This window comes from Temnothorax nylanderi, unplaced genomic scaffold (genome assembly GCF_030848795.1).
Source record: "Temnothorax nylanderi isolate EJ_2023f unplaced genomic scaffold, tnyl_v1.0 TNYL_tig0395_pilon, whole genome shotgun sequence".
Classification (NCBI taxonomy): domain Eukaryota; kingdom Metazoa; phylum Arthropoda; class Insecta; order Hymenoptera; family Formicidae; genus Temnothorax; species Temnothorax nylanderi.
The window spans coordinates 39477-111393 of NW_027249457.1; the positions used below are offsets into that span (position 1 = coordinate 39477).

The 71917-nt window shown below is 40.6% G+C and overlaps 6 protein-coding genes and 3 long non-coding RNA genes across 16 annotated transcripts; 3 read left to right on the forward strand and 6 right to left on the reverse strand.

Moving 5' to 3' along the window:
- Nucleotides 1-9281: 9281 nt before the first annotated feature.
- On the reverse strand, nucleotides 9282-9893 carry LOC139782211 (uncharacterized). Its single transcript, XM_071721182.1, has 2 exons — nucleotides 9507-9893; nucleotides 9282-9401 (listed from the first exon to the last, which is right to left on the reverse strand). Exons 1-2 carry the CDS (start codon nucleotides 9891-9893, stop codon nucleotides 9282-9284), a joined length of 507 nt encoding a protein of 168 aa, XP_071577283.1.
- Nucleotides 9894-22607: 12714 nt separating this feature from the next.
- LOC139782212 (uncharacterized) lies at nucleotides 22608-23408 on the reverse strand. Its single transcript, XM_071721183.1, has one exon. It carries the CDS (start codon nucleotides 23406-23408, stop codon nucleotides 22608-22610), a length of 801 nt encoding a protein of 266 aa, XP_071577284.1.
- A 5804-nt stretch (nucleotides 23409-29212) lies between these two features.
- On the reverse strand, nucleotides 29213-30303 carry LOC139782213 (52 kDa repressor of the inhibitor of the protein kinase-like). Its single transcript, XM_071721184.1, has one exon. The coding sequence runs from the start codon at nucleotides 30301-30303 to the stop codon at nucleotides 29521-29523; it is 783 nt and encodes a 260-aa protein (XP_071577285.1). The 3' UTR covers nucleotides 29213-29520.
- A 2513-nt stretch (nucleotides 30304-32816) lies between these two features.
- LOC139782214 (uncharacterized) lies at nucleotides 32817-36642 on the forward strand. The gene is made up of 4 exons (XM_071721185.1): nucleotides 32817-34857; nucleotides 34957-35043; nucleotides 36238-36441; nucleotides 36599-36642. The coding sequence occupies exons 1-4, from the start codon at nucleotides 32817-32819 to the stop codon at nucleotides 36640-36642; spliced, it is 2376 nt and encodes a 791-aa protein (XP_071577286.1).
- Nucleotides 36643-39544: 2902 nt separating this feature from the next.
- Nucleotides 39545-42379, reverse strand: LOC139782215 (uncharacterized). Its single transcript, XM_071721186.1, has one exon. The coding sequence runs from the start codon at nucleotides 42377-42379 to the stop codon at nucleotides 39545-39547; it is 2835 nt and encodes a 944-aa protein (XP_071577287.1).
- Nucleotides 42380-53427: 11048 nt separating this feature from the next.
- Nucleotides 53428-53725, reverse strand: LOC139782209 (uncharacterized). Its single transcript, XR_011720817.1, has 2 exons — nucleotides 53644-53725; nucleotides 53428-53574 (listed from the first exon to the last, which is right to left on the reverse strand). It is a non-coding gene; the product is annotated as an uncharacterized lncRNA (long non-coding RNA).
- Nucleotides 53726-54676: 951 nt separating this feature from the next.
- Nucleotides 54677-57685, forward strand: LOC139782208 (uncharacterized). Its single transcript, XR_011720816.1, has 2 exons — nucleotides 54677-55841; nucleotides 56476-57685. It is a non-coding gene; the product is annotated as an uncharacterized lncRNA (long non-coding RNA).
- Nucleotides 57686-60339: 2654 nt separating this feature from the next.
- On the reverse strand, nucleotides 60340-60804 carry LOC139782210 (uncharacterized). Its single transcript, XR_011720818.1, has 2 exons — nucleotides 60732-60804; nucleotides 60340-60447 (listed from the first exon to the last, which is right to left on the reverse strand). It is a non-coding gene; the product is annotated as an uncharacterized lncRNA (long non-coding RNA).
- On the forward strand, nucleotides 60621-69613 carry LOC139782206 (uncharacterized). Of its 8 annotated transcripts, none has more exons than XM_071721175.1 (8): nucleotides 60621-60952; nucleotides 61033-62901; nucleotides 65333-65552; nucleotides 67038-67671; nucleotides 67748-67937; nucleotides 68588-68793; nucleotides 68877-69036; nucleotides 69130-69613. In XM_071721175.1, the coding sequence occupies exons 1-2, from the start codon at nucleotides 60699-60701 to the stop codon at nucleotides 62666-62668; spliced, it is 1890 nt and encodes a 629-aa protein (XP_071577276.1). In that variant the 5' UTR covers nucleotides 60621-60698; the 3' UTR covers nucleotides 62669-62901; nucleotides 65333-65552; nucleotides 67038-67671; nucleotides 67748-67937; nucleotides 68588-68793; nucleotides 68877-69036; nucleotides 69130-69613. The 8 variants fall into 8 exon arrangements, with proteins under 8 accessions (XP_071577276.1, XP_071577278.1, XP_071577279.1 ...); XM_071721177.1 differs by having other exon boundaries at nucleotides 61033-61414; nucleotides 61505-62901; nucleotides 67038-67937; XM_071721178.1 differs by having other exon boundaries at nucleotides 61033-61414; nucleotides 61511-62901; nucleotides 67038-67937.
- The last annotated feature ends 2304 nt before the right edge of the window (nucleotides 69614-71917 follow it).

A 71917-nucleotide genomic window follows, 5' to 3' on the forward strand; every position in this document is an offset into this window, starting at 1 on the left:
TTTTTCTCCGCGCCGTTGAGCGTTCGGCTTGCATACGCTACTACTCGCTTTCCATCTTCCTGGTGTTGGGTTAGCACGGCCCCCAATCCGTAGGAGCTTGCGTCCGTCTGGAGTATAAACCGGCGATCGAAGTCCGGGCAGGCCAGTACGGGGGCGGAGGTCAATGCCTCCTTCAGGCGCTCGAAGGCGCTTTCCTCATCCGGTCCCCAAGTCCACTTCACCCCCTTCTTGGTCAGGCGGGTAAGCGGGGCGGCCACCGTCGAGAAATTTGCCACGAATCGCCGATACCAGGAGGCCATGCCCAGGAATTGTCGTACCTTGCGTACGGTTGTCGGCGCTGGCCATCGTGCCACTGCGCTCACCTTGTCCGGGTCGGTCCGGAGGCCGTAACGGTCCACAACGTGGCCGGAGTTGGTATCGGCAGAAGTGACACTTTTCCGGGTTCAGGCGGAGCCTCGCTTCTCGGAGGCGGCGGAACACTTCCCCCAGTAACCGGAGGTGCTCCTCAAAGGTGCGGCTGACCACGATGATGTCGTCCAGGTATACGAGGACGTGCGGTGCTAGGTCCGGCCCCAGTATCTCGTCGAGTAGCCTCTGGAAGGTAGCCGGTGCGGAGTGAAGGCCAAACGGCATTACCCGAAATTGCATGAGGCCTTTTCCTGGTACAGTAAAGGCGGTGACTAGCCGGCTATCGGGCGCTAGTAGTATCTGCCAGTACCCATTCTTCAGGTCTAACGTTGACAGATACCGGGCTCCCCGTAGTTTGTCCAAGGTGGCCGTGACTTGCGGCAGGGGGTATGCGTCTTTCTCTGTGACTTCGTTCACTTGCCGGAAGTCGATACAGAACCGGTACGATCCGTCCTTCTTCCGGACCAACACGATGGGCGAGCTCCATGCTCCGTGGGACGGCTCGATCACGCCTTCTCGCTCCATCTTTTCTACTTCCTGGTCGATAATGGCCTGCATGGCGGGGTTTCTCGGTCGGTACCGCTGTTTAATGGGCCGGTCGGTCTTGACCCGGATGCGGTGGGATATACGGTCGGTCGGACCGTGGACGTCTGCGAACAGGGCGAGCTCCTTGGCTAGGAACTCCTGGGGCCGACGTTCCTCGTCGGCGGTCCGGGAGGCCAACCCTTGGGCCACGGCTCCTGGAGGCCTGCGCGTCCTTGCGCGGTGCGGTTGCCCGTAGCACGATTCCGGTCCGGGCCCACAAGTCGACGCCGATTAATACGGCGCTTTGTAGTGATGGCATAATCAGGAAGTCGTGCTTGAACACTTTCCTGCCAATCTTCACCGGGAGCGTCATGGTCCCGGGTATCGTGGTTGAACCTCCGTCCGCCAGATGGACAGAGCTTGTCCCCTGTCGGATCGTGAACCCGAGGTCCTCCGCGTAACGGGCGGTGTCCGTATTAATAAAGGACACCTCGGAGCCGGTGTCGATTAACGCCCGCATAGCGCGGTGTCGTATGCGGACGGAGATGTGCGGCCGCGGTTGGTAGGTTACTCGGACGGCGGCGGGGTCCGAGTGGCGGCGGCTTCGCCCCCGGCCCGTGCGGCGTTTCCCGGTGTCGGGTGACAATCGCGGGTGAGAACGCCGTCCTTGCCGCATCGAGAGCAGAACTTCTTGGCCGGGCGCTTGCACTCTAACCGAGTGTGCCCGTGCTATTTACATACGCCAGCAGCACTCCTCCCGGTTGTAAGTTGTACTGGCAACGGACGGATTAGCGGCCGGAGCCTTTTGCTCTGCCTTCCGCTCGCGGTTTTGCTTTTCAATAGCTTCATATTCCGCGGCGCGTGCGTGCAGATCTCCCAGACTGGTAACGTCATCCAGGCGGATGTAATATTTATACTCGGGGCTCATGTTATCGTAGAGTCGTTCGAGTTGGTCGTCCGCCGAGAATCCTTCGGCTCGTCGCATGCTCGTAAGGAGAGCCGTCGCGTACTTGTGAAAGGTCTCGTCAGGTTTTTGAAACCGTCCCTGGATCTCTCGCGACAGCTGCGCGCGGTATCGCCGGGGTAAGAATTGGTTGTGGAAGTCTCTTTGAAAATCCTCCCAGGAATTCCATAACGCCTGACTATTCCGGTACCAGAGCAGAGTATCTCCTCGTAGCAGCTCCGGCAGTCCCACTAGGAGCTGGTCTCCGGAGTATCCGTATCCCTGGCGTAATTCCTCCACTCGTTCTAGGAACGCGAGTGGGTCCTTTCCGTCGAAGTGGCATCCCCACTTCCGGATCTGATTCATGACCCTGGCCGGGTCGTGCGCAACGGGTCCGGCGTCCTGGCGGTCCTCGTCCATCGAATTTTGCTCTTCTTTCTCTGCGGAGTATTTGTACTCCGGGTTAGCGTCCACAAACTCCCGGAGTCTGTATCGGAGAGTGTCGATCGCGCCGCTATGGTCGATTCCTAGCTTCCCTAATTCGGCCGTCAACTCGGCCTTCGATAGCCGATAAATCCAGCTCTTCATGGGCTAGGCGGGGAACGAACCAGTGTCTCACGGATCAGGTCCCTGTTCGGGCGTCATGTAACAGTCGCGTTTTCCTGCACGGAATTAGCTCGCCGGGCCAGGATGAGAAAACGTGGAGACACTGATTGGTTTCACACAAAAGCTTTTTATTCTTTTCCTTATAGTACACGTAGATGGAGGGGTGTGTGCGTGCGTGCGTGCGTGCGTGCGTGCGTGTGTGCGTGCGTGTGTGTGTGTGTGTTGCTCTGCTGAGCCGCCGTGTAGGTGTGTGGGGGTGTCGCGCGTGGCTGGATGAGTTCGCGATTTAGCACAGTCGGATTTGCAGGCGAGAGCGGAGGCGCGGTTGTCTTATGCTGACGAATTCGCGGACAAGTACTTATTGCTAGGCGGACAGGTTCACGACTTATAACTACGCGGACGGATTCGCGGAGGCGCGGTTGCCTTATACGGACGGACAAGTGTCGAGGGCGGTCAGGAGCTCAATCGGGGGCACCCGACTGAGCGGCCCGTGCACCGGGGGCATCCGGCTTGAAGACGGGGGCGCCCGACCCAGAGGCAGGAGAGGGCAGGTAAAACCGACCGGGGACACCCAGCTGAGGAGGCCCGTACCCTGGGGGCACCCAGGTGAGAACGGGGGCGCCCGTTCTCTGTACGGAGGAAGAGGTTGGGGGCACCCAACCTAGTAAAACGGTCTCGGAGAGTGGTCGTGTCGGGATCAGGATCAGGACAGGACTGGTGACTCGAGCCAGCTCGAGTCCCCTATTTATACTCCGAGTGAGACCGGTGGGGGCTGCCCCACCGCTCGGGCACCGGAACACGTGCGCCGTGACGCTGAGCACGTGTTAGGTGGCCGTCAGGGCCGTACCGGTAGTGACAAACCCGCGTATCGTCACAATGATAAGATAGCTTTTTATATGAGCATATAACACACAAATAAGAGATATTTTTTATATGTCCTTATATAATTTTATATAATCATATATGACCATATAAGTTCTTATCAGGCCAAATTTCATATATGAGCATATAAGATCGCTTCTTATATGATCATATAAGACATTATAAGAGATTTTTTTCCCGGGTTGTATAACTAGTAAATAATTCTTCCCGGGAAAAAAAACCTCTTATTTGTTTATATTAGTTCGTATTAGTTTATATTAGTAGATATATGATCATATAAGAAATAGAAAATATAATCTTAAACAGTATTATATGGCTATATATGAGAGTATATAATTATATATGGCCATATATATGCATATATGATTATATACCCGGCAAAAAATACCTCTTATTTGTTCATATAAGTAGATATATAATTATATATGGTTATATAAGAAATGGAAATATAATCTTGAACAATATTATATGGCTATATATGAAAATATATGATCATATATTCCATAAAACCTCCTTAAGTATAACCTTATAGAGTCATATATGGTCTTATATGCTTATATGCTTATTATCATGTTTGATCATGTAAAAGTATATTTATAAGGTTAAAGATAATCATATATGAACATATATTTGGATCTATCCATAAGTTTGCATAATTGTTATAAATATTCTTCTAGTATATTATTTTATTTGACAATCAAATTAATATGATATATTATTTCTAGTTTCAATTTACACAATTATTGCGTTTTAAGTCCGACAAAGTCCACATTGGCACGCAGTTTAAAAAACTGAAAAATGTATTTAATAATAATTAATATTGTGAAATATTATTAAGCACCAAGATCCGCTTCGACCAAAAACGGCACTTCTCATTGCTTATGTTATTTTAAATTTTCCTTTTTTTCTAATTTTGCATAAGACACTTAATTTTTTTTAATTGACATTAATTTTTATTAAATATTTTTGTAAGCAGTGAAATTTTACCTGTAATAATTCGTGAATAAAACTGTTATATAATATATATTATAGTTTATATATATATATAAACTATAATATATATTATAGTTTATATATATATATATATATACGTTTATTGACTCCCCTCAGGGTTGCAAGGCGTTTTGAAGGGACGTTCCCAACCCTTTACAAAAAACTTACACAAAAACTCTTACTCTACCTTATCACTAGTCCTTACAAACTAATTACCCTACCTATCTGTACACACACCCAGATAGCACAAGGACGTCCATTGTATGTTCAGTGGACATCCGCTTTTGGACATTCGGACGTCCATACAAAGTCCAAATAAGGTCCGTCGGACGTTCTATGTACGTCCCATGGACGTCCATTTGTCACAACTTTGTACGTCCGCAGAATGTCCAAAACGTGCCCAATTTTGGACCTATAATGGATTGCTTTTGGACATCTTTTTTAATTGTAAATTTTAATTAAAAGTTAGCAAAGATATTATGATCGACCAAACTGGCAAATTTTATTAATCAAATAACGCTACGTTTCGACCGCAGATTTCGGTCCTTTTCAAGCGTATAGAAACCACTCACAAATATTAATTAATATCAATCAAAGAAAAATGGAGCGTTGAGCCGTAACAAAGTGTTGGTGTTCGTATATTCTATACTTAAGTAAAGAAGTAACGAATTATAATGTACATACTGTACATATACATATATTCCAACTTAATAGACTGCGCGCCGCAAATTTGTCGGACTTGAAACACAGCTATCTTGGAACATTAATACCCTTCCCTCCCCGAAATTAAATCGACACAATTTAATTATTTAAAAAACTGTAAAGAATTTATTGCGAAAAATATTACCTCAGCCAGGATTCGAACCTGGAACCTCCCTCATTCCGTGAAAGGCGTCGTACCAATTCGACTACCGAGGCATGTGGTAATATTTTAATTTCGGGGAGGGAAGGGTATTAATGTTCCAAGATAGCTGTGTTTCAAGTCCGACAAATTTGCGGCGCGTAGTCTATTAAGGAATGGAGTGGAGGGACACAACTTTCTTCTCTTTTATCACTATCATTATCTTCTATCAATCTATCTTATCATTATAGACGACCATTGCATATCATCAGAATAGACAGAGAAAGGAGCGTAAGCGCAATAACCTGCTCTCGTTTATTAATTGATAATAGTCTTCGATCCGTAACGATGTCCTGGCGACTATCTTTCATAACCACTTGGAGTGACGTCCACTGGAGCCCGTGAGAACGAGACAGCTGAAAGAACGACGAATGAAAACTTTTCCGTCAATTCTGGAACGATGAATCCGTTTTCACTAACCGCACATATAAAGCATCCATCATCTTGGTTTATGACGATCCCTGAGTAGCGTTGTGACCGGACGTCACTTTATGGGCACGCGGACCAAGCGATAAATCAACTTTTCAGCCAGATTTGTCCTTCAAACGGTCGCCACTCGGTTTGACCTCATTCTACCGAGAAGGTAATTATCGGAATCACGGTACGACGTTGTAACAAAACTTCAATTCTCTCTTATTTTCAGGTTCTCAACGCTGGATGGATCACCGCCCCGCTGCTGCCGCTGCCACTGGACCTCGCTGGACAACGATGGACACCCCTGTCGTCGGAACGGGTAAGTAGAAAATGAGTGTGCTCAACTAATCGACCGCCTTCCCTTTCAGCTTCTCGCCCCGGATGGATTTCAACTGCCGCTGACTGTCCCAGATCCTCGCATTATCGCATACTGGAACGCCGCTGGACTACACTGAATCGATGCCGTGGGACAAGGTATGTAGCAGGTAAGTAATTCAAATTAACTTGACACTGCGTATATTAACAAACGATTGATTTATTTCAGATCGTCGTGGTTGATTACAAAATCTCCGCACTGTATGCGCTTCACGCTGACACATTCGTCGAACGTCGTTACAATTGGTAATTAATTACCGCTCGCTATTGTAAAACGAGTTATGTTTAACGCGATGGTACGCGGGAGTGCTCGGTTGTAATATACCGCTGCGCTAAACTACGCGCCGAGTTCTTATACGAGAGAATCTTAGTACGTGTTACCGCGACCACGATATCCGAGCGACTGCCTCGAGTCCCCGGGCTCTCGCGGCGTCCCCACTTCGGGACCGTCGATCCCACTCTCGGTATTTCTACGCCGCAGTACTTTTCCGCGCCAGATGTTCCGAACTTTCTCTTTTCTTGTGCTGTTTTCGCATTCCCTGTCGCCCGTGGTTCTCACCCCTGGGCTCCCGCACGTCCGCACGCATCTGTCTGGGGAGTCTCGTGCCCCGGGCCCCCGGTTCCCGTGGTTCGCGACCACTCCGCCGAGTGGTTTTGTCGACCTCGGGGATCTCTTCCGGCGCCTCCCCCGATACCTCTCCGTCCCCTCTTTCGCTCCGGAGACTCTCGGTTTCCGAGTTCCGGGTGCCATTGTTTGTCCCCGGTATCTCGGCCCCCGAACGTCAGAACGTGCTTCCGCCGATGTCGCGGTGCCCCTGAGGGGTCCCTGGGTGCGTTCCGCCGATCGGTTCCTCGACTCGACTATCGTGCCCCGATTCGCGGGGGACGCGGTGTGTCCCCGCTATCTCCGCCCCCGGTGACCTCAGCGCGTCGCGGATCGGGTGGTTCGCTTCCGGGTCGCCCCTTTGGCCGGTTCCGATAGCCGCCCCTCGTCTCGTCACCTCGCGCCTCCGTTCGCGGGGTACCTCGCGTGACCCCGCTACCTCCGCGCTCGGGATTCGGATCTCGCTGTGGATCGCGTCAACGGTCTCGGTCGGCGTGCCCCGATTCGCTCCGCGTGTGTTTTTGCCCGCGCTGGCCCCCTTGGCTCGCTCTCGGGGGTCATCCTGGCGCGGTACCGCTATATCGCGGGCCCCTTGTCGGATTCGCGCTACGACCGGTGGCATCTCCCCTTTTCGTGCCTCCCGATATGTCCCCATCGCCGTTTTGCTCGTTCCGCCTTCCGCGGCTCGTCCGTGTGGGTCATTTTGACCCCGGTCCCCTCCGCTGGTTCTACGGCTGTCTTCTCAAGAAAACGCTAGCCATATGGGCTCTTCGGACTCGCGTATCCGGCGCTCTTAATCTGTATGCTCTAGCCTGCTACTTATTGTGTGTTCCGGAGCCGCTGTTACCTCCGGCGTGTTCCCGGCGCCTCGGCTAAGCGAACGGTTGCAGCGTCAGACCACCTTAATTCCTTAATAGACTAAGTTGAAATATATGTATATGTACACTATGTACATTATAATTCGTTACTTCTTTACTTAAGTATAGAATATACGAACACCAACACCTTGTTACGGCTCAACGCTCCATTTTTCTTCGATTGATTTGTAATCTTGTGAGCCTTACTATTATATTAATTAATATATTAATAAAACGTAGCGTTTTTTTATCAATAAAATTTGCCAGTTGGGTCGATCATAATACCTTTGCTAATTGTTAATTGTTCACTGGCGATTCAAGTTCTCTGTTTTTCGTTTCTAATTAAAAGTATTTAAAAAACATAATTATTTGATTTTTGTTTAGTCATTTATCTGTATTTTATAAAAAATATTTTTTGTTGGAATTATATTTCTAGAAATCCTAGGCTATTACAAAAAATATTTTTCATAAAATACAGATAATAAACGACTGTAAACAAAAATCAAATAATTGTGTTTTTTATCGCTAAGTGTTGAATATACAATAGTTCATAAAAAATGTGATCTTTTGATGTTAACTAATATTTTATTAATTGGATGCTACACAATAAGCTTTGGTAACTAAACAGTCTATTATAAAACTATACTATATAGTGACATTAGACAATATATATGTATATTAAAAACAATAAATAATTAAAAGGCATAAAAATAAGATCCAAGTGTGAACATAAATTAGACATTCACAGGATGTTTCAAATAAGACATCCGTTTCATTACCAACAACGGACATCCCTTGAATGTCCATTTTATGTCCATGGACGTGCGGACATAAATTGGACTTACAACTTCTCGGGACGTGCTATCTGGGCACACACGCTCGCAATTTCCCTAACCTATGGACTTCCGTTTCCGTTTACAAATGTCTTCTCACTCATGCCTTTTCTCTCACTCACTCTCTCTCTTCCTCCCCCTCCCTCCTTTCCCTCCCTCTCTCCATCTCCCTCTTCCCCCCTCACCTCCTCTAACCTCCTCAACCAAATCTCCTTCTCCTCAAATCTCATCCCCCAACACCTCTCCAACCATTTCCTGCCACGATCTCCCTTCCCCCCAATCTGCACATTCCTCCCACACATGTTCCCACGTCTCGTCCCCACCTCCACATACCCTGCATTTTTTTTCCTCTGCCACCCAATATTTCCCTCCCCTCATACCGCCCCCCAGTCTATACCTGGCCACCCTTTGCCACCTACTTTCCCCCCAGCTTTTTTTTAAATACCCCGGCACCCCCTCTCCCTTTACCTAGCCATACCACCTATTAAATTTTGCTTCCCCTATCTCCTTCCACCTCTCCTCTCTTTGCCTCTGCCTTTCTCTCTCATACACGTCTTCCTCTCTCCACTTCCCTTCCTCCCTTAATTCCTCCACCTCCTCTATCTTCCATCCCCTGCTCTCCGTCTCTTCTTTTCTCTCTTCCTCCCAACCCCTTAGACTCGCCCCTCTTTTCGCCCTTCTCCTCATTTCCTCCCAGCACTTCCTCGCCAGCTCCCCTCCTTTTCCCTCCTCCAGTTTGTTCTCATACCCCCATGCTCCCATAACTGCCCTTCCTCTTAGTTTCTCCCTTTGCATCTCCTCCCTAATCATATACCCAGGTGTGCACCTTTCCACTCCCAATACTCATTTTAAATACCTTTCCTGTAACCTCTCTATTTCCCCTCTTTCCCTCCACCCCCATATTTCAACTCCGTAACTTATCACCGACCATATCAATTTATCAAATAACCATAGTCTCCTGCTCCAATCTTCCCCAAACCTCCTCTTTCCAATCCCCCATACATGTCCTAGTAACGCCGCTCCTCTCCTTACCCTCTCTCTTACGTGTTCGTCCTGCCTCCTATTATATTTTATTACATAACCCAAATAGCAGAATTTCCTCACCTCCTCAATTACCCTACCCCTCCATCTTTTTTCACCTTCCCCCCTTTTTATATCGCATTACTTTTGTTTTTCCACTATTCAATACCAGTCCCCTTCTGTCCAAATACTCCTCTAATTTTCCCACCATTCCCTTCATATCTTCTTCACTCTCCGCCAACATCGCTATATCGGCCGCATACGTCAACGTATATAACTTCCTCCCTCTCAACCTATTTCCACCCCACCCCTCTCTTCTCAGCTCGTCATCAATATCCGCCAACAGCCTTCCTGTCCAGAATTTCTCTCCCAGCTTCTCTTCCACCCTCACTCTGTATACCGTCTCCTCCAACAGCTCCTTACATCTCTTCACTAAACCCTCCCTCACTCCTCTTTTCCTCATCGCTTCCACCAGTAACCCCTTGTCCACCGAGTCAAAAGCTGCCTTCAAATCCACGAACAACACCACCATCTTTTTCGTCTTCCCATTTACCTGCCTATTTATTAAATAATTCAACACATAGATGTTGTCCGTGGTCCCTACCCCTCTCTTAAACCCTGTCTGACTCGGTGTGTAGCAAGCCCTTCCCTTCTACCTCCTTCCTCAGCCTTTCGGCCAAAACGGCAGCGTACCCCTTGTACGCCGTTTGTGCTAAAGTCACCCCTCTGTAGTCCCCCACTTTCTCCCCCTCCCCCTTCTTTCCTATGGGCACTATAATTCCCTCCCTCCAATCCTCCGGCCAACCTTCTCCTTTCCACACTCTATTACACACCTCCCACAACCATTCCTTCACCACCTCCCCTCCAAACTTCCATACCTCATTTGGAATTCCATCACTTCCCATCGCTTTTCCCTCCCTAAGCTTTCCCACCACTTCCCACACCTCCTCTCTCCTTATTTCCTCCTCTTCCAACTCCCCCTCTCTTCTTGCTCCCATCCTCACCCTCCCTTCCACTCCTCCCAACAAATCTCTAAAATACATATCCCATTCTTGCATACGAATTCCCTCGTTCACCCTCCTCCTCCTCTTCCTCTCCCTGTTTACCACCTTCCATACCTGCCCCTCTGTCCTAATCTCCTTTACCTCCGCTTCCCATTTCTCCACTTCCCTTCTTCTCTTCTCCTCACATAGCTTCTTGTTCAGTATCGCTGTTTTTTCTCTCTATAACTGTCCCCATTCCCCCCTTCCCTTCTCCATTTCCTTAGCATGAGCCCAACCTTTCTCTTCCCTTCCTTACATTCCTCATCCCACCAGTCCCTCTCTCCGCCCTTCTTTCCCTTCCCATTCACTTCCCTTAATACCTTCCCTATCCTCCCTTTCAGCCCCTGCCACTCCTTTTCCACTCCCCCTCCCTGAAATTGCTTATCCCCCACTAAATCCTTAAATTTTTTCCTGCCCTCCTCCGACCAATCTCCTTTCCCACTTTCTCCCTTCGCCCCCTTCCTTTTACCCGAATCGTCCTCCACTCCCTTCTACCCACGCCGTCACTGGCTGGTGGTCTGAGTTGACTTTCGCTTCCACCACTACCCTTTCTATCTTCTCCTTTGTCTTCCTGTCCCCCAACACGTAGTCAATCACCGACTCCCCTCTCCCCCCTGTATATGTCCATTCTCCCTCCTCATCTCTTCTAATTCCCCCGTTAAAAATCGCCTACCCATGCTTTTCCAAAAACCTACATAGCTTTCTTCCCTTCCCGTTTACCGTTTACCTTGCCATCTTTTGTTCTTCTTTCCCCTTCCCCCTTTTCTTCCTCTCCCTCTTCTACGAAACCTTCCTCCTTCCGCGTCCTTGCGTCAAAATTCCCCCCTATCAGCACCCTCACTCCCGTCTCTATCTCCTCCACCCATTCCTTTAGCTCTTCCAGTTTCCCATCCATATCCTTATTTATATACACTCCTACTATCCTCAACCACTCGTCCCCTAACATTACCTTATCGATATCATCCCTTCTTTATCTTTTTTCGTCCTCCCTTTTTCCATTTTAACGCCTACCCTCACCCCCTACTATCATTCCTCCTACCGCCCTTCCCTTCCGATTCTTCCTCCCTGCTTTTTGCACTTCCCATACGTAACCTCTCCTTTATCTTTTCCCATCCATTTCCATCCACCCACGTCTCACATAACACCATTACATCCCATTCCTCCAGTCTCTTCCAGAACTCCTTATCTTTATTTGTTAACCCCGCCACATTCCAAAAAGCCACCTTGTATATTCTCCTTCCCTCCTCTCTCTCTCTCTCTCTCCGCTCTCTTCCTCCTCCCCCTCCTCCCCCTTCTACTCTCCAAATTTTTTCTCTAATTCCTCCCTCTTCTCCTTCTCTTTTTCTACTCTTCTTTCATCTACCCTACCCGTTCCCTCTCCCTCTTCTACTCCCTGCTTTTGTCCTTCATCTCTCTTGCCTTCTTCCTCTTTCCCTTGCCCTGCCTCCCAACACCTCCCTCTACTATCCCTGAGCACATCTCTTACCTCATCCCACTCCCTCTCTATCCATACCTTTCCCTGCCCTATCCGTACCCGTTTACCCTCTCCTCTTGCCTTCCATGCAATTTGATTTATCCTCCATTTTATCCTCCTTTCTTCCCATGTCAAATCTTCCTCTATCCAAGTACTTTCATCTCTCAATTTCCACTTATTTCTCATTATTCTTGACTTTTCTTCCTCACTTAATACTCTTACCACTGCTATACCTCCCTTCTCTCTCTTTCCCGCATCTATTTTTCTAATTTCCTCTATCTTAACCTCCACTTCTATCTTTTTCATCACCTCCTCTATTCCCCCCTTTATTCCTCCCGCATCCTCTTTTACTCCCTTTATCAAAATGTTTCTCTTCCTTTCTCCCGTCTCCTTCACTTCACACCTCCTTTCCAGCCTTTCCACCCTCTCCTTCCAATCAGACTCACCCTCCCCTCCTTCCTTCTCCCTCCTCCGCTTCCTTCTGCACCTTTTCCTCCAGCGTGACCTCCCTCCTTTAACTCCATCTTCATCCCCTCCAATTTTCGTTCCAAATCTTCTATTCTATTCTTAAACTCCTCTCTCTCCCTGCTCCATTTCTCCTCTCTCTCCCTTAACTCGTTCCTTATCTTCTCCACTTCTTCCACCATTGCCTCCCTCTGTCCCTTCGCTACCTCTCTTAATTCCTCTCTCACCCCCCTTAACCCCTCCCTCAGCTCCTCTCCTAATTATCTCAGGAACCCTTTCACATCCATATCTCCCCCCCCCTGGTGGCGTTCTCTCAACCTTCCTGCTTTTCTTAAAAAAGTCCTCGCTCCTTTTTCCTTTCTCAACCGCTCCTTCTTCCTTCTCCATTGTATCCCTTTTTCTGTTGAAAAGCTCGTCTATATTCCCCGTACTACCGCGTCTCTCTTTCCCTAATTTATCCGCGAACTGTGCCATCTCCTCTCCTCCTACTCTATGGCCGTACTGCTTCCCCGCGCTATTCCCGAACTCCCCAGAATTCCCTAGCTCTTTACCCTAGCGCTCTATACTCTTCCCCTTCTACGTCTGCCTCTCTAACCTCAACCTTCTTGTTTCTCCTCTGCCTCCACGGGCTCTCTCTCTGAACCCTCCGCGCTTCCTCCACTCTCACACCTTCCCTCTCACTCTCTGATCTCTCCCCTCGCTCGTCACACTCTCTCTCTCACTCTACCTCTCACACTCGCACTCCGCTTTTCACACACAAAATACGTCTACTCACACCTAACCAACCGGAAACGGAAGTCTATAAATAAATAAACATACCTTATAATTTAAACTTTAAACTACTGAAAATAATATAATCATATATGAACTTATATATGGTCAAGATTATATATGATCAGATCACAATATTGTATCTCAATCCGATAGATGGCATTCGATGGGATCTGTTTCTCATATTTAAAATTTGACAAACAGTGTTATAAGAACGGTATCAAAAGACACGACACTGTCTCGCGCTATAGAGCGGCACAATTTTTGTATCAGTTGTATCGTGGAGTCCACTCTTATAATAAAGTGGCATACGTAAAAAATAATACTTGAAAATAACAAATTTCTGAAACTTATTTAAATATTAGATTTTTCGCCCGCGCTTCGCGCGGGCTCAAAATCTGTTCCCCTCTCCCCAAACTTACCCATTAATTAGGAGCACCAATAGAACCCCATGAAACCTCCAATTTTCAACCCCATAGTAGCCATACCCATAAAATTAGTAATCTTTTGGTACCAGTTTCATCAAGATCATCAACAAAAAATTAGAAAAATTTTGGCACCGGTTTCCAGAAAATCGGTAACCAAAAACTGTACACGTCATGGCGCTCCCCGGACCAAATCCAAACTTATATATGAAATAGGGGTAGAAAAGACTGAAGAATATAATAAAATTAGAAATAGCCCAATATTACAAAATGTGCAAAAGTTAGAGTAACCACGGGCATTTCTAAAAAAATTCAAATTTTTTTTTAAAAAGAACCCCTTTACCGATTATCGCCAAATTCAATACCAACCTTCCTTGAATAATACTCTATCGATTAAAAAAAAACAGCCCGATATATCAATATTTGCGGAAATTAGAGCAACCACGGACATCAAATCCACATATACACACACACACACACATGACACACACACATACGGACATTTTTTAAATGCAATATTTCGACGTTTTAGAACACTCTGAACATATTAGCATCAAAAACTCAAAACCAAACTTTTCTTTGGTTTCTTCTACCCCTATTTCATATATAATTTATTTAAATTTGGTTGATTAGACCCAACTTTATACGCAATCAAAGGTTCATATACGAAATTTATGAAAACAAAGCTTCCTCTATGAGGAAGCAAAACCGGTTTCCAAAAAATCGGTAACAAAAAACTATACACATCATGGCACTCCCCGGAAAATTCTACCCCTATTTCATACACTTTTGGTAAAAATTCGGTCCACTAACAAATAAGTAGTTCGCGCATCGCGCAAATTAGTGACGCGCATGACTGGCACAGACCGAAAGTCAATAAGATAATGAAATAAAAAGAAAATAAAACAAAGAGATGAAGAGATGGAAAGACGTAGATTTTTTGACATATAAATTTGATATTTAAAATACATACCTTTTCTCTCTCTCTCTCTCTCTCTCTCCCCCTCTCTTCCCCTTCCCCTTTCTGTCTTTTTCTTGCGATTTGTCTTTGATCAATTGCATAAAAAACTGTATCCTTTCTGACAAGGGAACGGTCGGAAGTGTCCCTACCCGATTTGGATGCGCTTTGGATATGTTGTTGAGCATTAAAAATACAGACTCGTATTTTTTTTTTGCGGCGTATCTTGACGTTTAGGGGTTGAAAAAACCCTTAAAAAATAACGACCGATTTGGATGCGCTTTGGATATGTTGTCGAGCTTCAAAAAACATTAGACACGGGTTTTTTTTGCTGCTTATCTCGACGTTTAGGGGTTGAAACAACCCCTAAAAAATAACGACCGATTTGGATGCGCTTTGGATATGTTGTCGAGCATCAAAAAACATTAGACACGGGTTTTTTTTTTGCTGGTTATCTCGACGTTTAGGGGTTGAAACAACCCCTAAAAAATAACGGATTTTATAGTTTTTAGCGAATATCTTCGAAAATATAAGGCGTATGAAAAAAAGTTTGGTACAAAAGGTTTATGGCTTTTTGTGCTCTTTACAATGGCGTAATCAGATTTTTCAAATTTGTCACATTTTTTAATTTAACCCCACTCCCACCTATTATTTTTGCCAAATATAACAATTTTTCCAACGCAAATTTAAGAGCGTCAAATGCCAAATACATCCATGTGTATTTTTATTATGATACCATTATTAGATTTTTGGCAAGACGAGATGATATGTGGTATAGGCGTCGCTCTGTAGGTAGGAGTTGCGTTATTTCTGTTCAGTTGCGCCGTACGCTTAAAAATTTCCATTTCAACTCCGGGATGACCGAAAGCGCTGATGCAAAGGCCAGCGCAAGGCACTGACAGCGAGAGGTTAACGCTATTTCGAGAGTCCTAGACTAGCAACGGAATGTCGACTCCGACATTATAAATACCGCCGAATTGTAAGATCGGGCGGGCAGTCGCAAATCATAATCTGAACGAACACGTGCGTCACATTAACCGCTACAATAATATACTATCCCGGTTACGGCACAACAAAATCAACAACCAAATTCACGCATTTGAATATCATTTGCTTGTGTCATAATTCCGAAAAGCAAGCATTTCAGATCATAAGTCTAAAGTGTAAAAAACTGTGTTGTACGCTGTCGTTTTGTGAACATGTAAGTGCATTTTTATTGTTAACTTTTATTGTTTTCTTACGCTTGTTACTTTTTTCTTTGATATTGAATATTTAATATAATTTTTTATTCAGCTCTTACTCAATTCTTTGCCAGTTTTGCCAGTGACTATATAATCTTTTGAGAGAGATGCACTTGGACACGGTGCATTTGGACACCGTTCATTTGGACACGATCATTTGGACACAATCAATTAGACACCGGTGGTATTTATAATATCGGAGTCTACATTTCGTTGCTAGCTCAGGGACTTTCTCGCTCCCTCGAACGCTCTCGAGATAGCGTTAACCTCTCCGCCCAGTTTGATCGATCGTCCGATGCAATCGTCAGGTCTTTTGGCGGAATTCAGAAATGACTTTAATCGCTAGGGTCGTATTACATTAATGAATAATTATACCGTTGTGCGCTCACAACAATTTACTTCGACGCGTATTTATAACACTGTTTTGCGCACGCGCCATTTGAACTTCGGATGACGTGATATCTTTTCCTCTGCTTGGACTTTCATCGCATATTATGTCGTAGTATATAGCAATGGAAATTTTTAAGCGTACGGCGCAACTGAACAGAAATAACGCAACACCTACCTACAGCGCGACGCCTATACCACATATCATCTTGTCTTGCCAAAAATCTAATAATGGTATCATAATAAAAATACACATGGATGTATTTGGCATTTGACGCTCTTAAATTTGCGTTGAAAAAATTGTTATATTTGGCAAAAATAATAGGTGGGAGTGGGGTTAAATTAAAAAATGTGACAAATTTGAAAAATCTGATTACGCCATTGTAAAGAGCACAAAAAGCCATAAACCTTTTGTACCAAACTTTTTTTCATACGCCTTATATTTTCGAAGATATTCGCTAAAAACTATAAAATCCGTTATTTTTTAGGGGTTGTTTCAACCCCTAAACGTCGAGATAAGCAGCAAAAAAACCCGTGTCTAATGTTTTTTGATGCTCGACAACATATCCAAAGCGCATCTAAATCGGTCGTTATTTTTTAGGGGTTTTTTCAACCCCTAAACGTCGAGATACGCCGCAAAAAAAAATACGAGTCTGTTTTTTTTTATGCTCAACAACATATCCAAAGCGCATCCAAATCGGGTAGGGACACTTCCGACCGTTCCCTTGTGAGTATGCTAACTCTTGACACACAAAATACAATCGCTCGCGACAGTTACGAATTGAAGTGACTGGTTTATCAATTGACATATAATATGTGAAAGCAGCAACTTATCCTATCTATATAACATATTTCATTTAAAACTGATCGACCTATGAACAATATCATTTGTTAAATTTATATTTATTTTTATGAAAAAGATTTATTTATTATTAATTTTATTACATTTATTTACTATTAATTATATTTTATTTTATATATATAATTATTTTATTTAAAAAATATAAATATTATTGAAAGCAATTTTTTTTACACCCACGAAATATACGTTTTGCAAGATTAAATAAAACTCAATTAATTAATTAATATTTATAATTATAATTTTTGTAATTGGAAAATTTCTGATACCGGTTTCCAAAAAGATCGGTAACGAAAAATTATACACTTTATAGCAACCCCCGGGAAATTCTACCCCTGTTTCATATACAATTCTTTGAGATTCGGTCAGAAAAATTGGAAAAATTAAAAAAACCGGTTGCCAGAAAATCGGTAACGAAAAACTATACACTTTATGGCACTCCCCGGGAAATTCTACCCCTACTTCATATACTTTTGGTAAAAATTCGGTCCACTAACGAATAAGTAGTTCGCGGTCAGACAGACATACAGACAGAGACGACGGTACTTATATATATAGATATAAGACATTATAACAGATATTTTTGATATGTCCTTACATAATCTTATATAATCATATATGACCATATAAGATCTTATCAGGCCAAAATTCATATATGAACATATAATTATTCGAGTTGGTAATTATTTATGCAAGTCTGCAAATAACTTCAACAAAAATTTTTTATGTAATCTATAAGCTATTAAATAATAATCAAATTGAAAATTTTTTCACTTTTGTTTATCCATCATTTATAAGCTTACAATGTATGTACAAAATAACTTATATTTCTGTGATTGTCTTTTGTATTTTAAATATAATTGATGAAAATGCTTTTATAAAACAAATAACTAACATTTTTTGTTCATAAAAAAATACTTGTCTTCTGCAAATTATATCTTTATCATAATTTATTTTTATATAATTATATCAAAGATATTTAATTGAATATCTTTAGTTTGCTATATGTATAAATAAATTCGCATTAGACGAATATCTATCATCGAACATTTAATTTATTATAGTTAAACATGGCCAGATATCGTCAGACCTGAACAGTTTTCAATCAAGCACAACCACAGTTCGACTTATATCTGTACAGATATGATCAGATGTAATGTATTTTAGATCGCATTCGAGTATAGATACCTATGGTTATATCTAAAGACCCGGGAAAAAAAGATGATATATAATTATATATTAATATATATGATTATATGTGATTATATGTATGAAATTTGGTTCTTTATATAAAATTATATATGGGTCCATATATCATTATATATGGGCATATATAATTCCAAATATAACTAGATATGAACAATAGATCATATATGCACTTATGTATGGATACATACAAGATTCATATGAAAGTATATATAACCCTATATGATTATATATAATTTCATGTAGCATTATATATAAAAAGCAAAATTTCCGTACTTATATATGATATCATATATGATTATATATAATTATACAGGCGATTAAAATATATTTAAATATATATAAATGTTTCATATACAATTTGACATGATTATATATGAGTTCATATAATTTATATATAAATTATATATAAAAAGCATTTTTCCATATAGATTATATATTATTATATATAATCATATATAAACTTTAAATTCGGATTATCCAATAGATGGCATTCGATAGGATTCGTTTCTCGTATTTAAAATTTGACGAACAGTGGTATAAAAACGGTATCAAGAGACACGGCATTGTCTCACATCAAGCAGTGCCAAGTCATAATACATGGAATAAATCATTTTACTTTTAATTCTACAGCTTTTGAAAAAATATACATCTTAATTTATCAATGCTTTATTATCGAAGTTAACACAGCAGCGGAGAAGGTGCTAGCAAGAAAGAAGGGAAAGCTATATGTTTTCTTTGCAGATGTGAAGGCGGCTTTCGACAAGGTAGATAGGGAGCTGCTATGGAAGAACATGAAAGAACAAGGAATTGATGAAAGACTAATAAAAAGGTTAAAAGATATACATAAGGAGACTACGACTAGAGTGATAGCAGGGAACAAGGTAACGGAAAGATTCTGGACAGAGAGGGGACTAAGACAAGGCTGCCCCCTAAGCCCACTGCTCTTTATATTATATTTGGCAGATGTTGAGGAATTTCTGAAGAAGAGACAAGTTGGAGGAGTTGTAATCGGCAGAATGAAAATATTTACACTCGCATATGCAGACGACCTGGCAATGATGGCGGAGTCGGAGAAGGACATGAGGAGAATGTTGAAAGCTCTGGAAAAATACCTCGAAGGAAAGAGACTAACCCTAAATGCGGGTAAGTCTAAGATACTAGTTTTCTGCAAAAAGGAAAGAAGTCAAGAAAGAAAGTGGAAATGGGAGAATGAAGAACTAGAAGAAGTAAGAGAATTTAAGTACTTGGGTTTCACGTTTAAGAAGAATAACAAGGACGATGCACATATAAGGGACGTAGTTAAAAGAGCAGCAGCAGCCATGGCACAGATATGGGGAATAGGAGAGAGGAAATTTGGAGGAGACTTTGACAGAAGAATTATGATGTTCAATGTTATGGTGAAAAGTATCATGTTGTACGGAGTAGAAGTATGGGGATGGAGAGAATGGAAAGAAATCGAGGCACTACAAGAAAGGTACATAAGATGGATTCTCGGATTGGACAGGTGTACTCCAGGATACATAGTTAGAGAGGAGACAGCCATAGAGAAGATAAGCCTAGAAGCGGGAGGGAGAGCGATGAGGTACCAAGACAGAATAAAGAACGAGTCAGAGAACGTGATACTAAAAGAGTGCAGAAGAGAAATGGATAAGATAGAGTGGGAAAGTACAAACTGGGGCAAAAGTATGAAAGAACTATATGAAGCAGGAGGAACGAGCCGGTGGGAAAGAGAAGCTAAGGAAGACAAGGGAATGAATACAGTGGAAGAATGGATGGAAAAGTATAGAGGAAAGCAGCTGGAGGAAAGGGAAAATAAAATAGAAGAGTCAGCAAAAGAATACAAAAAGTGGAGGGGAGCAGGAAGAGCGAAATACTTGGGCCAAAAAGGAAAAGGAAAAAGACTGAAGACCCTAGCCAGATTCAGATGCTGCAACGAATGGAGAGGAGATAAGTATTGGGAGGAGGACAGTAAAAGAGAATGTAGATTATGTGGAGAGAAAGAGGAAACCTGGAAACATATTCTTACGGAATGTATAGAAACCAAAGAAATGGGTATACCAGAATTAACAATAATGTCGGAAGGAGGAGAAGGAGTGGAATGGATGCTAAAAATCACCGGAATGAGGAGGGAGAGAGAACTGCAGTCGCACAAAGACCAGGCTCGTACAGATGGACACATGTAAAGGGTTGGGTACGTCCCTACAAAACGCCATGTATCCCGAGAAGGGAATCATTATCCAAATAAAAAAAAAATTATCGAAGTTAACAGTTCTTTTTTAATATATATTGACTATATACGGTCATATATGATTATATATATTTACATATATATAATATCATTATATATGTTCATATACGATTATATATGATTATATCTAATTATATATGATCATATATAGAGACAAAATTCATATATAATTGCATCATATATAATCATATATATTTATATATAATTCCCAGGTAGCACATATTAGTTTCATATACGTTTTTTGAACGTATACATAGTTTCATAACCGTAAAGAACCATTAAGAAACGTTTGAACAAAAATGTTTTTGAAACCATGATTTAAGAAACGTATTTTTTACGTTTCTACAGTTAACAAAAATACCTATTTGTTAAATTTTTCCTTTCAAAATTATAATTTGCTTTATCTATATATATATATAATAGCTTTAATAGCCTTTTTTAAAACATTTAAATTTATATTGCACTAATTATTATTGCACAAAATAAATCATTTTATCCATGCACATATATCCACTTATTTACTAAAATTAATTTTGTCCTACCGGTCTTAATCTATTTGTCATCGAACAAATCTGAGCTTAGAAAACTTCCAACAGTTGCAAAATAAACGTTCTGCTGAACGTGGCCATTGAAAGAACATTTATACGTGTGTTCCGTTTTGAAGAACTTCCTGAACTGGTGCACATCAGTAATGCAATTAAGTTAGAGTGAGACAAGTATAATTTTGTTTCACTTTAACTTATTGCACGAATGCGCACCAGTTCAGGAATTTCTTCAAAAAAGAATAGACGTCATAGATGGTATCTATACTATTATATAAAATTCTTACGGGTGGTGTATGTTTGTGCGTTTTTAACTTAAAAACTATTGGACCGAATTTTTACCACAAGTATATAAAATAGGGGTAGAATTTTCCGGAAAGTGCTATAGAGTGTGTAGTTTTTCGTTATCTATTTTCTGGAAACCGATTTTTTAAATTCTTACGGGTGATGAAATTAAAAAAATTAAAAAAATCAGTTTCCAGAAAATAGATAACGAAAAACTATACACTCTATAGCACTCCACGGAAAATTCTACCTCTATTTTATATAATTTGAATACAAATTCGGTCTATCTATACTATTATATAAAATCCTTACGGGTGGTGTATGTTTGTGCGTTTTTAACTTAAAAACTATTGGACCGAATTTTTACCACAAGTATATAAAATAGGGGTAGAATTTTCCGGAAAGTGCTATAGAGTGTGTAGTTTTTTGTTACTGATTTTCTGGAAACTGATTTTTTTAATTTTTTTAATTCTTACGGGTGGTGTATGTTTGTGCGTTTTTAACTTAAAAACTATTAAACCGAATTTGTATTAAAACCATATAAAATAGGGGTAAAATTTTCCGGGGAGTGCTATAGAGTGTGTAGTTTTTCGTTACCGATTTTTTGGAAACCGATTTTTTTAATTCTTCTAATTTTTCTGGAAATAATTGACCAAATCTCAAATAAGTATAGATCAAACAGGGGTAGAATTTTCCGGGGAGTGCTATAAAGTGTATAATTTTTCGTTACCGATTTTTTTGGAAGCCGGTACCGAAATTTTTTCAATTTTTTGGGAATTAATTGACCGAATCTTAAAAAATTGTATATGAAATAGGGATAGAATTTTACGGGGAGGGAGAGAGGGAGGGAGGGAGAGAGAGAGAGAGAGAGAGAGAGAGAGAAAGAGAGAGAGGGGGGGAGAGAGAGAGAGAGAGAGAGGGAGGAGAGAGAGAGGGGGGGGAGAGAGAGAGAGAGAGAGGGAGGAGAGAGAGAGGGGGGGGGAGAGAGAGAGAGAGAGAGAGAGAGAGAGAGAGAGAGAGAGGAGAGAGAGAGAGAGAGAGAGAGAGAGAGAGAGAGAGAGAGAGAGAGAGAGAGAGAGAGGAGAGAGAGAGAGAGAGAGAGAGAGAGAGAGAGAGAGAGAGGAGAGAGAGAGAGAGAGAGAGAGAGAGAGAGAGAGAGAGAGAGAGAGAGAGAGAGAGAGAGAGAGAGAGAGAGAGAGAGAGAGAGAGAGAGAGAGAGAGAGAGAGATATCTACTTCAGGGGGTTTTTTTCAATTCCTCCTCGGGTGAGGGGGGTAAGGTGCCTTATACGCAACGGTAATTGGCACAATATCATTAGTCCTTGATATGCGACAGCACACTAGATAACTTTGTCTATCTTCCTAAAAAATGTCTTAAAAATTATATACAATATGTCAAATCTTTTTGATCTGATCAATCGGATGATGTCTATTTCCTCGTAGAAATCCACTGCTCTAAGTTCCAAGTCCAGAGCAACTCTTAAATCGTCATATTTATGGCACTGCAGTAACACATGATTCAGATCCTCCCTCTCGTGTCCACACAAACATCTCTCACTCTCTGTATAACCCTTCCTCCTCAGAGAAACACCAAGATTGAAATGATTCGCCCTAATCCTATTTATCAAAGTCACGAAATATCTTTCGAGGTTAATACCCCAGAACCAAGGTTTAACAGTGCCGCGATCATAAAAGTTGTGAAAATAAAAGATGCCCTTATGCGCAGAATCCTGTGTTATCGACTGTTGAGTCGCATCCCAAGACTCTTCCCGAATGCGTCTCATAAAGTCCCCTACTGGGATTTCAATGGAAGGGTCCGCCTCCTCTTCAGCCGCTTTCTTGGCCAAGCGATCCGCTAACTCATTGTCCTCGATCCCGACGTGGGCAGGAATCCAAACCAGTACCACCCTCTTTCCATGTACCTTTTCAAGCTCATATATTATTATTCTGGCCTCCGTGATGTATCGATTCTTGTGTACGTTTAGATGATTATTGTGGATAGATACAAGGACCGATTTACAGTCGGACAGAATGACAATGTCACGGTCTCTTGATTGACTCTGTATCCGCATAAGTGGTAGTGTGGATTTCACAGCGAAAGCTTCCGCAGTGTATGACGTGCATAAGTATGGCAGGCTCATTTTGTAGGCAAGATCATCATCATATATGACCACACTAGCGCCCGTGGATCGTTTTTTCTCACCGTATGAACTATCCGTATATATAATTTCTGGTGTGGGTCCCAGATCGTACGACTCAATAATATCCTGGATGAGACGACCATCAGGACATGTGCGACTTTTTCTGGTTCTGCCAATGTCTAGGTCCACCGGGACAAAACTGTGGGCCCCGAATGACCCATGGAATATCTCGTACTTTCTCGCAGCTCCAATTCCCGCTCTGAAAGTTCTTGTCCTTTTCCAGATTTCGGTGAGAAGAGAAAATCTGTACATAGGCTGAACAAATCGTGCGTAACTCTCACAGTCCGCTAAGCGATGGAACTTATTATATAGTCCATTGTGGTTATATGTCATAATTTTATTTACGAAATTACAGCCCAGCATAAAAGCGCGATCTCTCAGTAATCTCACCTTGGCCTCGGCTATTATTACGTTATTTGGAGTGCTGTTTCTATAGCCGAGTGCTGTACGAACTCCAAGGTATTGAGCCCTCTCCAACTTCAGCTGGGTCGTAGCATCTCTGGGAAAATACACAAAAATACCATAATCCGTTATAGACCTGACGAGACTCTTATATAACATGAGAGCCGTATTGACCTCCAAGCCTCTAGACACACCGCACAAGTATCGAATTATCGAGTTCGCCTTGGATACCTTAGATCTGACTGCCTAGACCTGACGGTCAAATTTGAGCCTATTATCGAGCCAGATGCCCAGGAATTTCGCTCCGTTACTATTATAAACATTGTAGTCACCAACCCGAATAAATAGCTCCCTGTCCACATGGCCGCTCCTGGAGAACTCCACGAGAACCGTCTTTTTAGGTTCGAGATCAAGTCCGATTTTCCTTAGTCTTTCGGCTATTATGTTCACAGCCTGTTGAAGGAGTATCCTGTTTCTTCTACGATTCGGACCAAAGACGTATAGTCCAACGTCGTCAGCGAATTCAACGGCCTCAACGCCCTCGGGAAGGTCGGCACACAGTCCCTGGGTATAGAGAAAATACAATGCCGGGCTAAGAACAGCGCCCTGCGGGAGCCCCTTGAAAATTAAACGATCCACAAATTCCTGAGAATTAATTCTGAATCGCGCCTTTCTACGGTATAGCCAATTACCAACGAATCTGATTATACCCGTGGGGCAATTAAGCGCTATAAGTGTTTCCAGCATAGTGGGGTAATCGACGCTGTCGTACGCAGACGCCACGTCGAGGAAGGCCGCCAACGTATATTCCCCCGCACACAGGGACGACTTGATGTCCGCAACAATCCTTGCCAAATTGTCAGTGCAAGACTTGCCCCTTCTAAATCCGCTCTGCGACGGGCTGAACTTGTCCTCCTTCTCGGCCCACCAGATCAGTCTCTCATTAATCATGCGTTCCATTAGTTTCCCGATGCATGATGACAGCGATATAGGGCGGACCTTCTCCCTACCAACCTTATCTATAAAAATTACCTGATAATCTTGCCAATCAGACGGTAAAAGTCCCGTCTTCCAAACAATATTGAAGAGTTCTAGCAGGCACCTTCTTCCAGAATCCAACAGGGTCCTGATCATTTTATACTCCATGCCATCGAGGCCAGGGGCCGAGTCTCTCCTAATCATTCCGATCGCTCTATCCAGTTCTGACCGGCTGAACGGGGCCTCCAGCTCGTCATCCTCGTTACCATCTGGGGCCGTGATTGGTTCGGTACCAACAAATGGAGGAGCCAGGTTATCAATTGAACTTCTGATCTCATCTTCTCTGTTCTTGGTAGTCCAAGTATTCCATTGGACATTTTTTCCAGAGTTCTTTAGAATACGCATGATTTTCCATACGTACCCTAGGCTCGTAAATCTATTAATGTCCTTACAAAAGTTTTCGAAACTCGCTCTTTTCTTTTCTCTAATGGTACGTTTGGCTAGAGCGCCCTTTCTCTTGTATTCCACCCACGCTTGTAGACTCTTGCTTCTCCTAAACTCGGCAAAAGCCTCTTTTCTACTGCGAATCGCAGATTCGCATTCCGTGTCCCACCATTTGTGAGATCTCTTGTGTATAATAGGGATATCTCCCCGCGCTGGGACTGGCGATATCTTGCGTCTGCCTGATGCGGTTTCGACCGATCTCCTGAGAATATCCACAAATTGGCGATAATACCCTTCAAAGTCGTTCTTGAAGGATTCGATGTTCGGTAATAGGGAGGAGGTAATCTCCCTTTCAGCCACTTCGCCAAATTCGGACCAGACGGTTCTCTTAGATGTGATCCTGTTTGACAATTTCCTATATGTCAGCACCGGGTTGTCGAAGCAAAAAGAGACCGGGTAGTGATCGCTGTCCCACGTTTCCTCCATCTGTCGGTACGTAATACGGTCGATAACGCCTCTCGTACTAAACATGAGGTCTATATTAGAATCCCGCTGACCGCGTAAGCCAGCACGAGAAATGGTATCCGTATTTATACAGAAATATTCCTCATCCGTCATAGTCTCATGCAGTCGGTCGCCATCGTCCGTAGTGGAGTGGCAGTTCCATACAATATTGTGGGCGTTGAAATCTCCTAAAATGATAGAGTCAATTGATTTGTCGCTAATAATGTTAATTATGGCATTAAGGTCACGTCTCGTTATTGATCCGCGGGGATGTCTATAGATAGCCAGCACGTTCACGTTTTTGTGTAAGTTCTTCGTTTTTATACCCACCACATCGTACCCCGCCGGAATGTTATTTAAGGTGAGAACGTCAAATTGAATTTGTTTGCGAACTGAGATTGAAACACCGCCACTACGAAGCAGATTCGCACCATGCACAAACTTAAAGCCGGAAAAGTCGACATGCACTTTATCAGTGCATCTTGTCTCTGTAAGCACCACCATATCGAAGTCCATAACTCTCCTGGTGAGTTCATCCTTACTGGTTTGATATCCTCGGCAGTTCCAGAGCAGGAGATTGAATTATGCTACAGAAGGAAAGTACATTCTCTCACCTCCGTCCCGTCGGGCTCCACCTTTTGGCCCCTCTTCTTTCCGTCGCCGGGAGTCACTGGAATTCATCATGGCATTCATTAAAAATTCTCTAACTTCTGGAGTTCTGCGTAGAATTTGCAGAACAATGTCCAACGTATCTCTAATATGACGATCATGCATGCGGAGAGAATCCCCTCGCGTTTCTACCGCCTCTTCGCGGATAAATTCTGACCAAGCGGCTCCATTTCGAGAGGCAGATAAAGCAATACCTCTCTGTTCATTGGTGATTACGCCCGCTCGTGTGTCGAATTGCTTGTAGTGATCCCTCACCACATTAGCATATTGTACCTGTGTATTTCTAGATTTCCTGTTTCCATGCTGTAAGAAGTTATGCTCCCTTTCCACGCTTGATCTCCTGGGCGTCAGATCCCGCCGTCCTACACTTTCCCCACTGTCCGTTTCTCCATGAGATTTGTCCTTGGAGGATGCTGGCAGGGACGGCCAGTCGTCCGGACTCAGAAACCTACCGTATGCTCTGGGCGGATCTGCGTTGTCGCCCTCAACAATCCGTTGTGCGCTATGATAAAAAATATTTTTATAAGCCATCACAACATTAATATTTTTATTTTTCTCGTAAGCCGGGCAACTTTTAAAAGGTAGATCTGTGTGGCCCTCCACAGTTATAGCAATTCACAGGCCTATCACATTGGCCATGGGATTTATCCCCGCATATAATACAGCGAGTGTCACTTTTGCATGCAGCTTTAGTGTGACCAAATCTAAAGCAATTATAGCATTGTTTAGCTTGAGGAACATATGGTCTTACCCTCAATCCCACGCCGTTAATGAAGATCTTTAAGTCTTGGACCTTCTTACCCTTCCTAGTGATAATAATATTGTCTGTAGGTATTACAGAGGACTTCTTGGTCGTAGGGTCCCATTTTCATCGGTACATACGTTCAAACTTCAAGATATTAGATTTGTCCTGAATTACCGACCATAGGTCGGTGATCGACGATGGCCAGTCCGCAATTACGCCTTTGCAGATTACAGATCGTTGTTCTAAATGAGCTTTAATTTTAACCGGCTCACCAAGCCTATCAATAATGTCCAATGCCCGATTAGCATCCGAGAAGTTTTTAAAAGTAGCCTCAGCCGAGAAATGATTGAGCATATCTACCGATGTGGGGAAGATGCGATGTTCCACCAGAATTGACCAAATTTTTACATGGTTCCTACCTTTTCTCGTGGTCGTTTGGTCGGGGGAAATCTTTGCTTCACCTTTGAAATCGTCCTCGAATCTTGAAATACGTTGCGCGTCATGCGTTGTATTACTAGGGTCACATTTCTCCAAAGCAGAGCCGTTAACTACAAAGGCCTCCTTGTCAAATGGTTCAATCAAAATATTAGCGTTCGTATCACGCACGTCAACACTGCTCTTCACGTGATCCACACCGGGCGGCGGACAATCTTTCTTACTATAATTATTGCCACCGTTACCACAGGGCAAGGTCATTTAATTAATATAAGGATCGCAGCACGTATCTTGCCCGGACTGAGCCGGGGGGTCGTTTTTCTCACCCATATTTATCTCACACAAGTTTTCTTCTGGAGAGAGGTTGCGTCTTCTGTTCAATTCCTCTTCCCACCGCTTTTCTGACGTGGAATTTCTTCGGTTCTTTGCCACCGTCCAGTTCATTGCATTCTCACCCGATCTAAATTCATTTGTGATCTTGTCAAAATCTTGTTCGGAAAAGCTGGTTCTCATTCTCTTGTGAACACCATGCGTGTCGTCTTCCGCGGTGTTAAGGTCATCACGCGATCGTGTCGTGTCACGTCCTAAGAGTGCCATTTGGACACTAATAAGTTTGTTAACTACTCCCCCTCCGAGAGGGGAGCGCTAATCTATAGCGAATATGTAAAGATCCCCCCTAAAGTATTTACTATGCACTCCCCGCAATGCACAACCCGTCACAATCTCGAAAAGGGCACACGGGTCGAAACGGTAAAGCACGAGCGCCACACACGTCCGTCTCGCACGGCGGTTCGAGCTGAACTCCCAGATCTACTTCATCTACTAGAAAGGTTATGTCTGCACCGTACATTCGTAACATCTCTTACGGTTACGGCAATATAATTATAATTAATATAGATAAACAGATAATAGTTATAATTTATAATACATACGATTGCATCCGTGAATCCGTGTGATTTTTCGTTTTTAATCTGACTTATGATTATGAGGCTTATCTCAATCTGACAGAGCAGTTTTAGTGGGAACACGTGAATTCAGCGAATTTTCAATACAATATATCAATAACAATGAGTATGAAGATCAAGTTCCACTTGGCAAAAATTGCGAGCATAGGCCGTATCCGTATCGCCGTATGCCACAATGTCAATATTGTCAATATCCAATCGTATTCGGTATTCGGTATTGATGACTTCGACACTTCGTCAAATCGACCAATGCGATTATATATGCACAAACTCTGAACTTGTGCTGCACGTATTGACGTATTACGAGTTTCCGAGTTTGGCTGATAGCAGAGAACGAGACGTAAGTGTCGTAGTCGTGGACGTAGGGCAAGGGCGTCCACAGGATTTTTTCCAGGGGGAGGCATGATTCAAAATGTTACTTCTAGATTTAGAATACTTATAATTTATTTCATTTCTTAACTTTTTTTACATATGACTTCAATCATTTTTATTTTTTCAATTTTGGTCAAACAAAAAAACTAATCTTCTATCATCTTGACCTTTGTCTATCACTTGGGTGATAAAGCTTTCTTCGTTATTTTCAATCCTTTGCCTATGGACGCTTAACATACAAGGACCACTGAGTCTTGATTCAGACATTGTTGAGCTTAACACGCCGTAAGGTACTAAATAATCTCTCTATTGTTGCTGTCGTAACAGGCAACGATAGCGATTTTAAAAGCACAGCTTGAATAATTGCAGGCACAAATTTGGCAGCAGTAAGCATATCGTCCAGAGTAGATATTTCAGAGTCATTTATTATTTTATGCCATACAAGACCTTTATTAAGTAAGTCACCACTCTCATCAATCTCTAATAACAACTGCTTGCTCTGCTCACGGGTCATGGTTTTGAAAGTGGAAGGTTACAATCAGAAAAGATTGAAAATACTTGAATTTTCTTCAGAAAATCTAATACTTAACGAACTTATAAGCGAATCTATATACGGTAAAAACAGACTTAGTTTATAGTATTCTTTGGGATCTTCTATGGAATAGTTCGCTCTTTTAGTTTGTCTTGAGACAATCCGTGGTATTTTAATCTCAACACCAATCGAGCGGCTGAACTTTTCGCATTCTATAAAAATACTGTTAAATTCATTCCGTTCTTTATGAAGTATAGAGATTAAACGTTTTATATGATTTTGACATTCAAGCAAATTTATTTGTTTATTTTGTAGTAATACAGAAATAGGTCCTAATATTTCAGAATATTTTGATATTATAAATAGACATAATAGAAATATTGGACTAGTTGCAACACAATATAAACAATTAGCTTTTTGCTTTCCACTAGTGGACCCTTCAGAAATTTCAAGCAATTTTTCCAATATTGTTCCGAAATGTTTTTTAAATAAGTCAATAGATTTGTGCTTCTTGGACCAGCGTGTTTCGCAAAGCATAGGAATTGAAGGAACCAGTTGTCTTCGAATATTACTTTCCCTAAAAAATTTTATTATTTCTTTTATTGTACCTATAGTATTCCTAACTTCGCCTAATTTATTTAAATCATGGACAACCAAGTTCAATCTGTGTGACGAGCAATGGACATAATGAATATTCGGGTACTTTCGTTGTATTATACTCTTCACGCCATTCTCTTTTCCCGCCATTGCAGAGCATCCATCATATCCCTGGCCTACACAATATGCCATGTTTAACTTTAAGCTTTGGCACTTCGCCAAAATAGCATCGGAAATAGAATGAACATCAAATTTTTTTGCCCGGGTCAATGCTTAATTTTTGCTGATTCCAGGGGGGGGGGCAAATGCCCCGTCTTGCCCCCCCCCCCCCTGTGGACGCCCTTGACGTAGAGTAAGACAGAGAAAAACGTAGTCGTAAGGCCTATTGCCTACAATAGCAAAAAAAGGCACAGTTCCTTTAAGAAAAAATATGTAATTTGCAACACGCATCTGCATACTTTTTCTTAAAAGTAACTATGTCTTTTTTTTCATACCAATTGATTCGTCTCATTATTCTGTGCATAAAAGTATTAAGGTAACATTACCGAAAACTTAATGTTTTACAATATATTTTGTATTTTATGTCAAAATACTAGAACTTTCAAGCCTTATAATTTTAAAAGTTCTTAATGAAAAAATACTTTATTATAGTGTTTTGAAAAGCTTTCGAGATTAGCTACAAGAATATGCATTGAAAAATAGGGGTTTCTATTTAAAAAATTAAAGATGTCGTTCACGTGAGCTTTAAACGACCATCCAAGATCAAACCAATGACACCATTGATATTTCGCGTGTTCTAAAATATAATTTATAAAATAATATTCAGACATGTGATAAGGTATAATTTAAAAAATATATTAATTGTTACTTTACCTGTGGAATAATATTTTTAACATTCCTGTATAAATTGGAGTCTTTAAATACTGCAGCATCATGAGTATTTCCAGGGTGGCGAATACAAATATCTCTAAATCTGTACATAAGAAGATTTATTAATTATGACCTGCAGTATCCTGTGATTAATATCCTGTGATTAATATAAATTGTAAATAATACACACCTGCATTTGTCATCGACAACTGCCTGTAAATTAAAAGAAGGCCAACCCTTACGGTTAACGTAATCCCGATAACCCTCTGACGGTGCTAATATGGGTATATGAGAACCGTCGATGCATCCGATAATTTGCGGTATGTGGGAAATTCTCTCAAAACGTGATGCTATTTCAGAAGTTTCAACTTCATTTGGCATTCGCAGAAAGTCTGGCATTATCAATTCATTGATCGCATTTACAACTCGATACAAACATTTTTTTACAGTGGACTTATGGATGCCAAATACGTTTCCAACTACCCGATACTCTGCGCAACTTGCCATTTTATATAATGCAACAGCGACTTGCTTCTGAATTGATAACGGTTCTCTTGATTTCAAGAAAAGAGGCTTTGGCTCCAAATTCGGTTGTAACGACGAACACAGATAATCAAATGTATCCTTTCGCATTCGAAAACTTTCTAGCCAATCTGAATCAGTGTACGTCGTCAGAACAATTTCACTCCAAAAATGATTACTCCTCAGTTTCATCCATATACTTCTTTCAACTCTTATTGCGTTTAAATACGTTTCCAAAATGTTATTCATTGGTAACATGCGTGCATAATGCGTAAGCATTGCCATTTGGAGCCTCTGCAATCGTTTAATTCTGTCCCACATCTGTCTTCTTTTACGCATAATATTCATAAAAAGAAGATTTCTTCTTCTATTATTTTCAAAAATAAATTGGTAATAAAACTGTATAAAATACTCCTCGGGTGTCATTATATAAAATTAATGAACTTGATTCGAACTTAATGAATACAATACTTGTTAATCGTCAAACTGTCAACGATAAAAATATTTAAAGGCGTAACTTCAGACTGAGCTGTCAAATATGGTAAGATTCAGGGCGATCTCAAATACGATTCCGTCAATTTTTAGGTCTCTTTCGGTGTAAACGAATGATAACTAGACCTACTTTGGGTCACAATATAGGTCAGGCCGCGATCAGGTCGCTGGGTGTAAACGTAGCCAATGACTATCGTCGAGCCGCAAGCTCGAGCAGGCACACTAGTCACTTCCGTAATGAACGCGGAAATCGGGTATCGCAGCGCCGATGCGCGCGCAACACACACGGCGCGCGCTACTAAGGCCCATGTATCTGGCCTCTATAGAGCGTTTACGGAATCGTTTGCTTAGTGGATAATACCTGTAATATATCCGGGCTCCTAACGAGAGAGTACGCTACTGTACGACACGGCGTACGGGAGCGTGTGCTCCGAGAGTCAGGTTGCTCACGGAAGTCGAGCGTGACACACGTGTATTATATTCAATATAGACATCGTTAAGAATACTCTACTTTATTACCGATCCCAATATATAACAATTGGCGACGAGGACAGTGTTTGTCGAACCCAAGTGCATATTTTGTGGAAGATTAACGTTTTTAACGTAGCATTCGTGAACCACAGTATACGAGGCACGCGGTAAAAGGAATTCTCGGAATTCGCGGGGGTGATACAAGTACAGTGTTCGGTAAAAGACTCGACGATTAATTTAGCGAAGTCAGCGACAGAGAACATCGTGTGACTGAAATAGAGACGCTGGAGTGGACGGAAACTTAAAAAAACAGCAGAGCAAACGGTAATTAATGGAAAGATCATTTTCGAATGTCGGGATCAAGTAAAGACATAATCGACTATACGAAAACGTCGTGGATTCAAGAATTGAAAAAAGCTCATTTAACTCAAATTCTGCAAAAATTAGAAATCAATTTTGATGCCAAGGCTAACATCGACAAATTACGCAGAGTTCTACGCGCCCACATCGAGGAAGTAAACAAGCTAGCAGCAGAACATAACAGAAAGGACGTTGAAGACGAGAACGATAATAAGCACGGAAATAACATTATTCACACAATGACGGGCAATAGTGGAACCAAATTAGAGTTTCACCTTGGACAGGACGATTGGGAAATGTACGCCGAACGTCTTGAGTTATATTTCGTAGCTAACGATGTGAAGGACGAGAAACAAGCCGCGGTATTGCTAACAAAAATAAGCGCCGACACTTACAAACTTGTTCGAGATCTGTGCGCACCAGATAAGCCAAGTACGAAGACATTCAAGGACTTGGTGAAATTAATAAACGACCATTTGAACCCGAAGCCGTCGGAGACGATGGAAAGGTGCAAATTTCATAAGGCGCAACAAACAGAAACAGAGACAGTAGCCGAGTTCGCGGCAAGATTGAAAAGTTTAGCAATTACTTGTAATTTTGGTGAGGTTTCGATAGCATTGAGAGATCAATTTGTATGCGGACTAAAAGATCACGCGACGAAGACTTTACTGTTCCGTGAAGATAAACTAACGTTCGAGACAGCGTATAGATTAGCAACTACATTGGAAGCAGCGGAAAAAAACGCATCCTCGACTGATAAAACGAATCCAACGACAGAGACGACAAAAGAATTGGTGAATAAGATTCACGCGAAACCAAATGACCGACAATTCCAGTCTCGGGGAAGAGGCTCTTATAGTGGCAAACGAGGCAGCCGACGATACAACGCAAGGCAGGGGACCAAGGGCAATCGAGAGGCGAGCAGTAACACGAATCCAAAGCGCTCATCAGCATGCTACTGTTGCAGGAAAAATAATCACTGGGCTCGTGATTGTCATCGTCGGCAGAGTACGTGCAATACGTGTCATAAGAAGGGACACCTGTCAACAGTATGCAGAGCGAAAGGGTCCATTCAACAGCTGCAACGAGATTCAGAACGAGAGGAAGAGCAACAAGATGACTACGACTTCTACGCGATGACCATCGGCGAGAGAATTAGCGGTAACATGAACCGTACTAATGTAAATATGATAGCAGATCCTATGTATTTAGAGGTAACGATTAATGGTAAAGCGATAAAAATGGAAATCGATACAGGCTCGTATGTAACGGTGATCTCTAAGAAAGATAAAGATAAATATTTCCCGGAATGTAAAATTGAAAAGAGCAACATGTCATTAAATGCGTACGGTAAAGTTCCACTGGAACACGAGGGAATAATGGATAATTTAAATGTAAAATTGGGCAACCGAAGTGTAACTCTTAAAATGAGAGTAATGAAAGGTAACGGTCCGATTTTAATTGGTAGGCAATGGTTAAAAGCATTAGGATTATGGCCGTTAGAAATTACTAATAAATTAATGGATTGCAACAAAATTAATTTGAATGTAACTAGAGACTTTGCAACAAGGTTTCCAAAATTGTTTGGCAAGGGTCCAGGTTGTTATAACAAGGGGATGTTAAAATTAAGAATTAAAGAAGATGCAAAGCCTGTAGCATTAAAAGCGAGACATTTACCTTTTGCACTAGCGAGTAAAGTGGAAGACGAATTAAAAAGGTTAGTTTCATTAAGTCATCTTGAGAAGATTGACGTTAGCGAATGGGCGACACCGGTCGTGCCAGTAATAAAATCGGATGGATCAGTCAGAATCTGTGGCAATTTTAAATTAACCTTAAATCCTTGGTTAATTAAAGATAGACACCCGATACCGTTGATCGACGAGATTTTTATAGCGTTAAGAAACGGCAAAACGTTTTCGCAAATTGATCTCCAGCATGCTTACATGCAAATTCCAGTAGAAGAAAGCAGTCGGGATTACTTAACTATTATAACGCATAAAGGTTTCTACAGATACACGAAAATGACGGAAGGTATAGCATCGGGTCCGGGAGATTTCCAACGGAAAATCGAACGATGTGTAGCGGGAATTGAAGGCGTAATTGCGTATCTTGATAACATATACTGCACAGGAAAAAATGACGAAGATCATTTGAAAGCGTTATACGCGGTATTTGAAAGACTTGAGCAATGTGGATTTCATGTAAATATAAACAAGTGTGAGTTTTTCAAAGAGAAATTAGACATATTGGGTTTTGTTATTGATAAAAACGGGCTACATAAATCCCAAACAAAAGTAAAAGCAATGACACACGCCCCAATTCCAGAAGAAAAAAAGCAACTAGAATCTTTTATTGGTCTGATTACGTATTACGCGAGATTCTTACCAAATAGAGCTGAAAAATTAAAACCACTTTATGATTGTGCAAAGCTCGAAACTTTCAAATGGACGGCAGATTGTCAGAAAGCGTTTGACTGGGTCAAAAAAGAATTGATTTCACCGCGGGTATTAGCACATTACGATCCGAACGAAGATTTAATTTTATCATGCGATGCGTCCACATACGGATTAGGCGCAATACTTTCGCATCGGTACAAAGACGGGACAGAGAAGCCAATAGCGTTTGCATCAAAAGTTATTCCGAAAAACGAGTTAAGTCGTGCGATCATTGATAAGGAAGCAAGTGCAATTGTGTTTGGGTTCAAGAAATTTTACAATTATGTCTACGGAAAAGACATTACATTAAGAACAGATCATAAACCTTTAGTTTATATCTTCGGTCCGAAACAAGAAATTCCATTAACGGTAGCCAGCCGATTACAGAGGTGGGCATATTTCTTATCTAGATTTACATATGAGATAGAGTATATAAAATCACAGGAAAATAGTAACTGTGATGCACTCTCAAGACTTCCAATCAATGACAGCACTCCGATATTTGACAACGAATTCACAGCGATAAATTACGTAGCGGAATCGTTAAACACGATAACTGCGATAGAAATTGCGAAAGAGACAAAGAAGGATAAACGATTGAGTAATATAATTCGATATATAAATGGTGCATGGCCAACGGTAAGCGAGATGAATGAATACGAGAAAAAATTCTATACGAAGCGAGAAGAATTGTGTGTCGAAAAAGAATGTTTATTGTGGGGGTATCGCATAGTGGTTCCAGATACAGTGAAAAACAGCGTATTAAGTGAAATACACGCCTCACATTTTGGGGTGGTAAAAATGAAAATGTTGGCAAGAAATTACGTGTGGTGGCCGAATATAGACAAAGACATTGAAAATGTCGCGGCAGAGTGTAAAGTGTGTGTGCAAGAGCGAAAGAAACCATGTAATGTTCCATTAAACCCATGGCCGTACCCAGATCATTGTTGGAGTAGAATACATATTGATTTTTTAGGTCCGTTCCACGGACATATATTTATGATAATCATAGATGCTTATTCAAAGTGGGCGGAAGTTGTCGACATGAATAAATGCACAACGGTACCGAGAGTTATTGAAGAGTTTAAAAAAGTTTTAGTCAGATTCGGATTACCAAAGCATTTAGTCACCGACAATGGTACGCAATTTACTAGCAAAGAATTTAGAGATTTCTGTGCAAGTAACGGGATCAAACAAAGCTTTACAGCACCGCATCATCCAGCAACAAATGGTGCAGCTGAGAACTTTGTGGGAACCTTTAAAAATAAAGTCGATAAAATTATGCAAAGCGGGAAATCTCTTGATTATGCTGTTAATCTTTTTTTATTCGATTACAGATCAATTGAACATTGCACAACTGGTAGATCACCAGCGTTCATGATGTATAAGCGCGAGATAAGAACGCGTTTTGATTTAATTAAACCAAGTGTTACAGATCACGTAGGGAAACGACAATTAGCGCAAGTGGAAAATAAACGCGGCAATCGAAATGTTGAATTCCATACAGGTGACACGGTAATGGTTGACGACTTTAGTGTTAGAAGCAACAAACGTGTAAAGGGCACGATAATAGAACAATTATCACCGGTAACATTCAAAGTAGAAATCGCACCTGATAAAATATGGAAACGACATGTCGATCAGATTGTTCGATTCCGAGCGGCAACTGATGATAGCGATAAAGGTACAGCGGTACCAGCGAGCAAACCTGACGTTGCATTGCGACAATCGGAGCGTTTAAGAAAAAAAAACAGATGTATTTCAAAATAAAAAGGGAGGAGTTGTAATATATCCGGGCTCCTAACGAGAGAGTACGCTACTGTACGACACGGCGTACGGGAGCGTGTGCTCCGAGAGTCAGGTTGCTCACGGAAGTCGAGCGTGACACACGTGTATTATATTCAATATAGACATCGTTAAGAATACTCTACTTTATTACCGATCCCAATATATAACAATACCATATAGATGGCAGCGCACTATCTTTCATATATCGATAAATCGCTGTGTTTCCAACACTCTTACTCTCACGATCTCTTAATCCCAGGTAGCACATATTAGTTTCATATACGTTTTTTGAACGTTTCTATTGTTTCATAACCGTAAAGAACCATTAAGAAACGTTTAAACAAAAACGTTTTTGAAACCATGATTTAAGAAACGTATTTTTTACGTTTCTACAGACAAAAATATTTAGTAAATTTTTCCTTTCAAATAATTTGTTTTATCTAATATATATAATAGTTTTAATAGCCTTTTTTGAAACATTTAAATTTATATTGCACTATAATTATTGCACAAAATAAATTATTTTATCCATGCTTATATATATCCGCTTATTTACTTACATTAATTTTGCCCTACCGGTTTTAATTTATTTGTCATCGGACAAAACTTTTTGGTTTATAGGATTTCGTGTTTATAATATTGCTCGGGGGGGTATTAGTCGCCCCGGATTCGCGAATGGTCTAAAGCGTGTAGCGATAACTCGAAGGACCAGAGGGACCGTTCCCTCACGAGATGTAACGACATGCAAAACGAAAGCGAAAGCGCGAGTGAAAAATGCAAAGCCAAGCGACTCACCGTTCGTTGCCCGTTGCCTTCTCGGATGGTGTTCTCTCGTCTCTCTATCTATTCCTCTCTCCTTCGTCCTTCCCTCGGGTAAGCCCTCCGTTGTAAGCGAGAAGGCGAGCCGGCAAGCAAGCAGGCAAGGCACGATAGACAAGCAAGCAGTGCAGGAAGGTAGGCAAGGCCCGAGATAGACAGGCGAGCGGTGCAGCGGACAGAACAGGCAAGCAAAGCACGGGCTCGAAGGGAGTCGACTCCGCGTGCTCCAAAATGTGAGTTGACGAGTTCGCGTTCGAACAGCGAATGTGTGCTCCGGTACTCCATCGTCTCACGCACCTGCGAATTGCGGCGCGAGCGAGTACCAACGTTTCCAGCAATTGGGCGGGCCACCCGCGGACGGGCAGCACGAGTCGGGTGAGTCGCGCGAGTGTTGCCTATTTATCGCGATCCGTCAACGTCTCGCGCGAGTCACAAATTACGATTTTGGTGTTACCGACGGTAACGTTTTGACCAATGTACGCTAATAATACATGCAACTTATTAACTAGTATATACAACTAACACTAAGGATGCTGATATTGACTATATACAAGCGAGCGCCAACCATGCCGCCCACCAAAATACAACGCATTGTATTTTATTCCTCCGAATCCGTGGCCCGTGGTGTTGTGCCCATCGGCAGGGGGCACAATTTCACCAAGGGGCGCAAGATCGAGCCGTCCGCCACCCGAACCGTGGCGACACGCGGGACTCCATCACTACCGGAGTGGAGCGCTTCCACACGGCCGCGTTTCCAGCGCAAAGGGGACGCGTTATCGTCCTTGATAAGCACTAACCTGGTGCATCCGCTGTGCTAGCCGCCACCGTCCTAAGCGATTTGTCGACAGCGGAGTCCGGTCGGGAGAGGGAACGGATACAAGAAAGGATTCGGTGGATAACGAGAAGCGACTTCTAAAACGAATAGGCATACATAAGCCTTGAAGGAGGAACTATCAAGAACGGTCCCGCGAAATCTACACCGCTAATTGAAAATGGCTTGACTGCCCTAACCCGTTCGACGGGGAGGTCTGCCATGGAGGGTTGAAGAGCGCGAGGATTCGCTCGGAAGCATCTGTAGCAACCGGCGAGGCGTCGGATCGCGCGATGTACTCCGATTATCCAAAACCGCTGGGCGAGCAAACACTGAATCGTGCGTCTACCTGGGTGTAAATTCGTACGGTGTACCTGTTCTATGACGAGCTCGGTCAGTCGGGTTTATTTGGTAGCAGCACAGGGTGTTTGGCCTCGTACGTCAATCCCGAGTGGATGAGTCTGCCGCCCACCCTGAGGATACCCGTTGGGTCAAGAAAAGGAGCAAGTTTGAGAAAAGGCTTGGGTAGTCTATTCCCGTTTCTAATGCTATCAATCTCGTCGCGAAATGCTTCCGACTGAACGAGTCTTACTACTACTAATAATGCTGAATGCGCTTCGAGTTGATCCACGGCCAAGGTCACGGGCACCGGCTTGGCCCCGGATCGACCTGTGAATCTTAGGAGATACGCTACTATTCTACAAATCTTATCTAGTGACGAAAATCTATCTAATAATGAATATAGCGGGTGCGATGGATCGAGCGCGACGAGGGATGTGATCCGTTCCTCCTCGCGGGGAAGGATGTCTTCCGACAGCACAAGCTCGGCGCGGGGCTCGAACTCCTCCAGCCACTCAGGGCCTCTTTACCATAACGAATTTGCCGCAAGTTCACGAGGAAAAAGTCCACGCGAGCAGTGGTCGGCTGGATTGCACTCAGTGGCAACGTGGTTCCAAGCCGATACTGCGAGTTTCTCCTGTATCCGAGCAACGCGATTGCGAACGAAGGTTTTCCATCGGTGCGGGGAAGAACGGATCCAAGCTAGAGCAACCTTGGCATCGGACCAGGCATACTCATCATCTATGTCTATATGTCCTTGCAGGACCTGACGGACGTAAGCGATCAGGTTCGCAAGAAGCAACGCAGCGCAGAGCTCTAAGCGGGGAAGAGAGATAGCTCGCAACGGAGCCACCTTAGATTTAGTAGAAAGTATCACGATCTTAATCCCCGAAGGAGAGACAAGACGTAGGTACACGACTGCACCATATCCCTGTTCGCTCGCGTCGCAAAAGCCGTGTATCTCGCGCCGAACGTTATCGCCCGTGGGAAAGGTACGAGGTATACGCAGGGAAGCTAGCGCGTCGAACTCCGATTGATAGCGTTCCCATTGACGGCGAACATCTGATGGAGGTTCGTCGTCCCACTCGAGCTTTAAAGTCCACAAACGTTGGATTAATCGCTTCGCGGTAAATGTCAGCGGCGCCAAAAATCCCAAGGGGTCAAAGATACGCGCTACCTCCGATAATATTGTACGTTTTGTGCATTTTCGAGTCAGAGGGTTAAGCTGAAACCCGAAGCTATCTGACTGCGAGTGCCAACGAAGGCCCAGGACCTTAAGTGCTTGATCATCGGCCGACTCGAAAGAAAGCGTCTTCTGACTACAGATTTCCGGATCGAGACCCCCCAACGCGGCGGGGTGGCTACTCGCCCACTTTCGCAACTCAAAGCCGGCACTCCGAAATAACTCGAGCAATTGATCGCGGAGCGCAATAGCTTGTTCGACGGTGCGGACACTGACGACGACGTCGTCCACGTAGAGCGACTCGAGTAGCGCCGCGTACACCAACGGATACTTGCTCCTATTATCGTGAGCTAATTTGAGCAAGCAATAAATCGCTAGAAACGGAGAGGCCTTTGTACCGAATGTGACCGTCTTGAGTAAGTAATCGAGGATTGGCTCTGATTCCGAAAAGCGCCAGACGATACGCTGATAATCGCGCTGCTTCGGGTGTATCCAGATCTGCTGGAACATTTGTTTCACGTCGGCGGTAATGACCACGGGCTCAGCGCAAAAGAGGAGTAGGACCGCGACTATGTCGGGCTGCAATTTCGGGCCACTGAGCAAGGTATCGTTTAAGGATAGCCCGTTCGGGCATTTCGACGAAGCATCGAAAACGACGCGAAGTTTTGTAGTAGTGCTGTCTAGCTTGTAAACCCCGTAATGGGGCAAATAATACACGCGACCGTCCGCGGGGAAGGGATCGCTCGCTAGCTCCATGTGGCCGTTATCTAAGTAATCCTGCATGAATGCGTTATAGCTATCTCGAAGTTCCCCATTTGATTTGAAACGACGCTCGAGTGCGCGTAGTCGATTGACGGCTATCGATCGAGAATCCACGAACGTAGGGAGGCCCGAGATGAACGGGTACGAGACAACGAAGCGACCCGAATGGTCGCGATAAGTGGTTCGGTCGAAGATCTCCTTGCAACGCCGATCCTGCTCGGAGCAAGGAATAGATTCGGGAACCTCTTCCAATTTCCAGAACTGCCCCACCGCGGCGTCAATCGACTCAATAGTAGTGGCGAAGGAGCGCAAAGATTGCTCGTGCAGTGATGGAGAGACCGCGCCTATCAAGACCCAGCCGAATGCTGTGTTAAAGGCGTCCGGTTCTCCGGTTTTGCCGGTACGCCGCCCGTCGCGTAACACGGACACGACAGATTCCGCCCCTAGTAGCACATCGATAGAACCGGGCAAATAGAATTCCGGATCTGCGAGCGACAGTCCCCGCAGGTGATCCCACGATTTAAATTCGACTCGGCTACTGGGCAACGGCGAGGTGATGCGGGGAAGCACGGTGGCTTCAACCGGGAATCGAATGTCGGTTTTATTTTGTACCCGGATAACGAATGAGGTGAGGCCCCTCGTAGTGGCGGCCTTCGTTTCGCCAATGCCTAACACCGTCGCGCGATGCCTTGTCCGAGAGAAGCCGCCCCTTTGAGCGCAACTTTCCGTAACGAAATTCGCCTGACTCGCGCTATCGAGCAATATGCGCACCGGGAAGACCCTGCCGTGAACGTCGAGGGCCTCCGCACGAACGGTCGACAGCAAGACCACGCGATTCGAAATGCTGGCCATGGAGAAGATCGGTTTATCGCCCGTATCCACCGGAGCCGCGGGATTGTCAGCGACCGGAGTGACCGCCAGGGCGGCCGCAAGAGGCGGGACGCTGGTCTGCCCGAAATGCAGGAGCGAGTGGTGTTTCGCCCGACAAGACCGGCAGGTAAAAGTGCTAGAGCAATTCCTCAAGTTATGTCCCGCGCGGAGGCAATTTAAACAAAGTCCCTGTTCACGAGCGAAGTTGTACCGCTCCTGGACCGAGAGCTGCAGAAAAACGGGGCACTTAGTCAGCAAATGCTGCTCCGTGCACTTAGGACACGCGGCGTTTTGGACGACGAGCGAGGTGGTCGATGCGGCCTTCTTTGGCGGCTGAGGTTTTGATTTACTCGACTGCGCCGAAGAGTTTGATGCCGACGCGAGAACCGTACAGTATCCCGCCAGAAATTTCGTTAAGTGATCGTACCGCGGCGATTCCACGGTCATGTGGGCCGCTTCGAACTTCTCCCGTAGCGTAGGAGTGAGCTTCTCTAATAAGTGATTTAGCAGCATAAAGTCCCACGCCTCCACAGGATAATCCAGCATACTCAGGGCGCCGCGTGTTCTCGGTGAACACGTCCAATAACGCGCGGAGGGATTCGGCGGAATCCGCAACCAACGGCTTGGCGTGTACAAACGAACGCCAGTACTGCGTTGCTAACCTGCGTTTGTTCTGATAGCGCTCTCAAAGCGCATCATACGCGATCTCGTAATTTTCCGCGGTCAGCGGCAAGTTTCTTACGATGCCGAGAGCCTCCCCCGATAGCGAGGCCAACAAGTACTGATATTTCTCGATAGCGGACACGCTGCGATTTTCGTGGATCGCCTTGTTGTACAGCGCGATGAACGATGGCCATTGGCCAAGATCCCCTTTGAATTGAGGGAGGGCGATCTTCGGCAATTTGATTGCGGAGTGATGCATTTGCGGCGCGCCCCGCGAGGACTCGTCGGTCCCCCGCGCGGGAGCGAAGCTTTCGTATCGCCCTATTACCGCGAAACGCATCTGGTCGAACTCGTCACGTTTCGCGTCTTCGATGGCGAATTCCTCGTCCGTCGCGTCTTGTATTACTTGGAGGTGGGCCTCCTCAAAATCCTGAACTAATTGGGCTACCGTCGGATAACGAACGAGAAAGATTGGTCTCAGAGCCACGTTGTCCACCGCGAGCACCGAATATTTATGTATTTCCTGCATCCGCCGCATGCACAGTTCGCGTCGCGATTTGCAGCCCCGATTCATTTTCAAATCGAAGTACGATACTTAATGTCTTGAAGTACGATATTTAATGTCTTGAGTTGAAGGCCGTTCGTGAAACGCGCGGCACAAATAGTGTTATGCTCGTCGGCCGTTAGCGAAATACAAATACACAAACGTGAGAAGGAAACGACGAATTCGAGAGTCGAATATAAGCCAGGGGATGGCAGCCAGCACAACAACGTACGAAGTATGTCTCGCTTTGGAATGCGGAGACCAAAACAGCCGAACAATGAGCGAAAGCACCGCGCCGCTCGCCAAGGTCGAGGGGGGGCGGACGACTCGAGTTCGGAACGAAAGATTGACGGCGATGGAATATTATCGAATATTCGATCGCCTTTCGCAATTAAGTTTTTACTGCGAAATCTGCAACAATTACGCAGAGTTACGCCGCAGAGCTTGAATAATGGCACGCGCCGGAAATTAGTTGCGCGGATATCTTCGTCTCAACGTGCCGATTATGCAGCGATTAGCGCGAAGGATCGAGGTAATGGCGTGCGCGCGAACGAGATACAATTACGCGGATGTCTTCGTCGCAACGTGCCGAGTGCGACGAAGGACGAGAGATATCACGCGCGGTGAGCGTGCACGCACCGATTATTCCCTATTACCAAGGGCTGCAACGATTATGCAGCGATTAGCGCGAAGGATCGAGGTAATGGCGTGCGCGCGAACGAGATACAATTACGCGGATATCTTCGTCGCAACGTGCCGAGTGCGACGAAGGACGAGAGATATCACGCGAGGGGCACACGCCGATTATTCGATGTAATGTCCCGATGGACTTGCGAGATCGATAACGATCGATGAGACGAGCGAAAGTGATCGAGTAATGGCACGCGCGTAAGCGAAATTACAATTACGCGGATATCTTCGTCGCAACGTGCCGAGTGCGACGAAGGACGAGAGATATCACGCAGGAGGAGCGTGCACGCGCCGATCACCCGATACGATAGCGAAAGTGGTCGACGAATGGCACGCGCGCAAGCGAACAATTGCACGCGCTGATTAATCGATACGACGAGACGATTTACAATGATTAGGCGATGTTTTGCGATTCGCGCGAAAGGTCGGCGGAATTTTCTAACGCGAGAAGGAAAAGATCCGGCTCGAAGGACCAATGCTCGGGGGGGTATTAGTCGCCCCGGATTCGCGAATGGTCTAAAGCGTGTAGCGATAACTCGAAGGACCAGAGGGACCGTTCCCTCACGAGATGTAACGACATGCAAAACGAAAGCGAAAGCGCGAGTGAAAAATGCAAAGCCAAGCGACTCACCGTTCGTTGCCCGTTGCCTTCTCGGATGGTGTTCTCTCGTCTCTCTATCTATTCCTCTCTCCTTCGTCCTTTCCTCGGGTAAGCCCTCCGTTGTAAGCGAGAAGGCGAGCCGGCAAGCAAGCAGGCAAGGCACGATAGACAAGCAAGCAGTGCAGGAAGGTAGGCAAGGCCCGAGATAGACAGGCGAGCGGTGCAGCGGACAGAACAGGCAAGCAAAGCACGGGCTCGAAGGGAGTTGACTCCGCGTGCTCCAAAATGTGAGTTGACGAGTTCGCGTTCGAACAGCGAATGTGTGCTCCGGTACTCCATCGTCTCACGCACCTGCGAATTGCGGCGCGAGCGAGTACCAACGTTTCCAGCAATTGGGCGGGCCACCCGCGGACGGGCAGCACGAGTCGGGTGAGTCGCGCGAGTGTTGCCTATTTATCGCGATCCGCCAACGTCTCGCGCGAGTCACAAATTACGATTTTGGTGTTACCGACGGTAACGTTTTGACCAATGTACGCTAATAATACATGCAACTTATTAACTAGTATATACAACTAACACTAAGGATGATGATATTGACTATATACAAGCGAGCGCCAACCAAATATACATCTGTACACATGTGGTGTGTCCTTGATGTATACATCAGCCATATAACGTGGGCGCATGCGCCGAATCGATCATCCATCGATCGTCGTACATACGTCTCGATCCGTTAGTACCGGTACACTCTGGGTCTCTTTGTAAAGTGTGAGAAATATATACTCTAGCCTACAAAAATAGGAGAATAGACTTCTAAGGTAAGAGTTGGTATATATATTTAAGTTCTATAGTGTATTAATAATTCTTTTTATTATATAAATCATATATCGATAAATTCGTTTGATTCCTAACCTACAAGAGATATTTATTAGGTTACGGAGTTCGGCTCGAACCGCCGTACGAGACGGACGCAGGTGACGCGAGTTCTCTATCTTTCTGACCCGTGCCCTTTAGTGTTGGGATTGCGATCGGCGGTGCATTGCTGGGAGGGTGTATTAAAGCTACCTTAAGGGGGAATTTTATATATTCTCTACAGATTATCGCTCCCCTCTCGGAGGGGGAGCATTTAATATATAAATTAGTAAATGGATCCACTAATGCGAGACTCGTTACGATCACGTGATGACACTCACACTTCGGATGACGTTACACGTGCTACTCACAAGAAGATGAGAACCAGCTTTTCTGAGCAAGAATTCGACGAGATCACGAAGGAACTTAGGACGGAAGAAAACGTGGCGGATTGGAAGGTGTCAAGAAGCCGAAAAAACTCCACATCAAAGAAACAGCGGGACGAGGAATTGAATAGGAGGTGCAATCTTCCCCCTGATTTACGTTCTCATTCGAGTGAGACGAATATGGTTGTGGAGATTAATATTCCGGAACAGACCGGGCAGGATCGGGACCGCGATCTTTTTATAAATCAAGCGACCCCGCCCTGTGGAAATGGCAGCGATAACGACGATATGAGGATATATAAAATAATTATTAACATATATATATATATATATATATATATATATATATATGTAAATAATTATTAATAAATATATATATAAATATATATAAATAAATATATATATATTTTTTTAATATCTTTATTCGAATTTCAAAAGATTAATAATATGTTGAATGTTGTAGCAACATAAAGAATCACTATAGAAGAATCAACATAGATTCAACGTTAGAAAGATATTTATACTTTAACATTCAACATTGCAATGTCTCAGCAACGTTGTTTCAACTTTTTGTGCTGTATGGGACTGTATTCCTCTTGAACATTACTTACGTATTCAAATTAATTTATTTTTAATTCTAGCGAAGTGTCGATTACACGATATCTATATTTTTCTTTTCTCTTAAATATCTTATATATAGACATATATCTCTAAAACATAGCTGAGAACGAAACATAGTTGTTCCGCACGCATTTGTGCAGTTTCCACATTTCTCATAGCCTATAACTTCTAAATATGATAATTAACGCCGCGTGAGGATCACGTGAAGAGCAGTGTTGACGTGCGTGATACGAACGCAAATATTTTGCCTGAATTTCTCGACAAGGAAGCCTACTTAGTTAACGGCTCCGCTTTGAAAAAATGGGATTCTAGAAACCCAATGCCTGACGCGCATCGTTTTGCAAGATTTGAGGACGACTTCAAAGGTAATGCTAAAATTACTCTCCGACTGCCTCCCGACCAAACGACTACGAAAAAAGGTAGGAATCAAATAAAAATCTGGTCGATCCTTGTGGAACACCGCGTTTTCCCAATATCGGTCGATATGCTTAATCATTTCTCGGCAGAGGCTACATTTAAGGATTTTTCTGATGCCAATCGGGCACTGGATATTATTGACAAGCTTGACCCTGTCAAATTAAAAGCTCATTTAGAGCAACGTTCCGTGATTTGTAAAGGTGTTATTACAGACTGGCCATCGTCGATCATCAACCTGTGGTCGGTAATACAGGACAAATCAAATATCCTTAAATTAGAACGTATGTACCTGATGACATCTCGTCACGCGTACCACACGTGAAAGGACCTGCGGCTTTACATCGTGAAGAAGCGGAACAGCCAGGGTGGGAGATACCTCAATGCCTCGGCGGGGTTAAAATCTCTCTTCCCAGAAAAAATATGAAAAAGTATGTACCGACGAAAGTGGGACCCTACGACCAAGAAGTCTTCTTTATTGGCTACAGATAATATCATTATTACTAGGAAGGATAAGAAAGTTCAGGACCTCAAGATTTTTACTAACGGCGTGGGATTAAGGGTAAGACCGTACGTTCCACAAGCTAAGCAATGTTATAATTGTTTTAGATTCGGACACACAAAAATCGCATGTAAAAGCGACACACGGTGTATCGTTTGCGGGGACAAGTCCCACGGCCAGTGTGACAAGCCTATGCATTGCTACAATTGTGGAGGCCCTCACAAGTCTACATTTAGAAACTGCCCTGCGAATGAAAAAAATAAAAACATTAACGTCGTGATGGCATACAAAAATATTTCTTACCACAGCGCACTACGGATTGTTGAGGGTGACAACGCAGCTCCCCCCAGGGCGTACGATAGATTTTTGAGCCCGGACGCCTGGCCGTCTCTACCAGCCTCCCCCAGGGGCAAAACTCACGGAGAAGCGGAGAGTGGGGAAAGTAACGGACGGCGGGAGCCTGCGCCATGGAAACCCCGCGCAGAGGATGCTCACAGCTCTCCCCAGCGTAGAGACAGGAGACCCAGGGTCACACAGGTGCCTTATTCCAATGTGGTGAGGGACCACTATAAGCAATTTGACACACGAGCGGGTGCAATCACCAAAGAAAAGAGAGGTATTGTTTTGTCAGCATCTCGAAATGGAGCCGCTTGGTCGGATGTTATCCGTGGAGATGCGGCTGCAGCGCGAGAAAATCCTCCTCGCTTGCAGGACCGCTATGTTAGAGACGCGTTGGACATTGTTCTGCAAATATTACGCAGAACACCAGAAGTAAGAGAATTTTTAATGGACGCCTTGACGAATTCCAGTGACCTTTGCCGATGGGAAGACGAGGAGGTTGCAATGAGAGCACGACAGGACAGGAGAGAGAACCTACTCCCTCCTAGTTACATAATTCAATCTTTTAATGTGGAACTGCCGAGGATACCAGACCAGTAAAGACGAACTCACTAAACGAGTCATGGACTTTGATATGGTGGTGCTAACTGAGACAAGATACCGATAGTAAGTACCGATAGTAATCATGTTAACTTTTCTGGCTTTAGGACGGTGCATAGCGCGAACCTGCTTCGCAGCGGTGGCGTTTCGGTTTCCGTCCGCAATCATGTCCAATTTGACGTTCTCACCGTGACTAATATTCCTGCGGGTTATGATGTGGTGGGTATCAAAACGAAAAACTTATACAGGAATGTGAATGTGTTGGCCATTTATAGACACCCCCGTGGGTCTATAACGAGACGGGACCTAAATTCTATTGTTAACGCCATTGGCGACAAATCAATCGACTCTGTCATTTTAGGAGACTTCAATGCTCACAATATCGCGTGGAACTGTCACTCTACCAAGGATGGTGGCGACCTGTTATACGAGACCATGACGGATGAGGAATTTTTCTGCATAAACACAGATACTAAATCTCGGGCTGGTTTATGCGGACAACGAGATTCTAATATAGATCTCATGTTCGGTACGAGGGGTGTCATTGATCGAGTTACGTACCAACAGATGGAGGAAACTTGGGATAGTGATCACTATCCTATCTCTTTTTGTTTCAATAACCCTGTGCAGACATATAGAAAACTTACAAACAGAATTTCATCCAAGAGAACCGTTTGGTCCGAATTTGGCGACTTGGTTGAGGGAGAGATTACCTCCTCCCTCCTCCCAAATATCGAGCTATTCGAGAGCGACTTCGAAGGGTATTATCGCCAATTTATTGATATCCTCAGGAGATCGGTTGCCACCGCCTCGGGCAGACGCAAGGTCTCGACCGACCCAGTACGCGAGGGGGCTCCAATTATACATAAGAGATCTCATAAATGGTGGGATGTGGAATGTGAATCCGTGGTTCGCGACAGGAAGGAGGCGTTTGCTGAATTTAGGAGAAGCAAGAGTCTACAAGCATGGGTCGAATACAAGAGGCTGGGCGCTCTAGCCAAACGTACCATTAGAAGTAAGAAAAGAGCTAGTTTCGAGAATTTTTGTAAAGACATTAATAGGTTCACGAGTCTGGGGTATGTGTGGAATACCATGCGTATCCTGAAAAACGCTGGGAAGAATGTCCAATGGAATTCGTGGACAACCAAGAGCAGAGAAGACGAAATTAGAAGATCAATTGATGGCCTAGCTCCTCCATTTGTTGAAACCGAACCGATCACGGTCTCCGCCGACGGCTGTGCGGACGACGAATTGGAGGCCCCGTTCATCCGTTCGGAGCTGGACAGAGCGATTGGTATGATCAGGAGAGATTCGGCCCCGGGACTTGACGGCATGGAGTACAGAATGATCAGGACTCTGTCGGACTCCGGAAGAACGTGTCTCCTCGAGCTCTTCAATATTGTTTGGAAGACGGGTGTTTTGCCGTCTGATTGGCAGGACAACCAGGTTATAATTATAGACAAGGTCGGTAGGGAGAAGGTCCGCCCTATCTCGCTGTCGTCATGCATTGGGAAACTCATGGAACGCATGATTAATGAGAGGTTGATCTGGTGGGCCGAAAAGGAGGACAAATTCAGCTCGTCGCAGAGCAGCTTCAGAAGAGGCAAGTCTTGCGCTGATAACTTGGCTAGGATTGTTGCTGACATCAAATCGTCCCTGTGTGCGGGGGAATATACTTTGGCAGCTTTTCTCGATGTGTCGTCTGCGTACGACTGCGTGGACTTCCGCATCATGCTGGAAAGACTTATAGCGCTTGATTGCCCCTCCGGCATAATCAGATTCATTGGTAATTGGCTATACCGTAGAAAGGCGCGATTCATAATTGATTCTTAGAGATCCTCAAGTAAGAGATTGGACACCGTTTAGACAACTTTTGATTGGTGCTTTGATCCGCCATATTGTTCAGGACAACTGCAAGGGAATATGAATATAATATTGACGTTTCTGCTTGGCGCTTGCAAGATTTGTGAGTGCAAACAGCGCAATTATTCAACAAATCGTACATTGTATGATACCAGCTTTACGCTAACATAATAATTTATAGCAAGTAATAAAAGTTCTTTTATTAAAAAATAAACAAGAATTTTGAAGAGGTTAGTACTTACAGGTTTTACAGGTTAAGAGGTTAGTTGGTTAATTAAATATATAAGATATAATCTAACTAATGTTTTCTATCAATGTTTTAAATGCTTTTGCTTCTTTTTTCTATTAAAAAATAAAGAATTAAAGAAGAAGAATATTTTGAAGCATTTGAGATTTGATCTTGATCATAGTTATTAATAGTATCATAAAATATTTACAATTCTCAAATATTAAAATGAAATAAATTTTTATAATATTAATATGTTTATTATATAAAGCCTCTTAATTATTTTTTTAATTTGATATATGTACGTACATGTATAATACATTGCATTTGTAAGACGTTAGATAGGAAAAACATAAATACAGGCAACAATAAGCGGGAACGTTACAGGCATGACACAAATAATAACTAATAACATCAAACCGAGCGAAATATGACGAGCGACTCCTCGAAGGACACGAAGTCCGGAAAGGAGAAAACGATCGCGAGATCCCGGAGACAGAGAGACAGGGTATTCGACACTGCGACTCGCTAGAATAAAGACGTATCCGCGTGACTGTACGACTTAGAATATTTTGTGAGCGGTACGACTTACAAGGGAACGGTCGGAAGTGTCCCTACCCGATTTGGATGCGCTTTGGATATGTTGTTGAGCATAAAAAAAAAACAGACTCGTATTTTTTTTTTGCGGCGTATCTCGACGTTTAGGGGTTGAAAAAACCCCTAAAAAATAACGACCGATTTGGATGCGCTTTGGATATGTTGTCGAGCATCAAAAAACATTAGACACGGGTTTTTTTTTGCTGCTTATCTCGACGTTTAGGGGTTGAAACAACCCCTAAAAAATAACGACCGATTTGGATGCGCTTTGAATATGTTGTCAAGCATCAAAAAACATTAGACACGGGTTTTTTTTGCTGGTTATCTCGACGTTGAAACAACCCCTAAAAAATAACGGATTTTATAGTTTTTAGCGAATATCTTCGAAAATATAAGGCGTATGAAAAAAAGTTTGGTACAAAAGGTTTATGGCTTTTTGTGCTCTTTACAATGGCGTAATCAGATTTTTCAAATTTGTCACATTTTTTAATTTAACCCCACTCCCACCTATTATTTTTGCCAAATATAACAATTTTTCCAACGCAAATTTAAGAGCGTCAAATGCCAAATACATCCATGTGTATTTTTATTATGATACCATTATTAGATTTTTGGCAAGACGAGATGATATGTGGTATAGGCGTCGCGCTGTAGGTAGGTGTTGCGTTATTTCTGTTCAGTTGCGCCGTACGCTTAAAAATTTCCATTTCAACTCCGGGATGACCGAAAGCGCTGATGCAAAGGCCAGCGCAAGGCACTGACAGCGAGAGGTTAACGCTATTTCGAGAGTCCTAGACTAGCAACGGAATGTCGACTTTGACATTATAAATACCGCCGAATTGTAAGATCGGGCGGGCAGTCGCAAATCATAATCTGAACGAACACGTGCGTCACATTAACCGCTACAATAATATACTATCCCGGTTACGGCACAACAAAATCAACAACCAAATTCACGCATTTGATTTTCGCCTTATATTTTCGAAGATATTCGCTAAAAACTATAAAATCCGTTATTTTTTAGGGGTTGTTTCAACCCCTAAACGTCGAGATAACCAGCAAAAAAAAAACCCGTGTCTAATGTTTTTTGATGCTCGACAACATATCCAAAGCGCATCCAAATCGGTCGTTATTTTTTAGGGGTTGTTTCAACCCCTAAACGTCGAGATAAGCAGCAAAAAAACCCGTGTCTAATGTTTTTTGATGCTCGACAACATATCCAAAGCGCATCCAAATCGGTCGTTATTTTTTAGGGGTTTTTTCAACCCCTAAACGTCGAGATACGCCGCAAAAAAAAATACGAGTCTGTTTTTTTTATGCTCAACAACATATCCAAAGCGCATCCAAATCGGGTAGGGACACTTCCGACCGTTCCCTTGTTAGAATATTTCGGAACTGTGTAACGACTTAGAATATTTCTGTGAGTAAAGACGATATTAAGAAATAAATTGGGAAGAGAATGGACTTCAATAAACATATATTTCACGCACGATCTATTCCCAAACATATATTACTTGAGATTATTTTATTGTTAGCTTAGATTTGATTTGAAATGCCTCGTTGCGCAGCCAAAGGTTGTTCTAATTCTTCAACACAAAATAAAAAGAAAATGTGCTACTTTCCTTTGAAAGAACCTGAAAGATGTGCAATTTGGATTAAAAATGTTAATCGGGAAAATTGGGTACCTAGTAAACATTCTGCATTGTGTCAGGTAATATTGAACATCGACAACTTTGATATTTATAGATACTTTAATATTATTTATTTTTTGATAAATATAAAAATTTTCAATGGAATTATATCTATAATGCATAGGAGCACTTTGCTTTTGAAATGTGGGAAAACCAACGTCTAGATGGTTTTTTGAAACTAAAGAGAAATGCTATACCTACCATCTTTGAAGGTGCAGGTAATTTTTTATTTGTTTAAATATTCTTTGATTTATTTTATTTTTATTTAAATGAAAAGATTATATCATTAAAATTCTTCAATTTATTTTTACTTAAAAGAAGTTTTGACAATATATTATTTTTTTTTTTTACAAAAGGCAAAGCATCTTCTAATAATCTTCAAAATAAGAATGCAGCCGAATTAGTTACATTTTTATATGATACAGAAAGTGATGTTCAATATATTAGAGATGAATCTACTTCAGAAAAATTGGTTATTAATAAAGCAACAAATAATGTAAGGATAAATATTGAAGATGATATGGACACAAATAACAAATCTATAAGTATATAATATGGGTTCAAATGATAAATCTATAAGTTATATGGATACAAATGACAAATTTACAAGTAATATGGATACAAATGATGAATCTACAAATGATATGGATGCAAATGATGAATCTACAAATGATATGGATGCAAATGATGAATTTACAAATGATATGGATTCATGTTATGAAGATATTGATTTAAAAGCCAATGACATAGAAGTTTCAAACTTATGTGATAATTTAAATACCTGTGATAATTGTTTTAAACATAAAATGAAAGTAAAAGAAGTACAAAAACATTATACTAAACTATTTAATATACAAAAAAGAACTCAAAGAAAATTAAAAAATGCTAATTACAAAATTAAAAGACTGCAAGAAGAAGTAAATAAAAGTAGTAGAACTTTAAATAGAGAGTGCTGTTCATAAAGTTTTAACTAAGAATCAAATTAAATTATTAAAAATTACTAAAGATGTTGTAATCGACCCAACTGGCCAAATTTATTAATCGAAAAACGCTACGTTTCGACCGAGGATCCGGTCCTTTTCAAGCGTGTATACAAAACTCACAAATGTCGATTAGTCAAGCATAATGCCCTAACTACACCGAATCTAAAAGCTAAACGACAAAAAATTAATTCGCAATTAAGTGAAAATTATATCAATATTATACAAAACCGAAACTTACATATTTGTGCGTCGGAATCTAAGTAATAACAAATTCGTTGAACGGTATATTTCGTGAAATGTTTGTAACATGACATAGCAGAGCGGTGGTAAAATTTAGACTGGTCAAACTTCTTGTTCTGTTAAATTATTAACTGGCGAATTCAAAAAAGTTCCAATTTGGGATAATGAATCCATAAAAAAAGCATTAAGATATAAATTTATGTGTGGTCGTTCGGGATATGAAGAAATAAGCCGCGATCTGCCATTACCTTCACTAAGAACGCTACGTCGACGACTGGAAAATGTCAAATTTACAAACGGGATATTAGAAGAAATATTCGAATTTCTCCAAATTAAAGTGTCTGCTTTTAAAAGTAATATTGATAAACATTGTATGTTGGTTCTAGATGAAATAGCTATAACTCCTAGCAGATCATTTGATATTTCAACAAATTCATATGTTGGTTCTGCAGAATTATGTAATAATAGCAATAAAAAAAATTTGCTTTGAAAGCATTAGTATTTATGTTAGCTGGTATTGCTAGCAGGTGGAAGCAGGTCGTGGCTTATTATTTTACAGGTGATTCTGCTGACGGTAATAAGTTTAATTCAATTATTTGCGATATTATCAAAAAAGCTGAAAATATAGGATTACGGATTCACAGTGTAACATCTGATATGGGATCAGCAAATATGACAATGTGGAAATCATTTGGAATTAATGTATCGAGGCATAGTACAATAATCAATTCCTGTCAACACCCTAATGACGAAAGTCGTAAGCTCTTCTTTTTTCATGATTGTGCTCATGCCTTAAAAAATATAAATCAAGGTTTTTAAAAAAATGAAACAATAATTATCCCTGATGAAATTGTTACCATGTTTGATTTGCCAACTAATGTAGCCAGAGCAAAAGATTTAAATGAATTATGTACTTCTGAAGATCAAACAGATTATGGTCTAAGTTTAGCGTCAAAATTAAAATTACAATTGCTAGATACAAAAAATCATTTTCAAAAAATGAAAGTTTATAATGCGAGGCAAGTATTGAATCATTCTGTTGCTTCAGCGTTAACATTTATTGGGAATAATAACGGAAATATCAGTTTTATTACAACTGCATGGTTCATTGGTTTCATATCAAAATGGTTTAAGATAATGTCATCAAGAACTCCGAGATTAGCTTTAGGTAAATTAAATATGACTAAATTTGAAGAAACAATAAACTTTTTACATGACGTAATCTTTGTAATTTCAAATTAAAAGTTGGCAAATCAGAGGCATGGAAACCTTTTCAAAAAGGAATAATTATTTCCACAAAATCTGCTATAGAATTAAGTACCTATTTATTAAAAAAAGAAGCTTTCAAATTTGTTTTATTAGGAAGATTTATGCAGGATTGCCTCGAAAATTTATTTTCAATTATCCGAATGAAGCACGTAATTACAAATGCTATACAATTTAAAAATGATTTAAAATTAATAACAATTTTACAATATATGAAAAATCCCGAAAATAGTAGTTATGACCTTGATGATAGAGAATTCTTTTCAGAATTTTTGGATACTGTTGTTGCAAAAAGACGACAATTAAAAAAAGACAAAACCAAAGAGAATTTGTTAAATAATAATATAGTACAAACAAATATAAGTGATATCAAGAGACACGGTAGTGTCTCGCGCCAAGTACACGCGGAGCGAGACCGACCGTGACTCTTTTACGCGACGCGACGAGTTGCGAGTACTCGAGATGTTGAGATCTCGATAACGCGTGAACGGATCAAGTTCTAAGTAGGCTTAATCGATAGCTTGGGGTCGAATTAGGGGGGGGGTTTCTCTTATAATATTTCCGCTACGTGCCCTACGAGCGGAGATATTGCGACGCAAAGTCCAAATGTGAAAATTTTTATTTAAGATACGTCGTTCAGATACGTCGACCGTCTCTCATGCCATGGCATCATTTCATTGGCTGGAATCGCGTCCTTTTCACTTTTTCGACACTGGCGGTGCCACTAGTATCGCCAGTTTCTCGATGTATACGTGTGTGTAAACTGCGCGCAGTGCAGCCCAGTGCAGACAGTGCGTTTAGCGCGCTGTCACCTGTCACAGTCAGTTATAACCTATAACACGGTATAGTGTCCCACGTCAAGTACGCGCGGAGCGAGACCGACCGTGACTCTTTACGCGACGCGACAATTAATATTTTTTCTGATTCAAGGTAATTGTTTTATTTACATGTAATTATCCTATTATTATACGACGCGAAGCGAAACCGCACCGTGACTCTTTTACGCCACTAAGTGCATGTGACAGGAATTATAATAGTTTACAACTCTTGATAAGTCAAAGAATAATAGTTTACGTTTACGTGAGTATTACTTCTGTAGTAACTTATACGAACGATATCATCGTAGTTACTATAAAATCTCCCGTTTATGCGGAGGAATTATCGTATCGTTCGTAAGTTACTACAGAATTAAGTAACGTTCGCGTAAACGTAGTATAGGTTAGATTACCGATTTCGGCGATTTCTTACAAAATTTTACATAAAACGCGAGATTCACTTATGGGAACTTTCCAGCAAGCGACACAAGTCGACACAGGTATCGTTTTGTCTTTGTTACTCATTGCCAAAAAGGAAAGATAGAACGACGTTTGTGTCGGCTTGTGTCACTTGCTGGAAAGCTCCCTATGTATGCAAGTTTAACGCCTATTGAGTTAATATGAAATAATTTTCCTAAATGTAATAAAAATAACACGATGTTATATATGCGGTTTGCCGTGATTATATATATATATATACACATGTGATTTCTGCCCAGTGCTCTGAATGTTATGTGATTTTCGCCCAGTGCTCTGAATGTCATCTAGTCATACATATCATGCTTTGATACAAGGAACGTGAAAAAGAGCAGGAAAAGAAAAGAACAAACAGAAGAGACAGATTCAAGCTTTGTCATTTAATCTGGATGAAGACAATGCCGAAAAATCCCCGCAGTCAGAAAATGAGCAATCTGATGGCCTCGCGATTAAGAAGATTAAGAAAAATCCAGATGTAGATACAAGTTTCTTGCCAGATAGGGAAAGGAAGGAGGAGGAAAATAAACTTAAGGAAGAATTGAGGCAAGAATGGGCTAGAAAGCAGAACGCGTTGAAGGAAGAAGAAATTGAGATCACATTCAGTTATTGGGATGGATCTGGCTATCGTCGGAGTGTTATAATGAAGAAAGGTGAATGTCTCAGTGATTTAGAGAATTTTTAAGTTATTAAAATACTCCAGTGTCACTTTTGGAGTAACATTGGCGTGATATATAATGTTCTACTGCATAAATTAAATTTTCACATACAGGTAATTCTATCTATCAGCTTCTTCAGAGATGTTTAGAAGTTCCGAAGCGTGAATTCAGCGAGCTTAAAACAGTAATGGTAGATCAGTTAATGTATGTCAAGGAGGATCTTTCTTATATTACCGCACCATTATACGTTTTACGATTTTATTGTAACTAAGGTAAAGATACTAAGTGATAAAACTTATGAAGCAATATCACAATGTTGGCATGTTATTTTAATGTATGTAATATTGCAATTAGGCACGAGGAAAAAGCGAAAATATAGCGCAAAGAACATCGTTACGTAATAATCATTCGTAATTCATTTTCGTGTATATAATAATTTTCGTGTATATAATAGGTGCTTTCCATTTACATCAAAACTCAGATAATTCTCACTTGTGACGTCGTTCTATCCTTTTTGGGAATTAATGAATAATAAAGACAGAATGACATCACAAGTGAGAATTATCTGAGTTTTGATGTAAATGGAAAGCAACTAATATGTAGCTGACCGCAATCTTTGACTCTATTCAAATTTTGTACAACACTTCATTTAGCATTGTATTAATCATTAAGTAGCTTTGAGTACATTTAGTAGCTTTTGTATATTCGTCAGTTTAATCCTTGAAGTTATTAAGACTTGCATGAATTTTTACCGCAAGTCCTCTTACATTTTTTATACGTCTTCTGTAAAATATATAAAAATATATCATAACTGAATTAACTCGCATATCTTGGTCTGTCTTTTTTTTCTCCATTGCTTAACTTCTATTCGCCTCCCGACTTGACGTATACGCTACTATACTCGTCCAAGACGTTATTCGCGACATTTACAAGCTCTCTGTCTTTCTCTTCAATCACTCTAAAAAAATGTGTCGTCTTGAAGTGATTGATCTCCCTAAAGGATTTAAAAGTTACGCTTTGCGAAGACATAAGATATACGTTAGCTGGAAAATCGATTCACAGCGGGATTAGAAAAAGACGGAATGTTATGCGGTCGGTTCTTCAACAGTATAACGGGTGAACGTTTCGCGACTAGGTTAATCCACTTGCATATCGGTCATTGCGATCTCGCTCTTGTACATACTTGACTCATCGTCATGAGACTAGCTCCATTGTTCGCGAAGATACTTTTCTCTTGTTCTCTCTTCTGCTACCCTAAGGCGCGCGCGCGCGCGCGCGCGCGCGCGTGTGTGTGTGTGTGTGTGTGTGTGTGTGTGTGTGTGTGTGGTGTGTGTGGTGTGTGTGTGGTGTGTGTGTGTGTGTGTGTGTGTGTGTGTGTGTGTGTGTGTGTGTGTGTGTGTGTGTGTGTGTGTGTGTGTGTGTGTGTGTGTGTGTGCCAAACGTTTTAACTATTATTAACAACTTCAGACACATTACATTTTTATTTTTAAGTAGTAATTTTTTTCTGTGGTATACATATGTATAGCATTAACAAGGTGTACAACTAAAAAGGTTACAGATTATTATTTTTAAAAAACTAAGCAAAATATTAAATTATTGTTTTCTTTAGAAATAATAGTCCGTAACACCTTTAGCTTCACACCTTGTACATACTGTTTATAAGATTATAAGATATATTGTTTATAAGATTAAGATGCGTAACACTACAAAAAGGCGTGATATCCGTACAAAATTACCTTTTTAAAAAAAAAGGTAAAAAAAGGCGCCAAGTACACGCATAGTAGTGTATATGTATTATGTTGTTACCTCGAAAAAAAACAAAGTGGTAGTATAATACCTCCAAATAGCTTTACCCTGTACATACTGTTTATAAAATGCGTAATACTACAAAAAGGCGTGATATCCGTACAAAATTACCTTTCTTAAAAAAAAGGTAAAGAAAGGCGCCAAGTACACGTATAGTAGTGTATATGTTAATAAAAGATTTAATCACAAAGAATTACAGAGATAGTACAAAATAAAAATATTTTATTAAAATACATAAATTTTTCTTGTAAAAAAACTTGGCGCTGCTAGACCTCGAAATTTTAAATAAATAAATAAACTTATCCTATACTTAATTATAAGCCGCATTATTCGCCGTCGTCACGCACACCCATATCACTCGCTCGCACATACACACCACGCTGATAATCATTTTGTTACTCCCGTCGCATTCTTCTATGAATTATTTTTATTTATTCTTATCCTTATTTATTTAAAATTTCGAGGTCTAGCAGCGCCAAGTTTTTTTACAAGAAAAATTTATGTATTTTAATAAAATATTTTTATTTTGTACTATCTCTGTAATTCTTTGTGATTAAATCTTTTATTCTATTGAAAAATACATATATAAACTTTGTATTTAAATACCTTGTATTCCCTCGTTGGATTAAATATTTTAATAAAATATTTTTATTTTGTACTGTTCCTCTGTAATTCTTTGTGACCACTAAAAAATACACATGTAAACTTTGTATTTAAATATCTTGTATTCCCTTGTTAAATTTAAATAAAATTTTTTAATCTTATAAAATTGTTATCATACATTCTTTTTCTAATTGACACCATGTAAAGATTTTTCAAAGTAGTGCAACAATTATTTTTTGAGGCAATATATATGTTCTCTCTGTAATTGGCGCTGTAATTTAAAGAGATATCATTTCTTTTTTGTAATTGTAATAGATCACTTGAAGCGCGACTCTTCTTTGATAAGGTAACATAGTTTTGTGATGTGTATCACTTGGGTTATAATTTTTTGGAAATAAAGATACTACTGCTTAGATTTTTTCGAGATTTTTCGAGATACAAAGAGTACGTCTACCACTTGTTACTTAGGTTTTTTCGAGGTATAATACTACCACTTTCTTTTTTTTCGAGGTAACAACATATACACTACTATACGTGTACTTGGCGCCTTTCTTTACCTTTTTTTTAAGATTTGTGATAACCAGAATATTATTTTTAATAATATAAGTCTAAACTGTTTATATTACTTAGGAGGGTACGTAATTTATAAAATAAAAAAGAGATATAATATTTGTGATAATTGCATTAGTGCAACAGGTAGTACAATTGCAACTACATATCCATATGCTGCATTAACGCGTATACGTTGTTTTAAAAATGATACCTTATTTTTTATTGATTAGAAAACATTTTATTTTATTTTAAATATTGAAAAAATATTCAGATTTTATTTTAATATAGTTCATGACAAATGTATTGATTTAAGAAAATTTTATACTGATATCTGTAATAATCTAACATATGATATACCAAATTGTCATTCTTTGAAACAAAAAATTATACAGTATTTTATTGGAGTAAGGTTAAAACAAATGTCTGTAATATCACCTGGTAAATATGTAAATAATAATACTTTTGCAAGTAAAAGTATAGCTATGCACACATGTATTAAATAATAAAGTTTTTTATTGATTTCAGATATTTATTTATTTATTAGAATTATGCATACAAATTTGTTAAATTGCTTATTTTGTTTCTACGTCGGATACAAACATTGTATTATTATTATGTATAAAATTCCTGTAATTTAAAAATATAAATAGGAGGATAAAGAATTTTAATAGTGGTTATATATTCCGCGCTACTGTTTAAACACACCATTATGACGTGTTTATTTTTAAATTTTTCCAAAAATCAGATTTTCTTTAAACTATTAATATAAACATATATGAATTTTTAGTTAAATTTATTTTCTGTACGTTAATAAACTATATAGATACTAAATTGATTTAAACATTTTTGGAAAGCGCGCCATAGGTGTCCTGAACAATATGGCGGACGGTCGACGGTGTCCAATCTCTTACTTGAGGATTTCTATTAATTCTCAGGAATTTGTGGATCGTTTAGTCTTCAAGGGGCTCCCGCAGGGCGCTGTTCTTTTAGCCCGGCATTATATTCTCTCTATACTCAGGGACTGTGTGCTGACCTCCCCGAAGGCGTTGAGGCCGTTGAGTTCGCGGACGACGTTGGATTGTATGTTTTTGGCCCGAACCGTAGACGAAATAGACGACTTCTCCAGCAAGCGGTAGATATAATAGCCGAAAGACTTAGACAAATCGGACTCGATCTTGAGCCAAAAAAGACGGTTCTCGTGGAATTCTCCAGGAGTGGATATGTGGACAGGGAGCTATCCATCCGGGTTGGTGACTGCGATGTCCATAACAGTGACGGAGCGAAGTTCTTGGGCATTTGGCTCGATAACAAGCTCAAATTTACTCGTCAAGTCCAGGAAGTTAGATCCAGGGTATCTAAGGCGAACTCTGTGATTAGATACTTATGTTGTGTCTCCAAGGGCATGGAAGTCAACACGGCTCTTATGCTGTACAAGAGTCTCGTCAGGTCAATAACTGATTATGGCATTTTTATATATTTCCCCAGAGACGCTGCAACCCAGCTGAAGTTGGAGAGGGCTCAATACCTCGGTATTCGCACAGCACTCGGCTATAGAAACAGCACTCCAAACAACGTAATAATAGCTGAGGCCAAGGTGAGAATGCTTAGAGACCGTGCTTTTATGTTGGGCTGTAATTTCGTTAATAAAATCATGGCATATAATCATAACGGGTTGTGCAATAAGTTTCAGCATTTAGCTGACTGTGAAAGCTATGCACGGTTTATCCAGCCTATGTACAAATTCTCCCTGCTCTCTGTAATCTGGAAAAGGACATATGCTTTTAAAGCTGGAATCGGAACCGCAAGAAAGTTTGAGATATTCCACGGATCATTTGGCGCCCACACTTTCATTCCGACTGTGGACTTTGATATCGGCGTAACCAGAAGGCACCGCACATGTCCGGATGGTCGTCTCATTCAGGATATCGTCGAGTCGCACGATCTGGGACCCACCCCAGAGATTATATTTACAGATGGTTCGTATGACGAGGCTAAACGTTCCACGGGCGCCAGCATGGTCATTTGCGACGAAGATCTTGTTTATAAAATGAGTTTACCATACTTGTGCACGTCATACACTGCGGAGGCGTTTGCTGTGAAATCTGCACTCCAACTAATACTGATTCAGAGACACGCTAGAGACCACGATATTATTATTCTGTCGGACTGTAAGTCGGTCCTGGAGTCTATTTATAACAATCACCTGAACGTACATAAAAATAGGTACATCACGGAGGCCAGAATGTTAATTTATGAACTTGAAAAGTTACATGGAAAGAGGGTGGTGCTGGTTTGGATTCCTGCCCATGTCGGGATCGAGGGCAACGAGATGGCGGACCTCCTGGTCAAGGAGGCTGCTGAAGAGGAGGCGGACCCTTCCATCGAAGTCCCGGTGGGTGATTTCATGAAATGCATCCGAAAGGAGACCTGGGATGCGACCCAGCAATCGATAATACAGGATTCTGCGCATAAGGGCATTTTTTATTTTTATAACTTCTACGACCGTGGCGCTGTTAAACCCTGGTTCTGGGGCATTAACCTCGAAAGATATTTCGTGACTTTGATAAATAGGATTAGGGCGAATCATTATAATCTCGGTGTTTCTCTGAGGAGGAAGGGATATACGGAAAGTGAGAGATGTGAGTGTGGCTACGAAAGGGAGGACTTGGGACACGTGTTACTACAGTGCCATAAATATGATGATCTGAGAGTGGCATTGGACTTGGAACTCAGAGCGGAGGATTTCTACGAGGAAATAGACATTTTTCGGTTGATTAGATTAAAGAGACTCGATATACTGCATATAATTTTTAAGACATTTTTTAGGAAGATAGACAAAGTCATCTAGTGTACTGACGTATGCCAAGGATTAATGATATTGTGCCAATTACCGTAGCGTACAAGGCACCTAACCTCCTCACCCGAGGAATTTGAAAAAACCCCCTTTATTAGGTTACGTTTGTTTTGGACACCTTCGTGTTGAAAAGATCATTCTATCATCTTTTGGCATATAATGATGATGAAATAGTCTAGAAATACCGATGGAATTCTACTCTGTTACTCTACGCCTTAATTATTAAGGTACATCAGAATATAATAGATTATATACATTTTTTTAAATATGAGCCAAGAAACAGAAGCAAAATTCCTCAGTAAAAAAGGCAAACAAAGAGAAACTTAGAGAAGTATGTGCAAAGTTTACTGGTAGAATGTAACTGGAACTAGGCAGATAGTTCTATCTCAGAAGTTCTCTCACAATAACCATGTACATCACGTTCAATCACTAACACCCATTTAAATTTGGATCATTTATATTTGAATCAGAACTTGGATTTGAATTCAGATCTATTATTGAAATTAAATACTCAGGAGCAACGTAATGATTGTAGAAACGAAGAATCAGTCCATGAAATTCCTGACGTGTTAGAGGAACCTGAGAAATTACATAATATTACATCTGAAGTATTTGAAAAATCAGAGGTTACTGAGAAATACAACTCGGATAGTGAAACATTACCAAACACTTTACAAGATAAATTGAAATATTGGGCTTTAGCTCATAACATTACATTGTCAGCATTAGATGACTTATTATCAGTACTCAAAGTATTTCATCCTGATATTCCACTATCAGGAAGATCTCTATTACATACTCCAAGAACTACAAAATCAATTCACTTACATAATGGAAAATTTACTTACTTTGGCATATGCAATCAATTAAATCCTCTATTACAAAAAAAACCGTGTTAAAAAATTTTTGATTTAGATTTTAATTTTGATGGCTTACCTTTGTTTAAAAGTAACAGTATAGGTGTGTGGCCAATTCTTTGTAGATCATTGAGCTTAGAATCATTATACAAACCATTCATTGTAGCTTCGTTCACTGGCAAAGGAAAGCCGCAACCCATCAACCTTTATCTACAAGATCTGATACAAGAACTCAATGACATATTACATGATGGTATTAAAATGGGCCAAAAATTATTTACAGTTAGAATCAGATCCATAATTTGTTATGCATTTGTGTGCATTGTGATGATTTGTGTTAGTCATAATTCAAAGCATGGCTGTGAAAAATGCTGCGTCGAGGGAGAGTACTTTAATCACAAAATGACCTTTCCTTGTACAAAAGGACAATTGAGAACAAAAAGAACGTTCTGTGAACAATTACATGAGGAACATCATAAAGGTGTATCTCCATTGTTAAACCTTAATTTAGACTTATAATTAGTGAAACAAGTTCCACTAGATCCTATGCACTTGATATATATAGGTATTATAAAGAAATTATTGATTTTATGAGTTTTAAAAGGAAAACCTCCTTATAAATTGCCGGGGATAAGCATTAACGATTTGTCAGACAAATTGATTTCGATGGCTCCTTATATACCACGTGAATTTTCTAGAAAACCTAGAGCTTTGTCAGACTTAAACCGTTGAAAGGCAACTGAGTTTAGACTGTTCTTGCTGTATGTGGGTCCAGTTTCTTTAATAAACATCCTTCCTAAACAACTTTATGATCATTTTCTGATGCTTCATGTTGGAATCACAATTTTGAGTAATAATAATCATATTATTAAGTACATTGACTTTGCAGAAGAAGTTATATATAATTTTGTTAAATATATTAAAGATTCCTATGGTAAAGAAGTAATGACATATAATGTACACAGTTTAATCCATTTAGTAGCCGACATAAGAAATCTTGGAAATTTGAACACTATCAGCTGCTTTCCCTTTGAAAATTATTTAGGGAAATTAAAAACACTTGTGAGATCATCCACAAATCCTCACGAACAGATTTGTAGGCAAATACATGAGTTGTCATATTTTTCCAAAATTGATGTACCAATAAATGAACTAGAACCTAGGCAGAAACACACAGAAGGACCTGTGCTTGGAAGAGAAACTCACTCGATTCTCTACAATATAAGAAATTAAAAACACAGACATATGTTTTGTCAATTTTTTCTCCTGATAATTGCGTTTCAATAGAAGGAGACATCATTATTCAGATTTTAAACATTCTGCGTTTGGAAGATCATTCTTATTGCTTGATTGGTCGTCGATTCTTAAACGTTTCTGATTTTTATAATTATCCATGTTCGTCCAAACTATTAAATATTTTCAAAGTATCTTACATATCGCCTCATATAGAAGAATTTTCTTTTGCATCAGTGACATATAAAAATATATTATTACCTGGATATGAAGAAGGAACCTACATTGTGTATCCTCTTCTTCATGAGTATTAGTCTATTTATATATTTTTTCTCTTATCATAACATTTCGGAGAAGAGTAACGTAAACTTTTCTAATTTAGGTAAGTCAGTAATTCTACTGGAAAAATCAGCAGAATAAACTTTTAGTCGTATGAAACATTGTGATGTATTTTAAATATACTTTTGACAATAATTTTTAAAAACTAATTTTACATTTGAAAAAAGTTATTGTAATGCGAAATGCAATCTAATCATTTTGTGTTTACTTTATATTTGTTTTCTTTCAGATTACAATGTATTCATTGATAGAATTTCCAGAGAATAATGAGCAGAAAGCTGAAGTTGAAGTGGTGCCCGATATCTGGTTGGAGAAAAAGGATGAGAAATGGTATAATTGTTTTTGGCCTCAAACAACATCCACGAAGCAAATTCGCAAGACTATTGAGAAAAGATATTTGCCGGAAAAAAATTAGGCAAACTGTAATTGCAGGCTTTTGCATACATATGGTAAATTTCGTTTTGCTTTATAAAATAATTTTAGTTTATTGAAAAGATTAAACTTTCGAGAACTTATTTATATGTGATTTTTTATTTACGAAAATTGTATTATTTTACTGTCAAAATATATTACTAACTTATTCTACTTCTTGCTAGAAAATATTTGTCGTTTCAGCATACATTTGTAATGTTTTGCTTTATTTGTTTTAATATATACCATTTCAATCTTATCGAAAAAACTATTGTAGTCGCGAAAAAAGCACACAAAAACGATAGCAATATTGTAATATTTACTATAGTTTCGTGTGCTTTTTTTGCAACTAGGGTAGACCGGGGCACGTTGTCACACATTTTTTTCAATATTTTTTGTATTTTTTACATTCAATATTTGCGAGTACTGTGATATGCCAAAATTTCGAGTGAACCCTCAGCTTCAATTGGACAATATCGAATTTTGTGTGATTGTTACTCTACAGTTGTTACATAACAATAAATAACGACAGGTCGCTTGTGACAACGTGCCCCGTGACCGGGGCACGTTGTCACATCAAATGTAATTGCATGCAAAATGTTATCCAAACTGTATTCAACGTAAATATCAATATATTATAGTGCGCTGCAATGTAAAAAAGTAAAATCCTTCACAGAAACATTTATTTTATTTCAAAAAAGTACAAAAAGCACGAAGTTTTCGTCTTAATCTAAATACAAGAATTCCACTCGAATGCGCAACTTATTGATCGTTAACAGCAAGACGAATTACTTCTAGATCGACTACTGCGGCTCTCGCAGTTTTCCGTTTGTAGGAGCGCACCATATCCCAATTGCACCTATGACATTAAAATTCGTGACAACGTGCCCCCAGGGCATTTTTTTACTCCAAACAGCCTCATGGCCGACACGTTTGAGATATTCATAAGGTTAGGTATTGCACGCGGTAGGTAAAAGTACATACTTTAAGATAATATAAAGGTCTATTCTGAAAAAACATAAGCTTCATGTCCAGTACGTTGAATGTTAGACAATAAAATTTTACTTACGGTCGCAAAAAACTTTCAAGTTGATTTTACGTCAACACGGCTGGAGCAATCTCAACACTGTAAACACACCAAAGATGGGCATACACTAACACGTTTTGGGAATGACGGGTGCTGCCCTCTGGTTATTAGTTTTTTAAATAAAGCCGATGTGACAACGTGCCCCGTGTGACAACGTGCCCCGGTCTACCCTACAGTAGTTTTGTGTAGTATTTTTCCGGATGCTACGGATACGCACGTATACACGCACGCATAGAGGTGTGCACACGCATGCACATATACATCTTATAAGTTTCTAACTTGTTAGAGATAAAGTGTATATTGTTCAGTCGACATCCAGTAAAGCTATTATTATCTTCATATTTTTACATATATATAAACTTTGCTGTTATCTTGTACGCACTTTTGGAATTAACCTAATTTTAAAATTTTTAGTTACAAATAATTACTATTTCAGATTCTTATAATGAAGCGAGGAAAAAATTAGTAAATGCTGAATTTACGTCTACTTTAGAAAGTGATGCAGAAGTGCATCAGCGATCCAAAAGAAAAGTAAAAAAACCGTTTTGATTCTATTCGGATTCTTCTGAATCTGATAATGTTGAAAACGCAGTGTGTAATAAGATTCCATCACCTCCGAAGTTAAGAACACCCACAAAAAGAAATACTACTGATGTTTTACCGAGAACACCTATAATGACTCCGTGCAAATCATCCACATCGACCGTTGCTTCTCCGAAACGTTTACGTATTGCAAATGATGAAATGAATTATGAAAAATCATTCTCAAGTGAAAAGAAATCATCAAAGCGTTCAGCTTATATTACATCCGATTTTGATAGCTCCAGAAAAATTAATTCTCCAAGGCGTATACTTAGTGCTGCAATGAATAAGTCTCCTTTAAGACAAATTAATTCACCTAGACGTTCACCTACAATTTCTCAGAGATGTTCATCAAGAGAAGTACATTCTCCGCAGAGGTCATCTAGTGTTGCAATGAATAAGTCTCCTTTAAGACAAATTAATTCACCTAGACGTTCACCTATAATTTCTCAGAGATGTTCATCAAGAGAAGTTTATCCTCCGCAAAGGTCATCTAATGTGTCAATGAATAAGTCTCCTTTAAGACAAAATAATTCATCTAGATGTTCACCTGTAATTTCTCAGAGATGTTCATCAAGAGAAGTTTATCCTCCGCAGAGGTCATCTGATGTTGCAATGAATAAGTTTTCTTTAAGACAAAATAATTCACTTGGACGTTCATCTATAATTTCTCAGAGATGTTCATCAAGAGAAGTTCATCCTCCGCAGAGGTCATCTAGCACAGCATCAACTACTTCAGAATTTGACAAATCAGGTAAAATATTGATATGATTTTCTTGTAGTTAAAACACAGCAATAACTATGATGCAATATTAGTTGATAATTATTTTTAAAAATGTCTCTAATTCAGGTATATATTATAACGTAACAAAATTTTTTGTGATATGTAACATCCCAGTAAAAAAAATTATTACATTATTGATATTTAATAGCATATACGTTAATAGCATATAACGTTTTCTAATATGTACATAATTTTTATGCCCGTTTTTACCAACGTCGTTTAACTTTAACCTTAGTTCAATTCACTCTTTGTCTCTTTCTAACAGTCTCCTTTAGAAATAGACAAAGAGTGAGTTAAACTAAGGTTAAAATTGAATGATGTTGATGAAAACGGGCATTAACGTTGTATCAACATTATTACAAATAACTTCGACACTTCAATGTTTTGGAAACATTTTTGCAATAATATCTTTAAAATATTTTTTGAATATTGAATGAAAATGTTCACAAGAAATACATAAAGTCAACATTTTAAAATGCTGTTTTAATGCTTTTGTTTACTGGGATATAAATTTATATGTGTTAATATAAAAATGATCTATAAAATGTGAATATTTGTAAATAATTACCTATTAATGAACACATTTTCAACACAGATTTAATATATAAGATTATTTTTAGATTTTTCTTACCTGGTTTTAACAAAATTAGCAAGTTTAGAAAATTCTATGAATTTACTTCTTCCTATGATAAAACAACTTATGGCACACTTTCGATTAACAAATATATCCCATGTAGAGAATGTTCCCCAAATTCCCGTCAATTCTAATGATAATTTGGACAATCTCGAAACATTTTTGGATATTAGAGAAAATTTTGAATACATGGTAAAACGTGCAAATTCTTAGTGTTCTTAGTGTTTGTTCAGCATTCTTCATAAAATTAATACGGTATTATCATTCTTTTGAAGATGAATACATTAAGTTTATCAGGCAGCACAACCATTGCCCAGATAACTAGAAGGACTCTAGAAAAATTAATAACAAACAACTATGCAACAAATTTCAACTGGGCAGGAAGAGCACCCAAGAAAGCTTTTAAATGTTTAAAAATGAAGAACTTGGTTGTCGGTTTGTCTTTTTGTCTTTTTTCTTTAGTGTCAGTTAGCATTAATAATTTAGCAAATATAACATTTTATTATATGCCAATCTTATCTTTTTCAGCTACTGTTAGGAGAGTGTGGAACCTAACGCTGCTATAAACTTAATCGAAAATTTTGACCAAAGATTGGTTAAAATTAGCATCTGTTCGCACAACATTAACCGAAACCAGAAAATTGAAAAAAAAACCTGAAAAAAACCAGTAACAACAGATTAAGTTTTTGTCTCCTTATTAAAAAAAAACTCTTGCAACATTTGTGTAGAAAGATTATTTTTTATACTTATTATTTTTTATTTAGTCGTTGCTGCACAAAATTTAATTATTTTTTCGTTAGCGTTATATTACTTTTATTAATTGCAAGTATTTTTTATTTTTTCAAACATTACACACTATATTGAAAGTTTATAAGTTTTATGTTAATATGACTATGAAATTTACACTATAGGTACAGTTTATATAATATATACATATAATATAACATAGCATAGTTTATACATATACATATATATGTTACTTGCTAAAAAATATATACTACGTTAATATGTACATTATTTTATTCATTATTCCCTTATAAATGTCTTACGGTGTAAATTAACTTTATTTCATGGATGAAGAGGATGCTTAGGAAGTTTCATAAACATAACTATTCTGATAAATAGTACTACAAAATATATACCATGAAGCATAATATATATATTTTCTAGTACTGTTCACTGAAAGAACGTTTATATGTTTTTGTTTCGAAGAACTTCCTGAACTGGTGCACATCAGTAGTGCAATAAGTTAGAATAAAACAAGTATATTATGTTTCACTCTAACTTATTGCACAAATGTGCACCAGTTTAGGAATTTCTTCGAAAAAGAATAGACAGTACATGTATAAAGCTTCTAGAACATTCTCACGATGTCTCAAAGACGTCATAACCACGTTCAAAAGATGCAAAGAGTATAAATTTTAAAATTTCTTTATTATTAAAAAAACGTTTCTATAATAGTTTTTTAAACGTTATTTTATCGGAAAAGAAACGTTCCATCGAACGTTTTTCGAATGGACATTTTTACTCATGAGAAACGTTTCTAGAAATCGGTTATAAAACGTTTCGGAAAAACGCTTATAAAACGTTTATGAAACGTGTATGTGCTACCTGGAATCCTTTATATCTTTTTCCTGTATTATTGTTTCTTGATTCATATGACGAAATGATTTACTGTTTAATACAATTCGTCACTTTTGCGAGGATATTGATACATTCGAGTATCGACAGTCCAACGTATCGTATATATTGACAGTTTATCAAATTGACATATAATATGTGAAACCAGCAACTTATAGATATAATCATTTATGAGATGGAAATAAAGAGCGATACGTTTCATATACACATATACACATACATGTATGTACATACATATTAGGGCTCGCTATTATACGTTTAAACGGAAACACGTTTATATGTATAATTAGCATATCCGTTTATTAGAAACGTTTTTCCCAATACACGTGTTTTAAGTCTAGGGCCTGATAAACGTTTAAACGTTTACATGTATATTTATAGCATATCCGTTTACTAAAAACGTTTTTCCAAATATTTTCACGTTTTTCTATAAACGTTTATCCCTTTCTTAAGTGTTTTATTTTTGAATGTACTTTATTAATTGTTATACTTGGGATGGCCGGGATAACTCATTAACACCGCTTCACGTAATTGAATACTTGTTCTTTATTCGCGTGTTCACTGCTCGCTGTCTCGTGTGTTAATGCTACCTTCCGTTGCTATAGCAACGCCATCTCACGCTCATTGGCTCACATACATTTAAGGCTTATACATATGTAACATCCTCCCTTTTCTCAGAATAAACGTTTACCTTAAGGTGCGATTTCACGATGACGCTCGACGCTGGATTCGAGCGTCAAATCTGGTCACGTGATAGATTCAGAGGGACGCGAAATATAACCTAACCACTGGATTGGCTGAATTCGAGCGTCGAGTGTCAAAGCTAAACACAGTTTAGCTTTTTGGCGCTGTTTGACGCTCGAATCCAGCGTCGAGCGTCAAAAAGCTAAACTGTGTTTAGCTTTGACGATCGACGCTCATTTCAGCCAATCCAGTGGTTAGGTTATATTTCGCGTCCCTCTGAATCTATCACGTGACCAGATTTGACGCTCGAATCCAGCGTCGAGCGTCATCGTGAAATCGCACCTTTACAATCTATATTACCGTTGTACATTATTTGCATGACTCACAGCGTATAAAAATCTTTGGTAATAAGTAATACAATTGCACCTTGCTTGAGACCTACTCTAGTACATAATCCTTTAAGCGATTCGGTAACTTTCTATCTCGTACAGGCCTACTTTGCGTTACACTAAAATCAGCACTTGGTTCTGACTTCGTTGCAACGACAGAATCATCCTGCGACTCCGATTCGGTTTTTACTTTGACATTTTGCTCCGATATTATTTCAACATCATCGTCGGATTCGCTAGGCCCTGCACGATTAAACTTCTTGACATGCGCTACATTTCGTTTAAACATTTTTCCATCCGCATTTTTAATCTTTACATTATCACCAGCTCGATCAACTACCTCATACTTAACGCTTTCATACTCCGGACTTAATTTATCCCGCTTTATTGTTTTTAGTAGAACAGTATCACCTAATTTCAACTCACTTTCTTTTACGTTGTTTCGCAAATCATATCGCTCTTTACTTTTAAGCTTTTTCCACGCATCCCCCCTTACGGAAAGAAACTACAGCCAGTAAATATTACACTTGTGTAGTTACTACAGGACCACCTGTAGTTATCACAGAAAGGAACACAATAATCTGTAGTTATTACACGCTGTA

Excerpts from the sequence above, each read along its gene's own strand:
- LOC139782211 (XM_071721182.1), bottom strand. The coding sequence starts at position 9,893 with ATGGTGGTGTTGTTCGTGGATTTGAAGGCAGCTTTTGACTCGGTGGAC. Across the intron at positions 9,402-9,506 it reads TGAATAGTGGAAAAACAAAA|GAGGCAGGACGAACACGTAA; the intron begins GTAATGCGATAT and ends AAAATATAATAG.
- LOC139782212 (XM_071721183.1), bottom strand. The coding sequence starts at position 23,408 with ATGAGCCTGCCATACTTATGCACGTCATACACTGCGGAAGCTTTCGCT.
- LOC139782213 (XM_071721184.1), bottom strand. The coding sequence starts at position 30,303 with ATGGCATATTGTGTAGGCCAGGGATATGATGGATGCTCTGCAATGGCG.
- LOC139782214 (XM_071721185.1), top strand. The coding sequence starts at position 32,817 with ATGTCGGGATCAAGTAAAGACATAATCGACTATACGAAAACGTCGTGG. Across the intron at positions 34,858-34,956 it reads ATACACGAAAATGACGGAAG|GAAAAAATGACGAAGATCAT; the intron begins GTATAGCATCGG and ends TATACTGCACAG. Across the intron at positions 36,442-36,598 it reads ATTTAGAGATTTCTGTGCAA|ATCAATTGAACATTGCACAA; the intron begins GTAACGGGATCA and ends ATTCGATTACAG.
- LOC139782215 (XM_071721186.1), bottom strand. The coding sequence starts at position 42,379 with ATGCTGGATTATCCTGTGGAGGCGTGGGACTTTATGCTGCTAAATCAC.
- LOC139782206 (XM_071721173.1), top strand. The coding sequence starts at position 60,699 with ATGGCGGACGGTCGACGGTGTCCAATCTCTTACTTGAGGATTTCTATT. Across the intron at positions 60,953-61,032 it reads GACGACTTCTCCAGCAAGCG|GAGTGGATATGTGGACAGGG; the intron begins GTAGATATAATA and ends GGAATTCTCCAG.